This window comes from Panulirus ornatus, chromosome 21 (assembly GCF_036320965.1).
Source record: "Panulirus ornatus isolate Po-2019 chromosome 21, ASM3632096v1, whole genome shotgun sequence".
In the NCBI taxonomy this organism is placed as follows: Eukaryota; Metazoa; Arthropoda; class Malacostraca; order Decapoda; family Palinuridae; genus Panulirus; species Panulirus ornatus.
This window is the reverse complement of record NC_092244.1, coordinates 28,181,900-28,251,837: the sequence shown is the minus strand read 5'-3', so window position 1 is coordinate 28,251,837 and position 69,938 is coordinate 28,181,900. Positions and strand designations below refer to the sequence as shown.

The following is a 69,938-nucleotide window of genomic DNA, read 5'->3' as shown; positions in this document are numbered from 1 at the left end:
AATGCCTAAAATCTGGCAATTTAATGTGCTCAGCTACTTCAATAACCATCATCTGACTGCTACTCTCCTCAAAGAGGAACAACCTGATGTTGTGAAACTTAACAGCACATGTATCACTAATGGTCATAAAATCAAACACTATGGAGTTGCCACCCTTATACACAACACAATTGAATATGAATGCCTCATTACTTCCTGGCAATTCTAACACTTTCTAGCAGTAAAGGTAAATGCACTACATGGCTCCATTATCTTCTGCACCACATACACAAAACCCAACACTACCAATTCCATTCAACGACCTTAACACAGTATTCAACCACACTCATATCCCTGTCTACCTTCTAGCTGACCTTAATGCTAAACAGAGAACATTCTACCACAACAGGAACAATACCTATGAAGATGACCTATCCACTTTATACTCTTTCAAACATCTCAACTTCCTAGGACCTGACTTTCACACCTTGTCTGACCTAGGAGGAAAAGGCAGACCAGACTTTGTCTTTTCCAACAGTGCCAGTAAATTAAGCAGATGAATCATTCTGGCTAATATTTAGGCATAATGTGATTGTACATCACTGCTCTGAATCAATCAAATCAAAGCACTGCTAGGTACACACAGCTAGCATTAACAAAAATAAAATGTGGAGGCATCAGCACTGCGCATCATGTGCTTGTAAATCACTGTTCTGAATCAATCACTGCAAAGCACTGCTAGGCCCATACAGCTAACATAAACAAAGATAAAACGTGGAGGCATCACTGTAACTGTGATTCACTTCTCTTAATCAATCAAAGCAGAGCACTTCTAGGCCCGTGTGGCAAACATAAACAAATAAAAAATGGAGTCTGAACAAACAGGAAAAATTTAGTTGATATCCCAATATCATCTGGTCATAAGAAGTTTGGATTAAATCTGGACTTTTGCAACTTCTTACTTCAAGTTTTAGAGATGGCTGGAAAGCATCAGGATATTCTCAATGCCAATCATATATCAGTGAATTCTAGTTCTTTTTAGCTTAGATGCATGCAACAAATCTATCTCTTTGCTGATGCCTATATCTGAATGTTGTCTGTTCATGGCCAAAAGTCTGAAATTGACCCAATTTTAAGATGCAATGTACCTGAAATAACCTTGATGCCAACCAGTTACTGGTGAATACCAGTTATCCTGATGTCTATATAAATGTTTTATATCTTTATAACTGGACAAGTGAGGAAAAGAATGCTGGCATTGTATGGTCCAAATGTAGGGGCATACAAATTCCTACTATCTTTGTTTTCATATTTGTCTAACGCAAAAAAAGTATGATTTCTTTATAAGAGTTTGCATGGAGTTACTAGTAAGATATACCAATTACTGAATCCTTAAAAAATTTATCAATCAGTTTGTAACAAACCTTTTGTATCTGTGAGTGAAAACAAATTCTTTTAACAGTAAGACATTCACAGGTGAATCTTTACATCAACTTCACAAAATTTTACAATAAATAGTACGTGCATCAAAGTAGAATAAATAATCACCATTAATAATAAAAGACACGAAAGTAAACACATATATTTTTCACGTTTCTCAATCAACTTTATCACGCAGCCCATTGAGCAGAGAAATCGATGATGCATAAATGGATTGCCTGAGTTGCATTAAATAACACAACACATTTCCTTTCATTGTCTTAAGACTTATTTCTTGTCATATAAGGTTTATCCAAGTACAGTCCAAAATATTATGCTTCCAGTAAAAATTTTTTGAGAAAGACTAAGTTATTCATAGATGTAAAACAGAGAACCTCCACACTTACAAGAAGTCTGACATGTAACTAATGTAGATATAACAGCTACAAGAGGCAACAACCCCAAAGGAAGAATATAGAAGGGTGGTTTGCAACTCAAACATTGCCTGTGTTCACCTTAGGTTGAAATAATTAGATACTGTAAACTCTTCATAATCATTAGTATCAGTGACAACTAAGTATCAAGCTGATCAAGACAACTATACTTACAAAAATACTCTTTACATATGCATATATTCATCATATTTGTTCCCAAATCCTGCTTGCAATTGGTAACATGATGAGCAAGTAATCACCTCTGACATGGATGTAGAGTATCATCAGCAAAGTAAAGAGTGTCATGTCATTGAGTACATTTTTACTTACATTGGATCCAAATGGAGTGCAGCCTCAAAGCTGCAGGGGCTACAATAAATGGATCTTAGGGATTAATAATAATAATGACGATATTCATAAAGAATACTGCCCATGTATTCTTGCATGTTGTAAAAGGCAACTAAGAGGGGTGGAAGCAAGTGGCTGAAAATCCTCCCTTCCTGTGTTATTTTCCAAAAGAAAGAACAAAGCAAGAAGCCAAGCAAAGATTTTTCCCTCTTAGACTTTGTCATCTGTTCCTGATGTTATCTCAATCTTATGGGAAAAGGCAAGCATGTATAAAAAACAAATTCTTTCTTTCTTTCTTTCAAACTATTCGCCATTTCCCGCATTAGCGAGGTAGCGTTAAGAACAGAGGACTGGGCCTTGAGGATAGGGGAGAAAGAATACTTCCCACGTATTCCCTGCGTGTCGTAGAAGGCGACTAAAAGGGGAGGGAGCAGGGGGCTGGAAATCCTCCCCTCTCGTTTTTTTTTTTTCCAAAAGAAAGAACAGAAAGAACAGAGAAAAAACAAATAATAATGATAATAATAATGATAATGTAACAACTTGCCTCCCACACCATATACTCTCAAGACCTTCCACAAAGCATCACTGTTATTAAACAGTGATGCTTTGTGGAAGGTCATAAGAGTATATGGTGTGGGAGGTAAGTTGTTAGAAGCGGTGAAAAGTTTTTACCAAGGACGTAAGGCATGTGTAAAAGTAGGAAGAATGTCGGTCTGCAGCAGGGATGAGTGATGTCCCCATGGTTATTTAATTTGTTTTTGGATGAGGTGGTTAAGGAGGCAAATGCAAGAGTTTTGGAGAGAGGGCCAAGTATGCAGTCTGTTGGGAGATGAGAGGGCCTGGGAAGTGTCAATTGTTATTCACTGACAATACGGCTCTAGTGGCTGATTCGAGTGAGAAACAGCAGATGTTGGTGATTGAGTTTGGAAAAGTGTATGAGAGGACAAAGTTGAGAGTAAATGTGAATAAGATCAAGGTTATTAGGCTCAGTAGGATTGAGGGACAAGCTAATTGGGACTTAAGTTTGAACAGAGAAAAATTTGTGAACATGAAGTGTTTTAGATACCTGGGAGTGGATTTAGCACCAAATGGAACCGTGGAGGCGGAAGCAAGTCACAGCGTGGGGGAGGTGGCGAGGTCCTGGGAGCAATGAAGAATGTGAGGAAGGAGAGAACGTTATCTTGGAGAGCAAAAATAGGTATGTTTGAAGGAACAGTAGTTCCAACAATGTTGTATGGTTGTGAGGCATGGGCTATAGATAGGGTTGTACGGAGTAGGGTGTATGTGATGGAAATGAAATATTTGAGACAACATGTGGAGTGAGGTGGTTTGATCTATTAAGCAATGAAAGAGAAAGAGATATGTGGAAATACAAACAGTGCAGTTGAGAGAGCAGAAGAGGGTGTTTTGAAATGGTTTGGAGATATGGAGAGAATGAATGAGGAAAGATTGACAAAGAGGATATATGTGTTAGAGGTGGAGGGTACACGGAGAAGAGGGAGACCAAATTGGAGGTGGAAGGATGGAGTGAAAAAGATTTTGAGTGATTGAGGGTGAAAGGCAAGCACAGAACAGAGTGAACTGGAACGAAGTGGTATATTGGAGTTGATGTGCTGTCAATGGACTGAACCAAAGCATGTGAAACATCTGGGGTAAACCATGGAAAGGAAGTGGATAGGGAGCTGTGGTTTCTGTGCATTACCCATCACATCTAGAGACTGAGTGTGAACAAACATGACCTTTTTTTGTCTGTTTCCTGGCAATACCTTGCTGAAGCAGGGGACAGCGATGATGTCTCCTGAGGGGTGGGGTGGCACCAGGAATGGATGAAGGCAAGCAAGTAAGAATATGTACATGTCTATATATGTATATATGTGTATATGTATGTATATGTATGTATATGTGCAAGTGTTTTGATAGCAGCTGAGTGAGTGTGTTAGCAGCTTTGAATCACGAGACGGGGTTATAGTGATGGGTGATTTGAATGCAAAGATGAGTAATGTGGCAGCTGAGGGTATAATTGGTGTACATGGGGTGTTCAGTGTTGAAAATGCAAATGGTGAAGAGCTTGTAGATTTGTATGTTGAAAAAGGACTGGTGATAGGGAATACCTGGTTCAAAAAGAGAGATATACATAAGTATACGTATGTGAGGAGGAGAAATGGCTAGAGAGTGTTATTGGATTATGTGTTAAGTGAAAGGCGCATGAAAGAGAGACTTTCGGATGTTAATGTCCTGAGAGGTGCAACTGGAGGGAAGTCTGCTCATTAGCTTGTGAAGGCAAAGGTGAAGATTTGTAGTGGTTTTCAGAAAAGAAGAAAGAATACTAGGGTGAGAAGAGTGGTGACAGTATGTGAGCTTGGAAAGGAGACTTATGTGAGGAAGTACCAGGAGAGATTGAGTGAAGAAGGAAAAAGGAGAGAGCAAATGACGTAAGGGGAGTGGGGGAGGAATTGGATGTATTTAGGGAAGCAGTGATGGCTTGCGCAAAAGATGCCTGTGGCATGAGAAAGGTGGGAGGTGGGTAGATTAGAAAGGGGAAGGATTGGTGGGATGAAGAACTAAGATTGTTAGTGAAAGAGAAGAGTGAGGCATTTGGACAATTTTTACAGGGAAATAGTGCAAATGACTGGGAGATATATAAAAGAAAGGTGCAAGAGGTGAAAAAGAGAGCAAATGAGAGTTGGGGTAAGAGAGTACTGTTACTCTCTTACCCCAACTCTCATTTATGTTAAATTTTAGGGGGAATAAAAAGATGTTTTGGAAGGAGGTAAATAAAGTGCGTAAGACAAGGGAGCAAATGGGAACATCAGTGAAGGGGTCTAATGGGGAGTTAATAACAATTAGTGTTGAAGTGAGAAGGGGATGGAGTGAGTATTTTGATGGTTTGTTGAATGTGTTTGATATAGTGGCAGATATAGAGTGTTTTGGTCGAAGTGGTGTGCAAAGTGAGAGGGTCAGGGAGAATGGTTTGGTAAACAGAGAAGAGGTAGTGAAAGCTTTGCAGAAGATGGAAGCCAGGAAGGCAGCAGGTTTGGATGGTATTACAGTGAAATTTATCAAAAAAGGGGGTGACTGTGTTGTTGACTGGTTGGTGAGAATATTCAGTGTATGTATGGTTCACGGTGAAGTGCCTGAGGATTGGCAGAATGCATGCATAGTGCCATAGGAAAAAGGCAAAGGGGATAAAGGTGAGTGTTCAAATTACAGAGGTATAAGCTTGTTGTGTATTCCTGGGAAAATATATGGGAGGGTATTGATTGGGATGGCTAAGGCATGTACAGAGCATCAGATTGGGGAAGAGCAGTGTGGTTTCAGAAGCGGTAGAGGATGTGTGGATCAGGTGTTTGCTTTGAAGAATGTATGAGAAATATTTAGAAAAACAAAGGGATTTGTATGTAGCATTTATGGATCTGGAGAAAGCATATGAAAAGTTGATAGATATGCTCTGTGGAAGGTATTCAGAGCATATGGTGTGGGAGGTAAGTTGCTAGAAGCAGTGAAAAGTTTTATCGAGGAAATAAGGCACGTGTACGAGTAGGAAGAGAGGAAAGTGATTGGTTCCCATTGAATGTTGGTTTGCGGCAGGGATGCATGATGTCTCCATGGTTGTTTAATTTCTTTATGGATGGGATTGTTAAGGAGGTGAATGCAAGAGTTTTAGAGAGAGGGGCAATTGTGCAGTCTGTTGGGGATGAGACGGCTTGGGAAGTGTGTCACTTGTTGTTCGCTGATGGCTGGCAGCTGATTCGGGTGAGAAACTGCAGAAGCTAGGGACTGAGTTTGGTAAGGTATGTGAAAGAAGAAAGCTGAGAGTAAATGTGAATAAGAGCAAGGTTATTAGATTCAGAAGGGTTGACGGTTAAGTCAATAGGGAGGTAAGTTTGAATGGAGAAGAACTGAAGGAAGTGAAGTGTTTTAGATATCTGGGAGTAAATCAAGCAGCGGATGGAACCATGGAAGCGGAAGTGAGTCACAGGGTGGGGGTGGGGGCGAAGGTTCTGAGAGCATTGAAGAATGTGTGGAAGGCGAGAACATTATCTTGAAGCAAAAATGGGTATGTTTGAAGGAGTAGTGATTTCAACAATGTTATATGGTTGCAAGGCATAGGCTATAGATAGGGTTGTGCGGAGGAGGGTGGATGTGTTGGAAATGAGATGTTTGAGGAAAGTATGTGGTGAGAGGTGGTTTGATTAAGTAAGTAATGAAAAGGGTAAGAGAGATGTGAGTTAATAAAAAGAGTGTGGATGAGAGAGCAGAAGAAGGTGTATTGAAATGGTTTGGTCACATGGAGAGAATGAGTGAGAAAAGATTGACAAAGAGGATATATGTGTCAGAGGTGGAGGGAACGAGAAAAGGGAGACCAAAGTGGGGGTGGAAGGATGGAGTGAAAAAGATTTTGAGCGATCAGGGCCTGAACATACAGGAGGGTGAAAGGCATGTAAGGAATAGGGTGAAATAGAACGATGTGGTATACTGGGGTCGATGTGCTATCAATGGATTGAACCAAGCGCATGTAAAGTGTCTGGGGTAAAACATGGAAAGTTTTGTGGGGCCTGGACGTGGAAAGGGAGCTGTGGTTTCGGTGAATTACACATGACAGCTAGAGACTGAGTGTCAACAATGTGGCCTTTGTTGTCTTTTCCTAGCACTACCCTGCACACTCGCAGGGGGAGGGGGGTGCCATTTCATGTGTGGTGGGATGGCGACGGGAATGGATGAAGACATTATGTATGAATATGTACATGTGTATATGTATATGTCTGTGTATGTATATGTATGGTTACTTTAAAATGTATAGGTTATGTATATGTGCATGTGTGGGCGTTTGTATATACATGTGTATGCGGGGGGGCTTATATCTTCACTTTTTAAAAGGGAAAACAGAAGAAGGAATCACGCGGGGAGTGCTCATCCTCCTCGAAGGCTCAGAGTGTCTAAATGCATGTGGACGTAACCAAAATGGGAAAAAAGGAGAGACAGGTAGTATGTTTTTTTTTTTTCCAAAAGAAGGAACAGAGAAGGGGGCCAGGTGAGGATATTCCCTCAAAGGCCCAGTCCTCTGTTCTTAACGCTACCTCGCTATCTCGGGAAATAGCGAATAGTATGAAAAAAAAAAAAATATATATATATAGGGGAGTAAGAATACTTCCCACGTATTCCCTGCGTGTCGTAGAAGGCGACTAAAAGGGAAGGGAGCGGGGGGCTGGAAATCCTCCCCTCTCGTTTTTTTTTGTTTTTTTTTTTTCCAAAAGAAGGAACAGAGAAGAGGGCCAGGTGAGGATATTCCCTCAAAGGCCCAGTCCTCTGTTCTTAACGCTACCTCGCTATCGCGGGAAATGGCGAATAGTATGAAAAAAGAAAAAAGGTAGTATGTTTGAGGAAAGGAACCTGGATGTTTTGGCTCTGAGTGAAACAAAGCTCAAGGGTAAAGGGAAGAGTGGTTTGGGAATGTCTTGGGAGTAAAGTCAGGGGTTAGTGAGAGGACAAGAGCAAGCGAAGGAGTAACACTACTCCTGCAACAGGAGTGATGGAAGTATGTGATAGAGTGTAAGAAAGTAAACTCTAGATTGATATGGGTAAAACTGAAAGTGGATGGACAGAGATGGCTGATTATTGGTGCATATGCACCTGGGCATGAGAACAAAGACCATGAGAGGCAAGTGTTTTGGGAGCAGCTGAGTGAGTCTGTTAGTAGTTTTGATGCACGACACTGGGTTATAGTGATGGGTGATTTGAATGCAAAGGTGAGTAATGTGGCAGTTGAGGGAATAATTGGTGTACGTGGGGTGTTCAGTGTTGTAAATGGAAATGGTGAAAAGCTTGTAGATTTATGTGCTGAAAAAGTACTGGTGATTGGGAATACCTGGTTTAAAAAGAGAGATATACATAGGTATACATATGTAAGTAGGAGAGATGGCCAGAGAGCATTATTGGATTACGTGTTAATTGATAGGCGCGCGAAAGAGAGACTTTTGGATGTTAATGCGCTGAGAGATGCAACTGGAGGGATGTCTGATCATTATCTTGTGGAGGCGAAGGTGAAGATTTGTAGAGGTTTTCAGAAAAGAGGAGAGAATGTTGGGGTGAAAAGAGTGGTGAGAGTAAGTGAGCTTGGGAAGGAGACTTATGTAAGGAAGTACCAGGAGAGACTGAGTGCAGAATGGAAAAAGGTGAGAACAAAGGACATAAGGGAAGTGGCGGAGAAATGGGATATATTTAGGGAAGCAGTGATGGCTTGCGCAAAAGATGCTTGTGGCATGAGAAGTGTGGGAGGTGGGCAGATTAGAAAAAGTTGTGAGTGGTGGGATGAAGAAGTAAGATCATTAGTGAAAGAGAAGAGAGAGGCATTTGGACGATTTTTCCAGGGAAATAATGCAAATGACTGGGAGATGTATAAAAGAAAGAGGCAGGAGGTCAAGAGAAAGGTGCAAGAGGTGAAAAGAGGGCAAATGAGAGTTGGGGTGAGAGGGTATCAAATTTTAGGGAGAATAAAAAGATGTTTTGGAAGGAGGTAAATAAAGTGCGTAAGACAAGGGAACAAATGGGAACTTCAGTGAAGGGGGCTAATGGGGAGGTGATAACAAGTAGTGGTGATGTGAGAAGGACATGGAGTGAGTATTTTGAAGGTTTGTTGAATGTGTTTGATGATAGAGTGGCAGATATAGGGTGTTTTGGTCGAGGTGGTGTGCAAAGTGAAAGGGTTAGGGAGAATGATTTGGTAAACAGAGAAGAGGTAGTAAAAGCTTTGCAGAAGATGAAAGCCGGCAAGGCGGCGGGTTTGGATGGTATTGCAGTGGAATTTATTAAAAAAGGGGGTGACTGTATTGTTGACTGGTTGGTAAGGTTTATTGTATGTATGACTCATGGTGAGGTGCCTGAGGATTGGCAGAATGCTTGCATAGTGCCATTGTACAAAAGCAAAGGGGATAAAAGTGAGTGCTCAAATTACAGAGGTATAAGTTTGTTGAGTATTCCTGGTAAATTATATGGGAGGGTATTGATTGAGAGGGTGAAGGCATGTACAGAGCATCACATTGGGGAAGAGCAGTGTGGTTTCAGAAGTGGTAGAGGATGTGTGGATCAGGTGTCTGCTTTGAAGAATGTATGTGAGAAATACTTAGAAAAGCAAATGGATTTGTATGTAGCATCTATGGATCTGGAGAAGGCATATGATAGAGTTGATAGAGATGCTCTGTGGAAGGTATCAAGAATATATGGTGTGGGAGGCAAGTTATTAGAAGCAGTGAAAAGTTTTTATCGAGGATGTAAGGCATGTGCACGTGTAGGAAGAGAGGAAAGTGATTGGTTCTCAGTAAATATAGGTTTGCAGCAGGTGTGTGTGATGTTTCAATGGTTGTTTAATTTGTTTATGGATGGGGTTGTTAGGGAGGGGAAAGAGGGGCAAGTATGCAGTCTGTTGTAGATGAGAGAGATTGGGAAGTGAGTCAATTGTTGTTCGCTGATGATACAGCGCTGGTGGCTGATTCGGGTGAGAAACTGCAGAAGCTGGCGACTGAGTTTGGTAAAGTGTGTGAAAGATGAAAGGTGAGAGTAAATGTGAATAAGAGCAAGATTATTAGGTACAGTAGGGTTGGGGGACAAGTCAATTGGGAGGTAAGTTTGAATGGAGAAAAACTGGAGGAAGTGAAGTGTTTTAGATATCTGGGAGTGGATTTGGCAGCGGATGGAACCATGGAAGCGAAAGTGAATCATAGGGTGGGGGAGGGGGCGAGAGTTCTGGGAGCGTTGAAGAATGTTTGGAAGTTGAGAACATCATCTCAGAAAGCAAACATGGGTATGTTTGAAGGGATAGCAGTTCCAACAATGTTATATGGTTGCAAGGTGTGGGATATAGACAGAGTTGTGCAGAGGTTGGTGAATGTGCTGGAAATGAGATGTTTGAGGACAATATGTGGTGTGAGGTGATTTGATCGAGTAAGTAATAATAGGGTAAAAGAGATGTGTGGTAATAAAAAGAGCGTGGTTGAGAGAGCAGAAGGTGTTTTGAAATGGTTTGGGCACATGGAGAGAATGAGTGAGGAAAGATTGACCAAGAGGATATATGTGTCGGAGGTGGAGGGAACGAGGAGAAGTGGGAGACCAAATTGGAGGTGGAAAGATGGAGTGAAAAAGATTTTGAGTGATCGGGGCCTGAACATGCAGGAGGGTGAAAGGCGGGCAAGGAATAGAGTGAATTGGATCGATGTGGTATACCGGGTTTGACGTGCTGTCAGTGGATTGAATGAGGGCATGTGAAGCGTCTGGGGTAAACCATGGAAAGCTGTGTGGGGCCTGGATGTGGAAAGGGAGCTGTGGTTTCGGGCATTATTGCATGACAGCTAGAGACTGAGTGTGAACGAATGAGGCCTTTGTTGTATTTTCCTAGCGCTACCCTGCACACATGAGGGGGGAGGGGGACGGTATTCCATGTGTGGCGAGGGGAATGAATAAAGACAGACAGTGTGAATTGTGTGCATGGGTATATATGTATGTGTCTGTGTGTGTATATATATGTGTACATTGAGATGTATAGGTATGTATATTTGCGTATGTGGATGTGTGTGTATATACATGTGTATGGGGGTGGGTTTGGCCATTTCTTTCGTCTGTTTCCTTGCGCTACCTCGCAAACGCGGGAGACAGCGACAAAGCAAAATAAAAAAATAATAATAAATAATAAATAATAATAATAATAATAATAATGGTGTGCAAATTGAGAGGGTTAGGGAAAATGATTTGGTAAACAGAGAAGAGGTAGTAAAAGCTTTGCGGAAGATGAAAGCCGGCAAGGCAGCAGGTTTGGATGGTATTGCAGTGGAATTTATTAAAAAAGGGGGTGACTGTATTGTTGACTGGTTGGTAAGGTTATTTAATGTATGTATGACTCATGGTGAGGTGCCTGAGGATTGGCGGAATGCGTGCATAGTGCCATTGTACAAAGGCAAAGGGGATAAGAGTGAGTGCTCAAATTACAGAGGTATAAGTTTGTTGAGTATTCCTGGTAAATTATATGGGAGGGTACTGATTGAGAGGGTGAAGGCATGTACAGAGCATCAGATTGGGGAAGAGCAGTGTGGTTTCAGAAGTGGTAGAGGATGCGTGGATCAGGTGTTTGCTTTGAAGAATGTATGTGAGAAATACTTAAAAAAGCAAATGGATTTGTATGTAGCATTTATGGATCTGGAGAAGGCATATGATAGAGTTGATAGAGATGCTCTGTGGAAGGTATTAAGAATATATGGTGTGGGAGGCAAGTTGTTAGAAGCAGTGAAAAGTTTTTATCGAGGATGTAAGGCATGTGTACGTGTAGGAAGAGAGGAAAGTGATTGGTTCTCAGTGAATGTAGGTTTGCGGCAGGGGTGTGTGATGTCTCCATGGTTGTTTAATTTGTTTATGGATGGGGTTGTTAGGGAGGTGAATGCAAGAGTTTTGGAAAGAGGGGCAAGTATGAAGTGTGTTGGGGATGAGAGAGCTTGGGAAGTGAGTCAGTTGTTGTTCGCTGATGATACAGCGCTGGTGGCTGATTCATGTGAGAAACTGCAGAAGCTGGTGACTGAGTTTGGTAAAGTGTGTGAAAGAAGAAAGTTAACAGTAAATGTGAATAAGAGCAAGGTTATTAGGTACAGTAGGGTTGAGGGTCAAGTCAATTGGGAGGTGAGTTTGAATGGAGAAAAACTGGAGGAAGTGAAGTGTTTTAGATATCTGGGAGTGGATCTGGCAGCGGATGGAACCATGGAAGCGGAAGTGGATCATAGGGTGGGGGAGGGGGCGAAAATTCTGGGAGCCTTGAAGAATGTGTGGAAGTCGAGAACATTATCTCGGAAAGCAAAATGGCTATGTTTGAAGGAATAGTGGTTCCAACAATGTTGTATGGTTGCAAGGCGTGGGCTATGGATAGAGTTGTGCGCAGGAGGATGGATGTGCTGGAAATGAGATGTTTGAGGACAATGTGTGGTGTGAGGTGGTTTGATCGAGTAAGTAACGTAAAGGTAAGAGAGATGTGTGGAAATAAAAAGAGCGTGGTTGAGAGAGCAGAAGAGGGTGTTTTGAAATGGTTTGGGCACATGGAGAGAATGAGTGAGGAAAGATTGACCAAGAGGATATATGTGTCGGAGGTGGAGGGAATGAGGAGAAGAGGGAGACCAAATTGGAGGTGGAAAGATGGAGTGAAAAAGATTTTGTGTGATCGGGGCCTGAACATGCAGGAGGGTGAAAGGAGGGCAAGGAATAGAGTGAATTGGAGCGATGTGGTATACCGGGGTTGACGTGCTGTCAGTGGATTGAATCAAGGCATGTGAAGCGTCTGGGGTAAACCATGGAAAGCTGTGTAGGTATGTATATTTGCGTGTGTGGATGTATGTATATACATGTGTATGGGGGTGGGTTGGGCCATTTCTTTCGTCTGTTTCCTTGCGCTACCTCGCAAACGCGGGAGACAGCGACAAAGCAAAAAAAAAAAAAAAAAATAATAACAATAATGATAATAATAATAATACTTCTTTCTAAAAAGGGAGACAGGAGTCACACAAGGAGTGCTCATCCTCCTCGAAGGCTCAGATTGGGATGTCTAAATGTATGTGGATGTAACCAAGATGAGAAAAAAGGAGAGACAGGTAGTATGTTTGAGTAAAGGAACCTGGATGTTTTGGCTCTGAGTGAAACGAAGCTCAAGGGTAAAGAGGAAGAGGTAGTAAAAGCTTTGTGGAAGATGAAAGTTGGCAAGGCAGCCTGTTTGGATGGTATTGCGGTGGAATTTATTAAAAAACAGGGTGACTGTGTTGTTGAATGATTGGTAAGGGTATTTAATTTATGTATGACTTATGGTGAGGTCCCTGAGGATTGGCGGAATGCATGCATAGTGCTATTGTACAAAGGCAAAGGGGATAAAGGTGAATGCTCAAATTACAGAGGTATAAGTTTGTTGAGTATTCCTGGGAAACTATATGGGAGGGTATTGATGGAGAGGGTTACGTGATGTACAGAGCATCAGACTGGGGAAGAGCAGTGTGGTTTCGGAAGTTGTAGAGGATGTGCGGATCAGGTGTTTGCTTTGAAGAATGTATGTGAGAAATACTTAGAAAAGCAAATGGATTTGTATGTAGCATTTATGGATCTGGAGAAGGCATATGACAGAGTTGATAGACATGCTCTGTGGAAGGTATTAAGAATATATGGTGTGAGAGGCAAGTTGTTAGAAGCAGTGAAAAGTTTTTATCGAGAATGTAAGGCATGTGTACAAGTAGGAAGAAAGTGATTGGTTCTCTGTGAATGTCTGTTTGTGGCAGGGGTGTGTGATGTCTCCAAGGCTGTTTAATTTATTTATGGATGGGGTTGTTAGGGACGTGAATGCAGGAGTTTTGGAGAGAGGGGCAAGTATGCAGTCTGTTGTGGATGAGAGAGCTTGGGAAAGAAGTCAGTTGTTCGCTGATGATACAGTGCTGGTGGTTGATTTGGGTTGAGAAACTGCAGAAGCTGGTGACTGAGTTTGGTAAAGTGTGTGAAAGAAGAAAGCTGAGAATAAATGTGTATAAGAGCAAGGGATAGGTCAATTGAGAGGTAAGTTTGAATGGAGAAAAACTGGAGGAAGTGAAGTGTTTTAGATATCTGGGAGTGGATTTGGCAGCGGATGGAACCATGGAAGCGGAAGTGAGTCACACGGTGGGGGAAGGGGAGAAAGTTCTGAGAGCATTGAAAAATGTGTGGAAGGCGAGAACATTATCTCAGAAAGCAAAAATGGTTATGTTTGGAGGAATAGTGGTTCCAACAACGTTATATGGTTGCAAGGCGTGGGCTATAGATAGAGTTGTGTGGAGGAGGGTGGATGTGTTGGAAATGAGATGTTTGAGGACAATATGTGGTGTGAGGTGGTTTCATCAAGTAAGTAATGAAAGGGTAAGAGAGATGTGTGGTAATAAAAAGTGTGTGCTTGAGAGAGCAGAAGAGGGTGTTTTGAAATGGTTTGGTCACATGGAGAGAATGAGTGAGGAAAAATTGACAAAGAGTATATATGTGTCAGAGGTGGAGGGAATGAGGAGAAGTGGGAGACCAAATTGGAGTTGGAAAGATGGAATGAAAAAGATTTTGAGCGATCAGGGCCTGAACATGCAGGAGGGTGAAAGGCATGCAAGGAATAGAGTTAATTGGAATGATGTGGTATACTGGGGTCGACATGCTGTCAATGGATTGAACCAGGGCATGTGAAGCGTCTGGGGTAAACCATGGAAAGTTTTGTGGGTCCTGGATGTGGAAAGGTAGCTGTGGTTTCAGGGCATTATACATGACAGCTAGAGACTGATTGTGAACGAATGTGGCCTTTGTTGTCTTTTCCTAGCACTACCTCGCACGAATGTAGGGGGAGGGGGTTGTCATTTCATGTGAAGGAATGGCGATGGGAATGAATAAAGGCAGCAAGTATGAATTATGTGCATGTGTATATTTGTATGTCTGTGTATGTATATATATGTATATGTTGAAATGTATAGGTATGTATATGTGCGTGTGTGGACGTGTATGTATATACATGTGTATGTGAGTGGGTTGTGCCATTCTCTCATCTGTTTCCTTGCGCTATCTCGCTAACGCGGGGGACAGCGACAGAGTATAATAAATGAATAAATAAATAATAAATAAATAGACTTAATCACTGTCTCCTGCATTTGTGAGGTAGCGCAGGGAAAGAGATGAGGAATGGCCCAACCCACCCACATACACACGTACAAAAATAAACGCCCACACACACACACATATACATTTCAACGTATACGTACATATACATACATATGCACATGCACTTACTGCCCTCATCCATTCCCGTTGCCACCCCGCCACACATGAAATAGCATTCCTCCCCCCCTCCAGTGAGGCACTGCCAGGAACAGACAAAAAAGACCACATTCGTTCAAACTCAGTCTCTAGCTGTTGTGCAATGCACTGAAACTACAGCTCCCTTCCCACATCTAAGCCCCACAGACCTTTCCATGGTTTACCCCAGGCATTTCACATGCCCTGGTTCAATGTCAGTCCCACTTTGCAAGGTAATATCAGGAACAGAAATCTAGGCTCATTCCCTACTCCTCTGAAAAAGTAATAATACAAGAAGGGAGGATTTCCAAGCCACCTGCTCCTGCCCCTTTTTGCCAATTTCTACTCCCACCAATAAATAATAACATTAGGAATAATAATATGAAAAAAAATAATTGTATCAATAAGTGAGTATGCAATCAGTAGGGGGTGGGGGGCCTGGGGAAATGAGTCAGTTGTTGTTTGTTGATGACACAGCTCTGTTGGCACTTTTGAGTGAGAAACTGTAGAAGCTGATGTCTGATCTTGGAAGAATTTGTGAAAGGAGAAAGTTGAGGGTTAATATGAATAAAGGTGATGATATGAGGCTTATCAGTACAGAGGGACAGGTTAGGTTCGGTGCAAGTTTGAATGGAAAATTTTGAAGGAACTGGAACATTGTAGATATCTAGGAACTGACTTATCAGTGGATATAACAATGAAAGTGGAAGTGTCATAGGGTTGGTGAGAGGGCAGATATTCTGGGAACACTGATGTATGCCTGGAAAGAGGTAATTATCTGGGAAGGCAAAATTGGGTGTGTTTGAAGGTATAGTAGTCCTGGCAATGGTGTATGGATGCAAAGCATGGGCTACAGTTGAATTGTGCATTGGAAGGTAAAATATGTGAGGACAGTACATGGTGTGTGTAGTGGTTTGGTCGAGTAAGTAATAAATGGGTGTGGTATTAAGATGAGTGTGGTTGAGAAGGCTGAAAAGAGTGTGCTGAAATGGTATGGACATGTGGAGTAAATGAGTGAGAAGAGGTTGACAAAGAGATATATATATATATATATACTTCCCACTATTCCCTGCGTGTCGGAGAAGGCGACTAAAAGGGGAGGGAGCGGGTGGCTGGAAATCCTCCCCTCTCGTTTTTTTTTTTTTTATTTTCCAAAAGAAGGAACAGAGAAAGGGGCCAGGTGAAGATATTCCTTCAAAGGCCCAGTCCTCTGTTCTTAACGCTACCTCACTAGCGCGGGAAATGGCAAATAATATGAAAGAAAAGAATATGTCAGAAGAGAGGTGTCAAGTCAAATGGGGGACCAAATTGGAGATGAAAGGATGAAGTGAAAAATATTTTGAGCACCTGGGGCCTGATAATAGATGAGGGTGAAGGACAAATATGGGAGATAATGAATTAAGAGTGGTGTAGTATACAGGGGAAGACATGCTGTCAATGAACTTAACCAGGGTATATGAATATGACAGCTAGAGAAAGGATGTGAGCAAATGAGGCCTTTCTTTGTTTCTTACTAGCATTACCTTGCCAACACAGGGAATGGCAAACGTGTTAAAAACAAAATAATAATGCTAGGAGCATTGAAGAATGTGTGGAATGAAAGATTATTTGGGAGGGCAAAAATGGATATGTCTGACGGTAAGTAGTTCCAACAGTGCTGTATGAATGCAAGGCCCAGGCAAAGAATGAGGATGTACAGAGGAAGGTGGATGTATTGGATGTGAAATGTTTAAAGACAATATGTGGTGTGAGGTGGTTTGATGAAGTAGGTAATAAAAGGGTAAGAGAGAGATGCGATAATAAAGAGTGAGTTTGCAGGAAATAGCAATCAAGTATAATAATAATATAACACTTATTATCCCTGGGGATTGGGGAGAAAGAATACTTCCCACATATTCCCTATGTGTCATAAAAGGCGACAAAAAGGGAGGGAGGAGGGGGCAGGAAATCCTTCCCTCCAGTTTTTACTTTTCCAAAAGAAGGAGCAGAGAAGGGGGCAAAGTGAGGATTTTCCCTCTAAGGCTCAGTCCTCTGTTCTTAACGCTACCTTGCAAACACGGGAAATTGCAAATATGTATGAAAAAAATAACAATTATACATGAAACATAACAATTATATGTGAAAAGTGATAATGAAACAGCATATCAACATTCTGAATTGTTTACATTCATAACTCCAACCACTAATATCAACTAACTGCTCACAAAAAGACAATGGTAGTCTAGGTCACATTAAACTGGAAGTGCAACATATCCAAATCTTTATAGTACATGATACATTACAAGGCATATAAATTAAATAAGAAAGAAATTTCATTCTTCCATAGTCATATATATTATGTAACAGAATTAATTCTATGATTCACTTTGCAAATAGTGAACACTGCACGCGAATGCACTGTACAATACATATATATTACAAATGTTACTATCTTTATCCCAATCTGGGCATAGATGAAAACATGCAAAACCTCAAGCACAACAATCTTGTTCATCGTCCACCCTCTTGTCCACCTCCAAACAACACCATGATCAGTACCACTGGGACAATGTACATCCACTGCAGAAAGAAAACAACTATTAGTAACTGCATTCTAAGAAACAAGTGATAGCTTACTCCAAGAAAACAGCTGCAAAAATGAAAAATATTCTCAATTAACCTACATTTGTATATCATCATGAATTACTTTTCAGCCTCACGTGATGGTAATGTAACACATCCAAGCATATGAATTTATTTGAACATTACTGATTTTAATGACAGAAGTATCAAAATTTGTGAGAAATATTTCAAAATCTAGACAGTAAACTTAAGTACAATTCTTGTGGTCCATGTGGCATTCCACAAATAATACACAAAAATACTAAACATTCAAATCACATAAAACATCTAAACATTTTCTAATAGGATGGTACAGATATCCTTTTCATCTGCATACACATTTCTAAACATCAACTTGCTGTAATTCCAAAAGAAGGCTTATTATAATTTTGGAAAACAAAGATATAGTTTGTACCTCTTTAATCTGGCAACCTTGGGATCTGGCTACTGCACCACAAAAAATGCCGGAAAACAGAAAACTGACCCCTCTAAAGGTTCTCGGGTGAAAACTCTTACCAATTACCATCAGCTTGGTTTTATATGTTCCTGCAGCAAAGAACTTTTAACCCATCTTTGGAATCCTTAACCCCCCCAGATGGAGACTCCTCAGTATCTTGGGCAAGGGTTTTTCATGGCATACGATGCCAATACAGAGCAGATTCATCTGCACTATAAACTTGTTTTGGAGCTATAAGAAATTATTAGGACTGACAATTAGCTGAGCTGCAGTGTAATCAGATTTTGGTGCCTTAGCATTGCTAATATCACCCTGGTGGCAGATCCACAAACTAATGGTGGCAGATTCAAAATGAGGCAGACCAAGGGATTTGCCATACTACATAGTGCTGGATTAGAGAGGTACAATCTGTTCCACAAAGAACTGCCTTTTGGAATGAGTACCAAAACTTGAGACATTTCTTGGAAAGGAATTCAAAACCACCCTTGGGACTAAGTTTGAACTAATATCCTTACATACAAAATATATCTTGTAATATACTGGCAAGAGTCTCTGCACCAATGACAAAGTACCTACCGTCTAGGTCAACTCATGGTGAACTTTACCCAATTAGAATTTACATTAACTACCTTACATTCAAATGAAAGGTGAAGGTTCAAAAAAAGGGGATATAAAAAAAATGCAGAGCATGTCCCTGGGATAGGGCAGAAAGAATTCTACCTCCATATTCCCTGCATGTCATAGAAGGCAACTAAAGGGGGGCAGTAGTTGGGGGTCTAGACCCCCTTCTTGTATTTAAGTTTCTAAAAGATGGAACAAAAGAAAGTGCCAAGTAGGGAGTGCTCATTCTCCTTAAAGGCTCAAGCTGGGGTATTTAAAAATGCATGGATGTAACCAAGATGAAAAGAGAGGAGAGATAAGTAGCATGTTTGAGGAAAGAAAACTAGTTGTTATGGCTCTGAAAGACACAAAGCTCATGGGTAAAGGGGAAGAATGGTTCATAATGTCTTAGGAGCAAAGTGGTCTGAGATAGGATGAGAGATAAGGAAAGAGAAGCAGGAGTTGTGGGTGTGAAAGAAAGAGTGTAAAGAAGTGAATTCTAGATTGATTCGAGTAAAAATGAAAGTGGATGGCGAGAAACAGGTCATTATCAGTGCTTATACACCTGGCCATGGGACAAAGAAATGTGTCTCAGCAGTTTTGATGTAAGAGAATGGGTATTTGTAATGGGTGAATTAAATATGATGGTAAGTGGTGTGGCAGTTGAGACGATAACTGGGAGGCATGGAGTATTCAGTAATATGAGTGGAATTGGTGAACACCTTGTGGAGTTGTGTGCAGAAAAAGGATTGGTAACTGGGAATAGCCAGTTTAAAAAGAGGGACATACACAAGTATATGTATGTGAGTAGGAGAGATGGTCAGTCAGCATTATTAGATTACACATTAATTGACAGATGTGTAAAAGAGAGACTGTTGGACGTAAATGGCTAAGAGGGGCAGCTGGGGGATGTCAAATCACCATCTTGTGAAGGCAAATGTGAAGATCTGATAAGGTGTTTAGAAAAGAGAGAACAATATCAATAAGAGAATAATGAGAATAATTGAGCTGAGAAAGAGAACTGTGTTAAGAAATATCAAGACAGAAGAGTGTAGAATGGCAAAAAGTGAGATGAAATAAAGCAAGGGGAGTGGGTGAAGAATGGGAGGTGTTTAGGAAAGCAGGGTTGGCATGTGTGTGAGATGCATGTGACATGCAAAAGGTGGATGATGAGATGATTGGAAAGGGAAAAAAGAAAATAATGATGCTGTGAAGAGAGTAATGAGAGTGAGCTTGGAAATGAGACTTGTGGACCTCTGTGGTGTAGCAGGTCCTGACCATGATGAATTCACAGGCTGCCCAGGATGGAGCGCATGGTTCAAATTTTAGTTGTGGCAGTTGGTTTGCAGTCAACTCATATTCATCCACCTTTAGGAGTTGGTGAATAAAATGGGTACATGGCTCAGGTTAGGGTATATCTATTTTTTTTTTTTCATTTTGCTTTGTCGATCTCTCCCACATTAGCGAGGTAGCGCAAGGAAACAGACAAAAGAATGGCCCAACCCACCCACATACACATGTATATACATACATGTCCACACACACAAATATACATACCTATGCATCTCAATATATACATATATATACACACACAGACATATATGTTGGAAAGGATCACAATTTTGCACGTGATCAAGATATTCCTATGAGTCCACGGGGAAAATGAAACACGAAAAGTTCCCAAGGGCACTTTCGGGTAATAATCACATCATCAGGAGAGACATAAGAGAGAAATATAACAGTCAGTTGATATACATCGAAGAGACGAAGCTAGGACACCATTTGGTAAACATGTGATTGTCCAAAACATGTTTTGGACAATCACATGCGCTGATGATACAGCACTGGTGGCTGATTCATGTGAGAAACTGCAGAAGCTGGTGACTGAGTTTGGTAAAGTGTGTGAAAGAAGAAAGTTAAGAGTAAATGTGAATAAGAGCAAGGTAATTAGGTACAGTAGGGTTGAGGGTCAAGTCAATTGGGAGGTAAGTTTGAATGGAGAAAAACTGGAGGAAGTAAAGTGTTTTAGATATCCGGGAGTGGATCTGGCAGCGGATGGAACCATGGAAGCGGAAGTGAATCATAGGGTGGGGGAGGGGGCGAAAATTCTGGGAGCCTTGAAGAATGTTTGGAAGTCGAGAACATTATCTCGGAAAGCAAAAATGGGTATGTTTGAAGGAATAGTGGTTCCAACAATGTTGTATGGTTGCGAGGCGTGGGCTATGGATAGAGTTGTGCGCAGGAGGGTGGATGTGCTGGAAATGAGATGTTTGAGGACAATATGTGGTGTGAGGTGGTTTGATCGAGTAAGTAATGTAAGGGTGAGAGAGATGTGTGGAAATAAAAAGAGTATGGTTGAGAGAGCAGAAGAGGGTGTTTTGAAATGGTTTGGTCACATGGAGAGAATGAGTGAGGAAAGATTGACCAAGAGGATGTATGTGTCAGAGGTGGAGGGAATGAGGAGAAGTGGGAGACCAAATTTTAGGTGGAAAGATGGAGTGAAAATGATTTTGAGTGATCGGGGCCTGAACATGCAGGAGGGTGAAAGGCGTGCAAGGAATAGAGTGAATTGGAACGATGTCAACGTGCTGTCAATGGATTGAACCAGGGCATGTGAAGTGTCTGGGGTAAACCATGGAAAGTCCTGTGGGGCCTCGATGTGGAAAGGGAGCTGTGGTTTCAGTGCATTATTACATGACAGCTAGAGACTGAGTGTACACACATATATACACACACAGACACACACATATACACATATGCACACAATTCACACTGTCTGCCCCTACTCACCCCCATAGCCACCCCGCCACACATGGAATGACATCCCCCTCCCCACTCATGTGCGCGAGGCAGCGCCAGGAAAGGACAACACAGGCCCCATTCGTTCACACTCAGTCTCTAGCTGTCATGTAATAATGCACCAAAACCACAGCTCCCTTTCCACATCCAGGCCCTACACACTTTCCATGGTTTACCCCAGACGCTTCACATGCCCTGCTTCAATCCATTGACAGCACGTCGACCCCGGTATACCACATCATTCCAATTCACTCTATTCCTTGCACGCCTTTCACCCTCCTGCATGTTCAGGCCCCGATCACTCAAAATCATTTTCACTCCATCTTTCCACCTAAAATTTGGTCTCCCACTTCTCCTCATTCCCTCCACCTCTGACACATACATCCTCTTGGTCAATCTTTCCTCACTCATTCTCTCCATGTGACCAAACCATTTCAAAACACCCTCTTCTGCTCTCTCAACCATACTCTTTTTATTTCCACACATCTCTCTCACCCTTACATTACTTACTCGATCAAACCACCTCACACCACATATTGTCCTCAAACATCTCATTTCCAGCACATCCACCCTCCTGCGCACAACTCTATCTATAGCCCACGCCTCGCAACCATACAACATTGTTGGAACCACTATTCCTTCAAACATACCCATTTTTGCTTTCCGAGATAATGTTCTCGACTTCCAAACATTCTTCAAGGCTCCCAAAATTTTCGCCCCCTCCCCCACCCTATGATTCACTTCCGCTTCCATGGTTCCATACGCTGCCAGATCCACTCCCAGATATCTAAAACACTTCACTTCCTCCAGTTTTTCTCCATTCAAACTTACCTCCCAATTGACTTGACCCTCAACCCTACTGTACCTAATAACCTTGCTCTTATTCACATTTACTCTTAACTTTCTTCTTTCACACACTTTACCTAACTCAGTCACCAGCGTCTGCAGTTTCTTACATGAATCAGCCACCAGCGCTGTATCATCAGCGAACAACAACTGACTCACTTCCCAAGCTCTCTCATCCCCAACAGACTGCATACTTGCCCCTCTTTCCAAAACTCTTGCATTCACCTCCCTAACAACCCCATCCATAAACAAATTAAACAACCATGGAGACATCACACACCCCTGCCGCAAACCTACATTCACTGAGAACCAATCACTTTCCTCTCTTCCTACTCGTACACATGCCTTACATCCTCGATAAAAACTTTTCACTGCTTCTAACAACTTGCCTCCCACACCATATATTCTTAAAACCTTCCACAGAGCCTCTCTATCAACTCTGTCATATGCCTTCTCCAGATCCATAAATGCTACATACAAATCCATTTGTTTTTCTAAGTATTTCTCACATACATTCTTCAAAGCAAACACCTGATCCACACATCCTCTACCACTTTTGAAACCACATTGCTCTTCCCCAATCTGATGCTCTGTACACGCCTTCACCCTCTCAATCAATACCCTCCCATATAATTTACCAGGCATACTCAACAAACTTATACCTCTGTAATTTGAGCACTCACTCTTATCCCCTTTGCCTTTGTACAATGGCACTATGCAAGCATTCCACCAATCCTCAGACACCTCACCATGAATCATACATACATTAAATAACCTTACCAACCAGTCAACAATACAGTCACCCCCTTTTTTAATAAATTCCACTGCAATACCATCCAAACCTGCTGCTTTGCCGGCTTTCATCTTCTGTAAAGCTTCTGTAAAGCTTTCTCCCCTATCCCTGGGGATAGGGGAGAAAGATTACTTCCCACATATTCCCTGTGTGTCGTACAAGGCGACTTAAAGGGAGGGAGCAGGGGGCTGGAAATCCTCCCCTCTCGTTTTTTTTTTTTCTTTTTTTTAATTTTCCAAAAGAAGGAACAGAGAAGGGGGCCAGGTGAGGATATTCCCTCAAAAGGCCCAGTCCTCTGTTCTTAACGCTACCTCGCTAACACGGGAAATGGCGAATAGTTTGAAAGAAAGAAAGAAATATATATATATCATCCCTGGGGATAGGGGAGACAGAATACTTCCACCATGTATTCCCTGCATGTCGTAGAAGGCAATTAAAAAGGAAGGGAGCGGGGGGGGCTGGAAATCCTCCCCTCTCAATTCTAGTTTTCCTAAAGAAGGAACGGAGGAGGGGGCCAAGTGAAGATATTCCCTTAAGGGCTCAGTCCCCTACTCTTAACTCTACCTTGCTAATGCAAGGTAGAGTGGAGTAAATAAGGAGTTCCTATACAGAGAGGTTAGTTAGTTAAGCCTTGAGGGGCCAAACCCATACTTGTAAAATTTTTCCTAAGGAGTCTATCCATAATTGTATGGGTTGCCTCTTCCCACACTCATTTAAATAGGAGAGCATGTTTTATCAGTAACCAGAGGTACATTACATCACAAGTTACTACAATCAGCAACAGCAAAAAATCATAGTGTCAGTTACCCATATCACACAATGGAGGAATATGTCTGACCCCATACTTATGGTCATTTAAACTAGAAAGTGCTTTCTATTAGTATTTAGAGATGTCTTATATCATAAGCAACTAATATTAACACCCAAAAAGAATCCTAGCATCAAGTACCCACATATCATGATGGGGAAAGGTATGACTTTGACACCCACACCAAATTTAATCCTCTGTACGCAAATAGGGTTAATTTACCAATACTATGTTTTTCTTTAATTTTTCCTGATATTTCCTATTAAATGATCACTTAAATATCATGCTTAATTTTTGATAAACCTCAGTCAAGGGATCTCCTTATATTTTCTGTGCTTAGTCCTTTAAAGGTTACAAGTCCCTCGCAAATGATTAAATATTAGTCTGTCCCCATCCTCTCCAACCTTGCAAAAATTCCTGAGAGAATAACACTAACAACTTATCTATTATCATAAAAGCCAATCACCTCCTAACCATTAGCTAATGTGGGAGAAAAAGCACCATACTTCACTGACTATATCCATGACATTCCTAGCTCTATAATTCCACTACTGAACAAAAGAAATATACCTGGCGTTTCTCTACTGTCTAATAAATCTTGGAAACCCCACACTATACAAATAGCAGTATGACTGAAAAAATGGAATTCTTAGTCAAATGCTTTAGACGAGCAATTACTCCATTTATACATAGGAATGATTCATCCTTGCATATAGTAATGCTCTCTCTGGATGCTATGACCCTAAGTACATTACATAAATCAATTTAAAGTAATCCAACCTACCAAATCTCCATGTGTCCTTAAAACAGGACACACTTTCAATGTGCTCCATTTCTGATTTTCTGAGCCTCTTCAATAAATATTACTCTGGCTCTTGCTCCCAAGACCAGGCTGCTTGTGTGCTTCCAGCATTAGCTGGATCATATCATATCAAGCAGGCCATTACATCACATAATTAAGAAGTGGTCATTAACAACTATTGGGTGGGTTGCTGTGATGCTGAACCTGTTTCTTTCTCTACAACTATAAGCTTTAAAACTTTTTAACTTTTCATTCTTTTTACGTAGAAGCCTCCAGTCAGAAACAAAAGTTCACATCAAAGCTTGGCCTTAAATGAAAACTGAAAAGAGTTAAGGACAGGAAGAAACAAAGAAAGAAGAGGAAAAATATCTATGAGAATTTGGGAGGAATTGTAGTTGTCTAAAAAGACATGAGTGGGTATGGAAAGAAAGAGATATCATGGCTCACCCTTGAGTTTGAAACAGCCACACAATGACCATGAAATACAATAGTCTACCAAGCACTGGTGTGTAGTCCAACTAATGGCAGTGGCATACAAGGAACCAGCTGTCAGGAACTGATTCCAAAGCAATACAGTATGACCTCTGAAATTACAATTTCTGAAGTTACAAAACCTCTAAAATTCAGATTATTTCTGGCCCTAAGATCTGATTCATAACTCACAAAATTCTCTGAAATTCTGAGATTTGGATCAACAGCAAAAGTCTAACAAGCATACTGTATTCTAATTTCTTCATTCAGATGCAGTTTCTAGACTTTTGTTAACTATATTGTACTTGTATACCCTGTACACATCATCTCTGTTGAGTCATTCCACAATTTGGAAAATTCCAAAATTGAGAAAGGCATAGGTCTCAAGCAAAAAGAATTTTAGTGGTTATTCGATATCTACAAAAAAAAACAATAACCGCCTACAGCCCCTACATTGCACTGTGTCCTTTACTTAACTCCCCTAAGTCCCTCCAAAACCCCCAAGTGTAACTGCTCAGAAGAGAATTTACAGCATCTTAACAGGACTCCCAGTTTCCTAGAAAAGATTAAACTATTTGTGTAGCATGAGTTTTCCAAAATACATCAGATGTCACAGTAATACCAAATACATTAGCTGTATTGAGAGGTGGAATTACAGATCCTTGAAGGTGGTGGAAAGTTGTAAGGGGTTTTAAAAATGTTAAGAGGCATTAAACTTAACAAGGTTGTGTCCGGCCCATTAGGAAAATCCTTTGCAGGTCTGAGTTTTGAAAAAAGTTGTGATAAAATGAAATGGAGACTGAGCAAGAGTGGGTGGAGCACATTTGAAAGAAATGGAGGAATGCAAGAAGTGTTAAACAGTCAGCATTTGAATGCATCCAGTTATTTGCTGAAGGAACAAAGCTATTGATAAAAAGGGGAGAAGATTGTAGGAGACAGGACAAAACCCTAATGGGCACTGTTATTCGTACAGAAAAATGAAAAGTTGATCCATCAATAATTACAGAGAAAGATCAGCCAGAGAGGAAGCTGCAAGTGAGGGAAAACTGTGAGGGAGGAAAACCAAAAGAAGGGAACTTGAACATGAGGCCCCACTGCCATACCCTGTTAAAGCTTTTGTTGTATCAAGAGCTACAACACAGGATTTTCCAGTTTCTCTGAGATGATGACCAGGCATTAGTAGCATGGGAAAGGATATCACTGGTGAATCTCACCTTTTGAAAGCTATACTACTGACCAAAAAGAGGACTGTGAGATTCAAAACTTTTAGGAAATGGTAGTCAAGGAGAGATCCACCAACAATGGTATTACTGTGCAAGTATAACATCTGGGCAATAGTCAGAAGGGTTAGTTAGAATGGTAACCTTTAGAAAAAGCCATGCCAATGTACTGTATGTTTCTAAGAAGAAAGAAACGTAAAAGAATGTGGTACAGATGAGCACGTACAAGTGCACTCTTTCAAAACACATCCATGGATGCAACAAAAGAGATCATAAGATAAGAATCAGGGAGTGAGGGAATTTCAACGTCCTCTAAGATGGAGTTGTTTTGATGAAGGTGGGATGAATGAATCTGTTAAGAGTTGCTTCTTGCCTGAGAAGCCCTTTCCTATCTTCTTTGTCCTATCTCTGTATCTCTGGAGCTTTATATACATTTCATTCAAGGTCTACCCTCCCTCCAAGAGCATTTCTGTCTGAGTCTGGAGCCTGCAGAAAGGGAAGGGCAGAGCCCTGACATGACTGTAACTACCCCGGACCAAAAAAAAGTTGGTTGGTTCAGTCTCTTGACATGCTCGTGATGAGTCTGATGAAGAATTTACAGGCTAATCCAGAATTGATATCTTTTGAAACTGCCTCTGATCATAAAGGTAATACCTATTCCAATCAATCATGAGTTAAAAGGTATTAACTAGCCTAGAAGCATGTTAGGCTTTCAGCTAATCAGTTGAAAATGCTTGGATCACAATTATTTTCATTATTCCCTTTGCTCATTCTACACTTTCAATATGCTCCTCAACACCTTCATAACATTTTGCAAAGCTGTTTTCTGTTCTCTGCTTTTGCAAGGTAGTACTAGGAACAGACGAAAAAATAGCCTTTATTACTTACATGCACTCTCTAGCTGTCATACAGAAAAGACACCTTGTATGATTTTCATTCTTCTGACATCTGTGCCTTTATAAACAATGCTAGGTATAAGTTTCAACTCAACTTACGTATTTAGCCAGGAATGATCTATTGTCCTTCCCCTCTGCTTTTTCATTCTTCATAGCTTCCATCTTCTCAATATACGTGGCAGTGTCAGGTCTGTAATACAGTAATACAAAATGAAGTAACATCATAAATAAAAAATTAACTCAGTAGGAAGCAGCTTATTATATAAGGTACAGTTAATGAAGATAAGAGTACTGAGGCATAATGTGAATGTGAAGAAAATGAAAGCTGAATACATGAAGAAAGGAGTAAAGCATGTGGAAAAATAACAAAATATGAAAGGCATGGTTGTAACATGTAACAGAATTAGCAACAATTTACAAATACAGTCACACAAAACAGCTAAAAAGTGATGTTTACTTTGTGGCAAGCGTAAATCTTGTGATGTCGCACATGGATGTATAGCAAAATGTGCTAAATGATTTCATAGTATGTATTCTTGTAATTACACAGTTCAAGCAAGAGCAATTCTTACCCCTATATCTGTTTTCTGAACATAATCTTCTACATTTTGAAAAGAAAAAATTTTCCATTAAGCTCAAAATTCCCAAATTTTTAGAGAAACGAGAACATCATTCTTGTGGATGTTAATGGATTACATGGAAGATCATCCTGCATCTTCACATATGTCTGCATCCAAAGATGCATTGCCATATTTGAAATAGATGACTGAAAAAAGGCTTTCCTAATAGACTTGCTTTTCTTCTTTATGGTGCAGATGCTACTCTCATTTATGCCATAATGGCAAGCAACTACTGAAGTGCTAAACCCATGCTCAAGTTTTTTCAATATCTTGAACGAGCTCACTTGTAGTGGGAGTACTTGCTGGCTACTTAGGCATTGCAGTGACTGGTTCAAGTGAGCAGCAGAGAAATATATGAGTGGCAAATAATGCATCCTTACTCTTTGAAGGCTAGCAGAAAACTGACGAAGAGGGCAGAATGGCATATGCAGCATCAGCATCCTGCAGTGTTTGCCTCCTGGGCTTACATTATACTTCACAATAGTTTACATCATAATGAAAAAATGGGAGTAATTTAAGTGCCTGTGCTACACTGAAAACCAAGGAATCTGTAAATATGTTAAAGATTGAGATATTCTGAAGTTTTCTACAGGCCATCTTATTGCAAGGAAAGCAAAGGCACATAGATTATAACAGAAACAGGTACTGCAGGACTGGTATTAGTCTGGAATGAACAAAAATGCATTCAAAATTTGAGATTTCATTATCTCTTGCAATAAACTAATCAAACTATCATGTCAAGGAAAGTGATGAATACAGATACCACAGATATGTTACTTTGAGAATATAAACATTTAAACTCTATGAACTTTATTTTCTCTTGAACTCCCCTTGCTCAAGATTACACTGAGTGAAAAGTATTCAACTTTAATTAGGCTCCATCACTAAGAGTACAGTCTTGTCTGAGAACTCATGGCAAAGGAGTCTAAATGTCTCCGCTACTGGGAATAGCACAGCCTTAGGCTGCAGAAGCCTTTTGAAAGGTCTAGGGTAACACCAGGACTCTTCTTAAAAAATAGTTCTGGGGTCAATTATAAATAATCAGTAAATATGTATGCTGGTGGATCAGGATACAGCATGAGATAGGTACTAAGTCCATTCTGTATCAATCAATACACACTATATCAAGATATCAATTTCCACTTAAATACAAGGTTATGGACTGCAGCTCAAGAAAAACATAAGATAATACTCTAAATGTAGCGCACAAAATGGAAATAATGTAGCTACCAGTAAGCAAAACATTATTTAAACAATGAAGATAACATGCAATAGACATAGAAAACAATAGACTTTTCTGAGTGTCTATACAGCTATTTGTTCTTGCATTAGGTGAGAACCAACTTATGAGAACTTAATAGAAAAAATAAACATAAACTAAAATCTAGCCATTCATTCACAGACTGAAAGGCAAAAGCTTTGAACACATGTGACTATGACTCCAGGTGCTAGGGAAAATTTCTTCTTACAGGTTTTCTATCTATCTATCTGTATCTCTGATGTCTGTTCCCACTGGGAACTCCCTCAAGGGGGTGGCCATGACAATAGATCTCCATATCTAGTGAACTCCACCACTGCTCTTGGCCTTTAGCACCCCACCCTTGATAGGCCACTAACAGAGTGTAACTCCATCACAGTGTTGGCAGAGGCTACCGAATGTTCCCACTGACTACGTCTACTTAATGCACCTGCCTAATACTCTTAACCTAATGCTCCTACTTAAATGTTCCTAACTACTACTCCTATCTATTTCTCTAATCATTTTGCCAAAAGGCAGGGCTATCATATTGCTCATGCAGGAAAATCTAAGGTTATGAAGAATGAGCTGTGTGAACTACACGATGTCAAGTGTTTTGTAAGACAAGGAATTGTATAACTGTGGATGGAATGCTAATAGTCCATGTGTGGATGAGGCATAAAAAGACTGCTACCTGAGTCAGAAGAGTGTAACATGACAAACACAGAAATGTTGATTCACTAAGCAGCCATCACTAACCCTTCCGATACCCATGTACGGTTAGCTAAAGCATTAGGAAAGAACATACTGATGAGGACTGTGTAGAAAAAAATATATAGAAATACAACTTACTTTTCAATCACACAGCAAAAGATGTATATGTAAGACCACTCATTTCCCGAACTGGAAATATTCTAAAATGTGCAATGCTGTACTGCCTATAGTTCTTTTGCAACTTTTCCTCAATATTGTGCTCTGTGTAATTCAATTTTTGTGTATAATTAGTAAAAAACCTAGCCAAGAGCACTGTGTTGAAAACAATATACAATAAATACACTAATGTTTTATATGGGTTTGGGACCAGAGGCCAAAAATACACGAAATAATTCTAAAAGCTTTATGTAAACAGTGGAAATAATACACCGAATGTTACTTACACAATAAAAATAATCTGTGATAGAATATATACAGAAAATAAGAGACAGCTGATATAACTGCCCCCTTTTTATAAACTGACACATTACCTGTCCCAGACTCTGCAGTGTGACAAAACCCAGAAATATGCCAAAAATTTAACTATAAAGTACCAACCTACAGCGCATGCCCTTTAAACTGACTAACTTTTCTTAACTAATGAAAAATAATTTTGCCGTAGTGTTCTCACCAGATCGGTCATCCAGACATCAATACACATCTTAAGAAGCATAATATCAAAGTTACAAAAGCATTCTTCCCTCATACAGTGAGATAGGTTTTTAAAAAATAATGAAACAAAATGAACCTTACCTTAACCTGGAAGAAATAAAGCCCAGTCTTTATTGATGAACTGCTCTTATATCATTTTCGTACACAAATACAAAGAAATACAAAGGAATTCAAACATCAACTGATCATTGTGTCCTCTCAAGGTTTTTTGTGATAGTGAAAGATAACTGTTTCCATTAATGTTTCAGGAATATGCATGAGCATGTATTCATGACAGAATTAATAGGGGAGAAAGAATACTTCCTACGCATTCCTCACGTGCTGAAGAAGGCGATTAAAGGGGACAGGAGCAGGGGGCTGGAAACCCTCCCCTCCTTGTATCTTAACTTTCTAAAGGGGGAAACAGAAGAAGATGTCTCGCAGGGAGTGCTTACCCTCCTTCAAGGCTCAGATTGGGGTGTCTAAATGTGTAAGGATGTAACCAAGATGAGAAAAAAGGAGAGATCGGTAGTATGTTTGAGGAAAGGAACCTGGATGTTTTGGCTCTGAGTGAAACGAAGCGCAAGGGTAAAGGGGAAGAGTGGTTTGGGAATGTCTTGGGAGTAAAGTCAGGGGTTAGTGAGAGGACAAGAGCAAGGGAAGGAGTAGCACTACTCATGAAACAGGAGTGGTGGGAGTATGTGATAGAGTGTAAGAAAGTAAACTCTAGATTGATATGGGTAAAACTGAAAGTTGATGGAGAGAGATGGGTGATTATTGGTGCATATGCACCTGGACATGATAAGAAAGATCATGAGAGGCAAGTGTTTTGGGAGCAGCTAAGTGAGTATGTTAGTAGTTTTGATGAACGAGACCGGGTTATAGTTATGGATGATCTGAATGCAAAGGTGAGTAATGCGGCAGTTGAGGGAATAATTGGTGTACATGGGGTGTTCAGTGTTGTAAATGGAAATGGTGAAGAGCTTGTGGATTTATGTGCTGAAAAAGGACTGGTGATTGGGAATACCTGGTTTAAAAAGAGAGATATACATAAGTATACGTATGTAAGTAGGAGACATGGCCAGACAGCGTTATTGGATTACGTGTTAATTGATAGGTGCATGAAAGAGAGACTTTTGGATGTTAATGTGCTGAAACGTGCAACTGGAGGGATGTCGGATCATTATCTTGTTGAGGCGAAGGTGAAGATTTGTAGAGGTTTTCAAAGAAGAATGCTGGGGTGAAAAGAGTGGTGAGAGTAAGTGAGCTTGGGAAGGAGACTTGTGTGAGGAAGTACCAGGAGAGACTGAGTGCAGAATGGAAAAAGGTGGGAACAAAGGACGTAAGGGGAGTGGGGGAGGAAGCAGCGATGGCTTGCACAAAAAATGCTTGTGGCATGAGAAACGTGGGAGGTGGGCAGATTAGAAAGGGTAGCGAGTGGTGGGATGAAGAAGTAAGATTATCAGTGAAAGAAAAGAGAGAGGCATTTGGACAAGTTTTGCAGGGAAATAATGCAAATGACTGGGAGATGTATAAGAGAAAGAGGTAGGAGGTCAAGAGAAAGGTGCAAGAGGTGAAAAAGAAGGCAAATGAGAGTTGAGGTGAGAGTATTATTAAATTTTAGGGAGAATAAAAAGATATTTTGGAAGGAGGTAAATAAAGTGCGTAAGAAAACGGAACAAATGGGAACTTCAGTGAAGGGGGCTAATGGGGAGGTGATAACAAGTAGTGGTGATGTGAGAAGGAGATGGAGTGAGTATTTTGAAGGTTTGTTGAATGTGTTTGATGATAATAGTGGCAGAAATAGGGGGTTTTGGTCAAGGTGGTGTGCAAAGTGAGAGGGTTAGGGAAAATGATTTGGTGAACAGAGAAGAGGTAGCAAAAGCTTTGTGGAAGATGAAAGCCGGCAAGGCAGCAGGTTTGGATGGTATTGCACTGGAATTTATCAAAAAAGAGGGTGACTGTATTGTTGACTGGTTGGTAAGGTTATTCAATGTATATATGAATCATGGTGAGGTGCCTTAGGATTGGCGGATGCTTGCATAGTGCCATTGTACAAAGGCAAAGGGGATAAAAGTGAGTGCTCAAATTACAGAGGTATAAGTTTGTTGAGTATTCCTGGTAAATTATTATTATTTTTTTTTTTTTGCTTTGTCGCTGTCTCCCGCGTTTGCGAGGTAGCGCAAGGAAACAAACGAAAGAAATGGCCCAACCCACCCCCATACACATGTATATACATACGTCCACACACGCAAATATACATACCTACACAGTTTTCCATGGTTTACCCCAGATGCTTCACATGCCCTGATTCAATCCACTGACAGCACGTCAACCCCGGTATACCACATCGATCGAATTCACTCTATTTGTTGCCCTCCTTTCACCCTCCTGCATGTTCAGGCCCCGATCACTCAAAATCTTTTTCACTCCATCTTTCCACCTCCAATTTGGTCTCCCACTTCTCGTTCCCTCCACCTCCGACACATATATCCTCTTGATCAATCTTTCCTCACTCATTCTCTCCATGTGACCAAACCATTTCAAAACACCCTCTTCTGCTCTCTCAACCACGCTCTTTTTATTTCCACACATCTCTCTTACCCTTATGTTACTTACTCGATCAAACCACCTCACACCACACATTGTCCTCAAACATCTCATTTCCAGTACATCCATCCTCCTGCGCACAACTCTATCCATAGCCCACGCCTCGCAACCATACAACATTGTTGGAACCACTATTCCTTCAAACATACCCATTTTTGCTTTCAGAGATAATGTTCTCGACTTCCACACATTCTTCAAGGCTCCCAGGATTTTCGCCCCCTCCCACACACAATGATCCACTTCCGCTTCCATGGTTCCATCCGCTGCCAGATCCACTCCCAGATATCTAAAACACTTTACTTCCTCCAGTTTTTCTCCATTCAAACTTACCTCCCAATTGACTTGACCCTCAACCCTACTGTGCCTAATAACCTTGCTCTTATTCACATTTACTCTTAACTTTCTTCTTTCACACACTTTACCAAACTCAGTCACCAGCTTCTGCAGTTTCTCACATGAATCAGCCACCAGCGATGTATCATCAGCGTACAACAACTGACTCACTTCCCAAGCTCTCTCATCCCCAACAGACTTCATACTTGCCCCTCTTTCCAAAACTCTTGCATTTACCTCCCTAACAACCCCGTCCATAAACAAACAACCATGAGACATCACACACCCCTGCCGCAAACCTACATTCACTGAGAACCTACACGTACACATGCCTTATATCCTCGATAAAAACTTTTCACTGCTTCTAACAACTTGCCTCCCACAACATATATTCTTAATACCTTCCACAGAGCATCTCTATCAACTCTATCATATGCCTTCTCTAGATCCATAAATGCTACATACAAATCCATTTGCTTTTCTAAGTATTTCTCACATACATTCTTCAAAGCAAACACCTGATCCACACATCCTCTACCACTTCTGAAACCACACTGCTCTTCCCCAATCTGATGCTCTGTACATGCCTTCACCCTCTCAATTAATACCCTCCCATATAATTTACCAGGAATACTCAACAAACTTATACCTCTGTAATTTGAGCACTCACTCTTATCCTGGTAAATTATATGGGAGGGTATTGATTGAGAGGGTGAAGGCATGTACAGAGCATCAGATTGGGGAGGAGCAGTGTGGTTTTAGAAGTGGTAGAGGATGTGTGGATCACGTATTTACTTTGAAGAGAAATATCTATCAAAATAGATGGATTTGTATGCAGCATTTATGGTTCTGAAGAAGACATATGGTAGTTGACAGAAATGCTTAGTATCATGAATGCAATATGACAATAAAGGCATCTTATCTTATCTTAAGAATTCAAGGTGTAGGAAGTAAGCTGCTAGAACCTGTGAGAAGTTTTTATCAAGGGTGTAAGGCATGTGTATGAGTAGGAACAGAGGAGAGTGACTGGCTCCCAGTGAAGGTCGGTCTGTAGTAGGGGTGTGTGATGTCACCATGGTTGTTTAATTTGTTTTTGGATGGGGTGGTTACGGAAGTGAATGCAAAAGTTTTGTAGAGAGGGGCAAGTATACAGTCGGTTTGGTATGAGAGGGCCTAGGAAGTGAGTCAACTGTCATTCAACGATGATACAGCACTGGTGGCTGATTCAACTGAGAAACTGCAGAAGTTGGTGAGTAAGTATGAAAGAGTTTTTGAAAGGAGAAAGTTAAGAGTAAATATGAATACTTCCCACGCATTCCTCACGAGTCGTAGAAGGCGACTAAAGGGGACGGGAGCAAGGGGCCAGAAATCCTCCCCTCCTTGTATTCTAACTTTCTAAATGGGGAAACAGAAGGAGTCACGAGGGAAGTGCTCATCCTCCTCGAAGGCTCAGATTGGGGTGTCTAAATGTGTGTGGATGTAACCAAGATGAGAAAAAAGGAGAGATAGGTAGTATGTTTGAGGAAAAGGAACCTGGATGTTTTGGCTCTGAGTGAAACGAAGCTCAAGGGTAAAGGGGAAGAGTGGTTTGGGAATGTCTTGGGAGTAAAGTCAGGGGTTAGTGAGAGGACAAGAGCAAGGGAAGGAGTAGGACTACTCATGAAACAGGAGTTGTGGGAGTATGTGATACAGTGTAAGAAAGTAAATTCTAGATTGATATGGGTAAAACTGAAAGTTGATGGAGAGAGATGGGTGATTATTGGTGCATATGCACCTCGGCATGAGAAGAAAGATCATGAGAAGCAAGTGTTTTGGAAGCAGCTGAATGAGTGTGTTAGTGGTTTTGATGCACAAGACTGGGTTATGGTGATGGGTGATTTGAATGCAAAGGTGAGTAATGTGGCAGTTGAGGGAATAATTGGTATACATGGGGTGTTCAGTGTTGTAAATGGAAATGGTGAAGAGCTTGTAGATTTATGTACTGAAAAAGGACTGGTGATTGGGAATACCTGGTTTAAAAATAGAGATATACATAAGTATACGTATGTGAGTCGGAGAGATAGCCAGAGAGCATTATTGGATTACGTGTTAATTGATAGGCGTGCGAGAGACTTTTGGATGTTAATGTGCTGAGAGGTGCAACTGGAGGGATGTCTGATCATTATCTTGTGGAGGCAAAGGAGAAGATCTGTAGGGGTTTTCAGAAAAGAAGAGAGAATGTTGGGGTGAAGAGAGTGGTGAGAGTAAGTGAGCTTGGGAAGGAGACTTGTGTGAGGAAGTACCAGGAGAGACTGAGTACAGAATGGAAAAAGGTGAGAACAAACGAGGTAAGGGGAGTGGGGGAGGAATGGGATGTATTTAGGGAAGCAGTGATGGCTTGCGCAAAAGATGCTTGTGGCATGTGGCATGAGAAGCGTGGGAGGTGGGTTGATTAGAAAGGGTAGCAAGTGGTGGGATGAAGAAATAAGATTATTAGTGAAAGAGAAGAGAGGGGCATTTGGCCAATTTTTCCAGGGAAAAAATGCAAATGAGTGGGAGATGTATAAAAGAAAGAGGCAGGAGGTCAAGAGAAAGGTGCAAATCAAGAGGTGAAAAAGAGGGCAAATGAGAGTTGGGGTGAGATAGTATCATTAAATTTTAGGGAGGATAAAAAGATGTTTTGGAAGGAGGTAAATAAAGTGCGTAAGACAAGGGAGCAAATGGGAACTTCAGTGAAGGGGGCTAATGGGGAGGTGATAACAAGTAGTGGTGATGTGAGAAGGAGATGGAGTAAGTATTTTGAAGGTTTGTTGAATGTGTTTGATGACAGAGTGGCAGATATAGGGTGTTTTGGTTGAGGTGGTGTGCAAAGTGAGAGGGTTAGGGAAAATGATTTGGTAAACAGAGAAGAGGTAGTAAAAGCTTTGCGGAAGATGAAAGCCGGCAAGGCAGCAAGTTTGGATAGTATTGCAGTGGAATTTATTAAAAAAGGGGGTGACTGTATTGTTGACTGGTTGGTGAGGTTATCTAATGTATGTATGATTAATGGTGAGGTGCCTGAGGATTGGCGGAATGCTTACAAAGTGCCATTGTCCAAAGGCAATGGGGATAAGAGTGAGTGCTCAAATTACAAAGGTATAAATTTGTTGAGTATTCCTGGTAAATTAAGTGTGAGGGTATTGATTGAGAGGGTGAAGGCATGTACAGAGCATCAGATTGGGGAAGAGCAGTGTGGTTTCAGAAGTGGTAGAGGATGTGTGGATCAGGTGTTTGCTTTGAAGAATGTATGTGAGAAATACTTAGAAAAGCAAATGGATTTGTAGGTAGCATTTATGGATCTGGCGAAGGCATATGATAGAGTTGATAGAGATGCTCTGTGGAAGGTATTAAGAATATATGGTGTGAGAGGCAAGTTGTTAGAAGCAGTGAAAAGTTTTTATCGAGGATGTAAGGCATGTGTACGTGTAGGAAGAGAGGAAAGTGATTGGTTTTCAGTCAATGTAGGTTTGTGGCAGGGGTGTGTGATGTCTACATGGTTGTTTAATTTGTTTATGGATGGGGATGTTAGGGAGGTGAATGCAAGAGTTTTGGAAAGAGGGGCAACTATGCAGTCTGTTGTGGATGAGAGAGCTTGGGAAGTGAGTCAGTTGTTGTTCGCTGATGATACAGCACTGGTGGCTGATTCGTGTGAGAAACTGCAGAAGCTGGTAAAGTGTGTGAAAGAAGAAAGTTAAGAGTAAATGTGAATAAGAGCAAGGTTATTAGGTACAGTAGGGTTGAGGGTCAAGTCAATTGGGAAGTAAGTTTGAATGGAGAAAAACTGGAGGAAGTAAAGTGTTTTTGATATCTGGGAGTGGATTTGGCAGCGGATGGAACCATGGAAGCGGAAGTGAATCAGAGGGTGGGGGAGGGGGCAAAAATTCTGGGAGCCTTGAAGAATGTTTGGAAGTCGAGAACATTATCTCGGAAAGCAAAAATGGGTATGTTTGAAGGAATAGTGGTTCCATCAATTTTGTATGGTTGTGAGGCATGGGCTATGGATAGAGTTGTGCGCAGGAGGGTGGATGTGCTGGAAATGAGATGTTTGAGGACAATATGTGGTGTGAGGTGGTTTGATCGAGTAAGTAATGTAAGGGTAAGAGAGATGTGTGGAAATAAAAAGAGTGTGGTTGAGAGAGCAGAAGAGGGTGTTTTGAAATGGTTTGATATACATGGAGAGAATGAGTGAGGAAAGAATGATCAAGAGGTTATATGTGTCAGAGGTGGAGGGAACGAGGAGAAGTGGTAGACCAAATTGGAGGTGGAAAGATAGAGTGAAAAAGATTTTGAGTGATCGGGGCCTGAACAGGAAGGAGGGTGAAAGGCGTGCAAGGAAGAGGGAATTGGATCGATGTGGTATACCGGGGTCGACGTACTGTCAATGGATTGAACCAGGGTATGTGAAGCGTCTGGGGTAAACCATGGAAAGTTCTATGGGGCCTGGATGTGAAAAGGGAGCTGTGGTTTCGGTGTATTATTACATGACAGCTGGAGACTGAGTGTGAACGAATGGGGCCTTTGTTGTCTTTTCCTAGTGCTACCTCGCACACAAGAGGGAGGAGGGGGTTGTTATTCCATGTGTGGCTAGGTGGCGATGGGAATGAATAAAGGCAGAAAGTATGAATTATGTACATGTGTATATATGTATATGTCTGTGTGTGTATATATATATGTGTACATTGAGATGTATAGGTATGTATATTTGCATGTGTGGACATGTATGTATATACATGTGTATGTGGGTGGGTTGGGCCATTCTTTCGTCTGTTTCCTTGCGCTACCTCGCTAACGTGGGAGACAGCAACAAAGCAAAATAATAAAAAAATATGAATAAAAGCAAGGCTAATTACTAGGTTCAGCAGGGTTAAGGGACAAATTAGTTGTGATGTAAGTCTGAATGGAGAAAAATTGGAAGTGAAGTGTTTCAGACATCTTGGAGTGGATTTGGAAGCAAATGGAACCATGACAGCAGAAGTGAGTCAAAGGGTGGGGAGGGGAAGAAGGATCTGGGAGCGATGAAGAATGTTATCTCGGAGATCAAAAATGGGAATGTTTGAAGGAGTAGTAGTTCCAACAATATAATAATTGCAAAGCATTGGCAATAGATAGGGTTGTACAGAGGAGGGAGGATGTATTGAAAATAAAATGCTTGAGGAGAATATGCAGTATGAGATGATTTGATCGAGTAAGTAATGAAAGGATATGAGAGATGTGTGGTTATAAAAAGAGTGTGGTTGAGAAAGCAGAGGGTATGGAAATGGTTAGGACATACAGAGAGAATGAGTGAGGAAAGGTTGACAATGAGGATATATGTGTCAGAAGTGGAGGAAACAAGGAGAAGCAGGAGACCAAATTGGAGGTGGAAGGATAGTGATAAAGATTTTGAGTGATCTGGATGTGAACATGCAGGAGGGTGTCAGGGTGTGAGGCATGTATGGAATTGAGTGAATTGGGACGATGTGGTATACTGTGGGTTGATGTGCTCTCAATGAACTGAACCAGGGCATGTGAAACATCTAGAGTAAACCATGGAAAGGTCTGTAAGGCCTGGATATGGAGAGGTTGCTGTGACTTCGGTGCATTACACGACAGCTAAGGAATGAGTGTGAGCAGATGTGGCCTTATTCAGTCTGTTTCCTGGCGCTACCTCATTGATGCAGGGAGTGGTGCTGAAGGTGAGCAAGAATGAAGTGAGTCAGTTGTTGTTCGCTGACGATACAGCGCTGGAGGCTGATTCATGTGAGAAACTGCAGAAGCTGGTGACTGAGTATGGTAAAGTGTGTGAAAGAAGAAAGTTAAGAGTAAATGTGAATAAGAGCAAGGTTATTAGGTACAGTAGGGTTGAGGGTCATGTCAATTGGAAGGTAAGTTTGAATGGAGGAAAACTGGAGGAACTAAAGTGTTTTAGATATCTGGGAGTGGATCTGGCAGTGGATGGAACCATGGAAGCGGAAGTGGATCATAGGGTGGGGGAGGGGGCGAAAATTCTGGGAGCCTTGAAGAATGTGTGGAAGTCGAGAACATTATCTCGGAAAGCAAAAATGGGTATGTTTGAAGGAATAGTGGTTCCAACAATGTTGTATGGTTGTGAGGCGTGGGCTATGGATAGAGTTGTGCGCAGGAGGATGGATGTGCTGGAAATGAGATGTTTAAGGACAATGTGTGGTGTGAGGTGGTTTGATCGAGTAAGTAACGTAAGGGTAAGAGAGATGTATGGAAATAAAAAGAGCGTGGTTGAGAGAACAGAAGAGGGTGTTTTGAAATGGTTTGGGCACATGGAGAGAATGAGTGAGGAAAGATTGACCAAGAGGATATATGTGTTGGAGGTGGAGGGAACGAGGAGAAGTGGGAGACCAAATTGGAGGTGGAAAGATGGAGTGAAAAAGATTTTGTGTGATCGGGGCCTGAACATGCAGGAGGGTGAAAGGAGGGCAAGGAATAGAGTGAATTGGATCGATGTGGTATACCTGGGTTGATGTGCTGTCAGTGGATTGAATCAGGGCATGTGAAGCGTCTGGGGTAAATCATGGAAAGCTGTGTAGGTATGTATATACATGTGTATGGGGGTGGGTTGGGCCATTTCTTTTGTCTGTTTCCTTGCGCTACCTCGCAAACGTGGGAGACAGCGACAAAGCAAAAAAAAAAAAAAATGTATATATGTATATGTTGATATGTATATTCATATGTACATGTATGTACATATATGAGTGCATATGAGTGGATGGATCTTTCTTTGTCTGTTTCCTTGCACTATCTTGTTAGCACAGGAAATGTGATCGAGTATAACAGAAAAAATATAATCAATAATAACAATAATAACAGATTGGGGAAGAGCAGTGCGGTTTCAGAAGTGGTAGAGGATGTGTGGATCAGGTGTTTGCTTTGAAGAATGTATGTGAGAAATACTTAGAAAAGCAAATGGATTTGTATGTAGCATTTATGGATCTGGAGAAGGCATATGATAAGAGTTGATAGAGATGCTCTGTGGAAGGTATTAAGAATATATGGTGTGGGAGGCAAGTTGTTAGACGCAGTGAAAAGTTTTTATCGAGGATGTAAGGCATGTGTACGTGTAGGAAGAGAGGAAAGTGATTGGTTCTCAGTGAATGTAGGTTTGCGGCAGGGGTGTGTGATGTCTCCATGGTTGTTTAATTTGTTTATGGATGGGGTTGTTAGGGAGGTAAATGCAAGAGTCCTGGAAAGAGGGGCAAGTATGAAGTCTGTTGGGGATGAGAGAGCTTGGGAAGTGAGTCAGTTGTTGTTCGCTGATGATACAGCGCTGGTGGCTGATTCATGTGAGAAACTGCAGAAGCTGGTGACTGAGTTTGGTAAAGTGTGTGGAAGAAGAAAGTTAAGAGTAAATGTGAATAAGAGCAAGGTTATTAGGTACAGTAGGGTTGAGGGTCAAGTCAATTGGGAGGTGAGTTTGAATGGAGAAAAACTGGAGGAAGTGAAGTGTTTTAGATATCTGGGAGTGGATCTGTCAGCGGATGGAACCATGGAAGCGGAAGTGGATCATAGGGTGGGGGAGGGGGCGAAAATTTTGGGAGCCTTGAAAAATGTGTGGAAGTCGAGAACATTATCTCGGAAAGCAAAAATGGGTATGTTTGAAGGAATAGTGGTTCCAACAATGTTGTATGGTTGCGAGGCGTGGGCTATGGATAGAGTTGTGCGCAGGAGGATGGATGTGCTGGAAATGAGATGTTTGAGGACAATGTGTGGTGTGAGGTGGTTTGATCGAGTAAGTAACGTAAGGGTAAGAGAGATGTGTGGAAATAAAAAGAGCGTGGTTGAGAGAGCAGAAGAGGGTGTTTTGAAATGGTTTGGGCACATGGAGAGAATGAGTGAGGAAAGATTGACCAAGAGGATATATGTGTCGGAGGTGGAGGGAACGAGGAGAAGAGGGAGACCAAATTGGAGGTGGAAAGATGGAGTGAAAAAGATTTTGTGTGATCGGGGCCTGAACATGCAGGAGGGTGAAAGGAGGGCAAGGAATAGAGTGAATTGGAGCGATGTGGTATACAGGGGTTGACGTGCTGTCAGTGGAGTGAATCAAGGCATGTGAAGCGTCTGGGGTAAACCATGGAAAGCTGTGTAGGTATGTATTTTTGCGTGTGTGGACGTGTGTATGTACATGTGTATGGGGGGTGGGGGTTGGGCCATTTCTTTCGTCTGTTTCCTTGCGCTACCTCGCAAACGCGGGAGACAGCGACAAAGTATAAAAAAAAAAAAAAAAAAACAATAACAATAATAATAATAATAATAATAATATATTTTATTTACATTTATCTTTTTTTTTTTTTTTAAATTTTCCAAAAGAAGGAACAGAGAAGGGGGCCATATGAGGATATTCCCTCAAAGGCCCAGTCCTCTGTTCTTAACGCTACCTCGCTAATGCGGGAAATGGCGAATAGTATGAAAAAAAAAAAAAAAAAAAAAATTACATTTATAATAATAATAATAATAATAATAATAATAATAATATATTTTATTTATGTTTATAATAATAATAATAATAATAATAATAATAATAATAATAATAATATATTTTATTTATATCTATAATAATAATAATAATAATAATAATAATAATAATAATAATAATAATAATAATTATTATTATGATTATTATTATTATTATTATTACTATTATTATTATTATTATAATTAGTTATTTTTTTTTTTTTTTTTTTTTTTGCTTTGTCGCTGTCTCCCGCGTTTGCGAGGTAGCACAAGGAAACAGATGAAAGAAATGGCCCAACCCACCCCCATACACATGCCTTGATTCAATCCACTGACAGCACGTCAACCCCGGTATACCACATCGCTCCAATTCACTCTATTCTTTGCCCTCCTTTCATCCTCCTGCATGTTCAGGCCCCGATCACACAAAATCTTTTTCACTCCATCTTTCCACCTCCAATTTGGTCTCCCTCTTCTCCTCGTTCCCTCCACCTCCGACACATATATCTTCTTGGTCAATCTTTCCTCACTCATTCTCTCCATGTGACCAAACCATTTCAAAACACCCTCTTCTGCTCTCTCAACCACGCTCTTTTTATTTCCACACATCTCTCTTACCCTTACGTTACTTACTCGATCAAACCACCTCACACCACACATTGTCCTCAAACATCTCATTTCCAGCACATCCATCCTCCTGCGCACAACTCTATCCATAGTCCACGCCTCGCAACCATACAACATTGTTGGAACCACTATTCCTTCAAACATACCCATTTTTGCTTTCCGAGATAATGTTCTTGACTTCCACACATTCTTCAAGGCTCCCAGAATTTTCGCCCCCTCCCCCACCCTATGATCCACTTCCGCTTCCATGGTTCCATCCGCTGCCAGATCCACTCCCAGATATCTAAAACACTTCACTTCCTCCAGTTTTTCTCCATTCAAACTCACCTCCCAATTGAATTGACCCTCAACCCTACTGTACCTAATAACCTTGCTCTTATTCACATTTACTCTTAACTTTCTTCTTTCACACACTTTACCAAACTCAGTCACCAGCTTCTGCAGTTTCTCACATGAATCAGCCACCAGCGCTGTTATTGTTATTATTGATAATATTTTTTCTGTTATACTTGATCACATTTCCTGTGTTAACAAGGTAGTGCAAGGAAACAGACAGAGAAAGATCCATCCACTCATATACACTCATATATGTACATACATGTACATATGAATATACATATCAACATATACATATATACATATTTATTATTTATTTTGCTTTGTCGCTGTCTCCCGCGTTTGCGAGGTAGCGCAAGCAAACAGATGAAAGAAACGGCCCAACCCACCCCCATACACATGTATATAAATACACGTCCAAACACGCAAATATACATACCTATACATCTCAATGTACACATATATATACACACACAGACACATACATATATATACCCATGCACACAATTCACACTGTCTGCCTTTATTCATTTCCATCGCCACCTAGCCACACATGGAATACCATCCCCCTCCCCCCTCATGTGTGCAAGGTAGTGCTAGGAAAAGACAACAAAGGCCCCATTCATTCACACTCAGTCTCTAGCTGTCATGCAATAATGCCTGAAACCACAGCTCCCTTTCCACATCCAACTTTCCATGGTTTACCCCCAATGCTTCACATGCCCTGATTCAAGCCACTGACAGCACGTCGACCCCGGTATACCACATCGATCCAATTCACTCTATTCCTTGCCCACCTTTCACCCTCCTGCATGTTCAGCCCCCAATCACTCAAAATCATATACATATATATGTATTCATGTGTACGTGTAGGAAGAGGGGAAAGTGATTGGTTCTCAGTGAATGTAGGTTTGCGGCAAGGGTGTGTGATGTCTCCATGGTTAATTTGTTTATGGATGGGGTTGTTAGGGAGGTGAATGCAAGAGTTTATTTATTCCCATCGCCACCTCGCAACACATGGAATAACATCCCCCTCCCCCCTCATGTGTGCGAGGTAGTGCTAGGAAATGACAACAAAGGCCACATTCGTTCACACTCAGTCTCTAGCTGTCATATAATAATGCACCTAAGCCACAGCTCCCTTTCCACATCCAGGCCCCACATAACTTTCCATGGTTTACCCCAGACGCTTCATATGGCCTGATTATCCATTGACAGCACATCGACCCCGGTATACCACATCAATCCAATTCACTCTATTCCTTGCCTGCCTTTCACCCTCCTGCATGTTCAGGCCCCGATCACTCAAAATCTTTTTCACTCCATCTTTCCACCTCCAATTTGGTCTCCCACTTCTCCTCGTTCCCTCCACCTCCGATAAATATATCCTCTTAGTCAATCTTTCCTCACTCATTCTCTCCATGTGCCCAAACCATTTTAAAACACCCTCTTCTGCTCTCTCAACCACGCTCTTTTTATTTCCACACATCTCTCTTACCCTTACATAACTTACTCGATCAAACCACCTCACACCACATATTGTCCTCAAATATCTCATTTCCAACACATCCACCCTCCTCCGCACAACTCTATCCATAGCCCACGTCTTGCAACCATATAACATTGTTGGAACCACTATTCCTTCAAACATATCCATTTTTGCTTTCCGAGATAATGTTCTCGACTTCCACACATTCTTCAACGCTCCCAGAACTTTCGCCCCCTCCCCCACCCTGTGACTCACTTCCACTTCCATGGTTCCATCCACTGCCAAATCCACTCCTAGATATATAAAACACTTCACTTCCTCCAGTTTTTCTCCATTCAAACTTACCTCCCAATTGACTTGTCCCTCAACCCTACTGTACCTTATAACCTTGCTCTTCTTCACATTTATTCTCAGCTTTCTTCTTTCATACACTTTACCAAACTAAGTCAACAGTTTCAGCAGTTTCTCACACGAATCAGCCACCAGTTCTGTATCATCATTGAACAACAACTGACTCACTTCCCAAGCTCTCTCATCCACAACAGACTGCATACTTGCCCCTCTCTCCAAAACTCTTGCATTCACCTACCAAACAACCCCATCCATAAACAAATCAAACAACAATGGAGACATCACGCACCCCTGCTGCAAGCCGACATTCACTGAGAACCAATCACTTTCCACTCTTCACACTTGCACAAGTGCCTTATATCCTCGATAAAAACTTTTCACTGCTTCTAACAACTTTCCACCCACACCATGTATTCTTAATACCTTCCACAGAGCAACTCTATCAACTCTATTCATATGCCTTCTCCACATCCATAAATGCTTCATACAAATCCATTTGCTTTTCTAAATGTTTCTCACATACATTCTTCAAAGCAAACACCTGATCCACACATCCTCTACCACTTCTGAAACCACACTGCTCTTCCCCAATCTGATGCTCTGTACATGCCTTCACCCTCTCAATCAATGACCTCCCATATAATTTCCCAGGAATACTCAACTTTCTGTTTTTTTTTTTGCTTTGTCGCTGTCTCCCACGTTTGCGAGGTAGCGCAAGGAAACAGACGAAAGAAATGGCCCAACCGACCCCTATACACATGTATATACATACGTCCACACACGCAAATATACATACCTACACAGCTTTCCATGGTTTACCTCAGACGCTTCACGTGCCCTGATTCAATCCACTGACAGCACGTCAACCGTCAACCCCGGTATACCACATCGATGCAATTCACTCTATTCCTTGCCCTCCTTTCACCCTCCTGCATGTTCAGGCCCCGATCACTCAAAATCTTTTTCATTCCATCTTTTGAACCTCCAATTTGGTCTCCCACTTCTCCTCGTTCCCTCCACCTCCGACACATATATCCTCTTGGTCAATCTTTCCTCACTCATTCTCTCCATGTGCCCAAACCATTTCAAAACACCCTCTTCTGCTCTCTCAACCACGCTCTTTTTATTTCCACACATCTCTCTTACCCTTACGTTACTTACTCGATCAAACCACCTCACACCACACATTGTCCTCAAACATCTCATTTCCAGCACATCCATCCTCCTGCGCACAACTCTATCCATAGCCCACGCCTCGCAACCATACAACATTGTTGGAACCACCATTCCTTCAAACATACCCATTTTTGCTTTCCGAGATAATGTTCTCGACTTCCACACATTCTTCAAGGCTCCCAGAATTTTCACCCCCTCCCCCACCCTATGATCCACTTCCACTTCCATGGTTCCATCCGCTGCCAGATCCACTCCCAGATATCTAAAACACTTTACTTCCTCCAGTTTTTCTCCATTCAAACTTACCTCCCAATTGACTTGACCCTCAGCCCTACTGTACCTAATAACCTTGCTCTTATCCATATTTACTCTTAACTTTCTTCTTTCACACACTTTACTAAACACAGTCACCAGCTTCTGCAGTTTCTCACATGAATCAGCCACCAGCGCTGTATCATCAGCGAACAACAACTGACTCACTTCCCAAGCTCTCTCATCCCCAACAGACTTCATACTTGCCCCTCTTTCCAAAACTCTTGCATTCACCTCCCTACCAACCCCATCCATAAACAAATTAAACAACCATGGAGACATCACACACCCCTGCCGCAAACCTACATTCACTGAGAACCAATCACTTTCCTCTCTTCCTACACGTACACATGCCTTACATCCTCGATAAAAACTTTTCACTGCTTCTAACAACTTGCCTCCCACACCATATATTCTTAGTACCTTCCACAGAGCATCTCTATCAACTCTATCAACAAACTTATACCTCTGTAATTTGAGCACTCACCTTTATCCCCTTTGCCTTTGTTCAATGGCACTATGCATGCATTCCGCCAATCCTCAGGCACCTCACCATGAGTCGTACATACATTAAATATCCTTATCAACCAGTCAATAACACAGTCATCCCCTTTTTTATAAATTCCACTGAAGTACCATCCAAACCCACTGCCTTGCCGGATTTTATCTTCCGCAAAGTGTTTACTAACTCTTCTCTGTTTATCAAATCATTCTCCCTAACCCTCTCGCTTCGCATACCACCTCGTCCAAAACAACATATATCTGCCACTCCATCATCTAACGCATTCCACTAACCTTCAAAATATTCACTCCATCTCCTCAAATCACTGCTATTTGTTATCACCTCCCCATGAGCCCCCTTCAGCGATGTTCCCATTTGTTCTCTTGTCTTACGCACTTTATTTACCTCCTTCCAAAACATCTTTTTATTCTCCCTAAAACTTAATGATGCTCTCTCACCCCAACTCTCATTTGCCCTCTTTTTCACCTCTTGCACATTTCTCTTGACCTCCTGCTTCTTTCTTTTGTATATCTCCCAGTCATTTGCACTATTTCCCTGCGAAACTCGTCCAAATGCCTCCCTCTTATCTTTCACTAATAATCTTACTCCTTCATCCCATCACTCACTACCCTTTCTAATCTGCCCATCTCCCATGCCACAAGTATCTTTTGCACAAGCCATCACTGCTTCCCTAAATACATCTCATTCCTCCCCCACTCCCCTTACTTCCTTTGCTCTCATCTTTTTCCATTCTGCACTCAGTCTCTCCTGGTACTTCCTCACACAAGTCTCTTTCCCAAGTTCACTTACTCTCACCACTCTCTTCACCCCAACATTCTGTCTTCTTTTCTGAAAACCTCTACAAATCTTCACTTTCGCCTCCACAAGATAATGATCAGACATCCCTCCAGTTGCAACTTTCAGCATATCAACATCCAAAAGTCTCTCTTTTGTGCATCTATCCATTAACACATAATCCAATAATGCTCTCTCGCCATCTCTCCTACTTACATACGTATACTTATGTATATCTCTCTTTTTAAACCAGTTATTCCCAATTACCAGTCCTTTTTCAGCACACAAATCTACAAACTGTTCACCATTTCCATTTACACCAATTATTCCCTCAACTGCCACATTACTCACCTTTGCATTCAAATCACCTATTACTATAACCTGGTCTCGTGCATCAAAACTACTAACACACTCATTCAGCTGCTCCAAATACACTTGCCTCTCACGATCTTTCTTCACATCCCCAGGTGCATATGCACCAATAATCATCAATCTCTCGCCATCCGCTTTCAGATTTACCCATATCAATCTAGAGTTTACTTTCTTACACTCTATCACATACTACCACCGTTCCTGTTTCAGGAGTAGTGCTACCCCTCCCCTTGCTCTTGTCCTCCCACCAACCCCTGACTTTACTCCCAAAACATTCCCAAAACACTCTTCCCCTTTACCCTTGAGCTTCATTTCACTCAGAGCCAGAACATCCAGGTTCCTTTCCTCAAACATATTACCTATCTCTCCTTCTTCTCATCTTGGTGACATCCACACACATTTAGACTCCCTAATCTGAGACTTCGAGGAGGAAGAGCACTCCCGACATGACTCCTGTTTCCCCTTTTGGAAAGTTAAAATACATGGAGGGGAGGGTTTCTAGCACCCTGCTACTGTCCCCTTTAGTCGCCTTCTACGACACATGAGGAATGCGTGGGAAGTATCTTTTCTCCCCTATTATATATATATATATTCTTTATTTTCTATTTTCATTTTTATGTTTTGTCGTTGTCTTCCATGTTAGCGAAGTAGCGCAAGGAAACAAGACGAAAAAATGGCCCAACCCACCCACATACACATGTATATACATACACGTCCACACACGCACATATACATACCTATACATCTCAACATACACATATATATATACACACACACACAGACATATACAATATATACACATGTACATAATTCATACTGTCTACCTTTATTCATTCCCATCGCCACCCCGCCACACATGAAATAAAAAACCCCTACCCCCTCATGTGCACGAGGTAGCGCTAGGAAAAGACAACAAAGGCCACATTCATTCAAACTCAGACTCTAGCTGTCATGTAATAATGCATCGAAACCACAGCTCCCTTTCCACATCCAGGCCCCACAGAACTTTCGATGGTTTATCCTAGACGCTTCACATGCCCTGGTTCAATCCATTGACAGCACGTCGACCCCGGTAAACCACATTGTTCCAATTCACTATATTCCTTGCACGCGTTTCACCCTCCTGCATGTTCAGACCCTGATCACTCAAAATCTTTTTCACTCCATCTTTCCACCTCCAATTTGGTCTCCCACTTCTCCTCGTTCCCTCCACCTCTGACACATATATCCTCTTGGTCAATCTTTCCCCACTCATTCTCTCCATGTGACCAAACCATTTCAAAACACCCTCTTCTGCTCTCTCAACCACATTCTTTTTATTACCACACATCTCTCTTACCCTATTATTACTTACTCGATCAAACCACCTCACACCACATATTGTCCTCAAACATATCATTTCCAGCACATCCACCCTCCTGCACACAACTCTATCCATAGCCCACGCCTCGCAACCATACAACATTGTTGGAACCACTATTCCTTCAAACATACCCATTTTTGCTTTCCGAGATAATGTTCTCGACTTCCACACATTCTTCAACGCTCCCAGAATTTTCGCCCCCTCCCTCATCCTATGATTCACTTCCACTTCCATGGTTCCATCCACTGCCAAATCCACTCCCAGATATCTAAAACACTTCACTTCCTCCAGTTTTTCTCCATTCAAACTTACCTCCCAATTGACTTGACCCTCAACCCTACTGTACCTAATAACCTTGCTCTTATTCACATTTACTCTCACCTTTCATCTTTCACACACTTTACCGAACTCAGTCACCAGCTTCTGCAGTTTCTCACACGAATCAGCCACCAGCGCTGTATCATCAGCAAACAGTTACTGACTAACTTCCCAAGCTCTCTCATCCACAACAGACTGCATACTTGCCCCTCTTTCCAAAACTCTTCCATTCACCTCCCTAGCAACCACATCCATAAACAAATTAAACATCCACGGAGACATCACACACCCCTGCCGCAAATCTACATTCACTGAAAACCAATCACTTTCCTCTCTTCCTACATGTATACATGTCTTACATCCTAAATAAAAACTTTTCACTCCTTCTAACATCTTGCCTCCCACACCACATATTCTTAATACCTTACACAGAGCATCTTTATCAACTCTATCATATGCCTTCTCCAGATCTATAAATGCTACATACAAATCCATTTGCTTTTCTAAGTATTTCTCACATACATTCTTCAAAGCAAACATCTATCATACACACATCCTCTACCACTTCTAAAACCACACTGCTCTTCCCCAAGCTGATGCTCTGTACATCTCAATATAATTCATATAATATAATATAATATAATATGCCAGGAATACTCAACAAACTTATACCTCTGAAATTTGAGCACTCACTCTTATCCCCTTTGCCTTTGTACAATGGCACTATGCACGCATTCCACCAATCCTCAGGCACCTCACCATGAGACATACATACATTAAATAACCTTACCAACCAGTCAACAATACAGTCACCCCGTTTTAATAAATTCCACTGCAATTCCATCCAAAACCGCTGCCTTGCCGGCTTTCATCTTCCGCAAAGCTTTTACTACCTATTCTCTGTTTACCAAATAATTTTCCCTAACCCTCTCACTTTGCACACCACCTCAACCAAAACACCCTATATCTGCCACTCTATCATCAAACACATTCAACAAACCTTCAAAATACTCACTCCATCTCCTTCTCACATCACCACTACTTGTTATCACCTCCCCATTAGCCCCCTTCCCTCAAGTTCCCATTTGTTCCCTTGTCTTACATGCTTTATTTACCTCCTTCCAAAACATCTTTTTATTCTACCTAAAATTTAATGATACTCTCTCACCCCAACTCTCATTTGCCCTCTTTTTCACCTCTTGTACCTTTCTCTTGACCTCCTGACTCTTTCTTTTATACATCTCCTACTCATTTGCATCATTTCCCTGCAAAAATCGTCCAAATGCCTCTCTCTTCTCTTTCACTAATAATCTTACTTCTTCATCCCACCACCCACTACCATTTCTAATCTGCCCACCTCCCACGCTTCTCATGCCACAAGCATCTTTTGCGCAAGCCATCACTGCTTCCCTAAATACATCCCATTCCTCCCCACTCCCCTTACCTCTTTTGTTCTCATCTGCATCAAAACCTCTAACACACTCATTCAGCTGCTCCCAAAACACTTGCCTCTCTGGATCTTTCTTCTCATGCCCAGGTGCATATGCACCAATAATCACCCATCTCTCTCCATCAACTTTCAATTTTACTCATATCAATCTAGAGTTTACTTTCTTACACTCTATCACATACTCCCACACCTCCTGTTTCAGGAGTAGTACTACTCCTTCCCTTGCTCTTGTCCTCTCACTAACCCCTGACTTTACTCCCAAGACATTCCCAAACCACTCTTCCCCTTTACCCTTGAGCTTCGTTTCACTCAGAGCCAAAACATCCAGGTTCCTTTCCTCAAACATACTACTTATCTCTCCTTTTTTCTCATCTTGGTTACATCCACACACATTTAGACACCCCAATCTGAGCCTTAGAGGAGGATGAGCACTCCCCGCGTGACTCCTTCCTCTGTTTCCCCTTTTAGAAAGTTAAAATACAAGGAGGGGAGGGTTTCTGGCCCCCCGCTTCCGTCCCCTTTAGTTGCCTTCTACGACATGTGAGGAATGCATGGGAAGTACTCTTTCTCCCCTATCCCCAGGGATATCATTTTATTTATTTATTTATTTTGCTTTGTCGCTGTCTCCTGCGTTAGCCAGGTAGCAGGGATAATATACATATATATATATATATATATATATACACATATATATATGTTGAGTATTCCTGGTAAATCATATGGGAGGGTATTGATTGAGAGGGTGAAGGCATGTACAGAGCATCAGATTGGGGAAGAGCAGTGTGGTTTCAGAAGTGGTAGAGGATGTGTGGATCAGGTGTTTGCTTTGAAGAATGTATGTGAGAAATACTTAGAAAAGCAAATGGATTTGTATGTAGCATTTATGGATCTGGAGAAGGCATATGATAGAGTTGATAGAGATGCTCTGTGGAAGGTATTAAGAATATATGGTGTGGGAGGCAAGTTGTTAGAAGCAGTGAAAAGTTTTTATCGAGGATGTAAGGCACGTGTACGTGTAGGAAGAGAGGAAAGTGATTGGTTCTCAGTGAATGTAGGTTTGCAGCAGGGGTGAGTGATGTCTCCATGGTTGTTTAATTTGTTTATGTATGGGGTTGGTAGGGAGGTGAATGCAAGAGTTTTGGAAACAGGGGCAAGTATGAAGTCTGTTGGGGATGAGAGAGCTTGGGAAGTGAGTCAGTTGTTGTTCACTGATGATACAGCGCTGGTGGCTGATTCATGTGAGAAACTGCAGAAGCTGGTGACTGAGTTTGGTAAAGTGTGTGAAAGAAGAAAGTTAAGAGTAAATGTGAATAAGAGCAAGGTTATTAGGTACAGTAGGGTTGAGGGTCAAGTCAAGTGGGAGGTAAGTTTGAATGGAGAAAAACTGGAGGAAGTAAAGTGTATTAGATACCTGGGAGTGGATCTGGCAACGGATGGAACCATGGAAGCGGAAGTGAATTATAGGGTGTGGGAGAGGGCGAAAATCCTGGGAGCCTTGAAGAATGTGTGGAAGTCGAGAACATTATCTTCGAAAGCAAAAATGGGTATGTTTGAAGGAATAGTGGTTCCAACAATGTTGTATGGTTGCGAGGCGTGGGCTATGGATAGAGTTGTGCGCAGGAGGGTGGATGTGCTGGAAATGAGATGTTTGAGGACAATATGTGGTGTGAGGTGGTTTGATCGAGTAAGTAATGAAAGGGTAAGAGAGATGTGTGGAAACAAAAAGAGCGTGGTTGAGAGAGCAGAAGAGGGTGTTTTGAAATGGTTTGGGCACATGGAGAGAATGAGTAAGGAAACATTGACCAAGAGGATATATGTGTCGGAGGTGGAGGGAACGAGGAGAAGTGGGAGACCAAATTGGAGGTGGAAAGATGGAGTGAAAAAGATTTTGAGTGATCGGGGCCTGAACATGCAGGAGGGTGAAGGCGGGCAAGAAATAGAGTGAATTGGATCGATGTGGTATACCGGGGTCGACGAGCTGTCAATGGATTGAATCAGGGCATGTGAAGCGTCTGGGGTAAACCATGGAAAGTTCTGTGGGGCCTGGATGTGGAAAGGGAGCTGTGGTTTCGGGCATTATTGCATGACAGCTAGAGACTGTGTGTGAACGAATGGGGCCTTTGTTGTCTTCTCCTAGCGCTACCTCACACACATGAGGGGGGAGGAGGATGTTATTCCATGTGTGGCGAGGTGGCGATGGGAATGAATAAAGGCAGACAGTGTGAATTGTGTGCATGTGTGTGTATGTATGTGTTTGTGTGTGTATATACATGTGTACATTGAGATGTATGGGTATGTATAGTTGTGTGTGTGGACGTGTATGTATATACATGTGTATGGGGGTGGGTTGGGCCATTTCTTTCGTCTGTTTCCTTGCGCTACCTCGCAAACGCGGGAGACAGCAATAAAGCAAAAAAAAAAAAAATATATATATACCACATCGATCCAATTCACTCTATTCCTTGCCCTCCTTTCAACCTCCTGCATGTTCAGGCCCCGATCACACAAAATCTTTTTCACTCCATCTTTCCACCTCCAATTTGGTCTCCCACTTCTCCTCGTTCCCTCCACCTCCAACACATATATCCTCTTGGTCAATCTTTCCTCACTCATTCTCTCCAAGTGCCCAAACCATTTCAAAACACCCTCTTCTGCTCCCTCAACCACGCTCTTTTTATTTCCACACATCTCTCTTACCCTTACGTTACTTACTCGATCAAACCACCTCACACCACACATTGTCCCCAAACATCTCATTTCCAGCACATCCATCCTCCTGCGCACAACTCTATCCATAGCCCACGCCTCGCAACCATACAACATTGTTGACACCACTATTCCTTCAAACATACCCATTTTTGCTTTCCGAGATAATGTTCTTGACTTCCACACATTCTTCAAGGCTCCCAGGATTTTTGCCCCCTCCCCCATCCTATGATCCACTTCTGCTTGCATGGTTCCATCCACTGCCAGATCCACTCCTAGATATCTAAAACACTTTACTTCCTCTAGTTTTGCTCCATTTAAACTTACCTCCCAATTGACTTGACCCTCAACCCTACTGTACCTAATAACCTTGCTCATATTCACATTTACTCTTAACTTTCTTCTTTCACACACTTTACCAAACTCAGTCATCAGCTTCTGCAGTTTCTCACATGAATCAGCCACCAGCGCTGTATCATCAGTGAACAACAACTGACTCACTTCCCAAGCTCTCTCATCCCCAACAGACTTCATACTTGCCCCTCTTTCAAAAACTCTTGCATTTACCTCCCTAACAACCCCATCCATAAACAAATTAAACAACCAAGGAGACATCACACACCCCTGCGGCAAACCTACATTCACTGAGAACCAATCACTTTCCTCTCTTCCTACACGTACACATGCCTTACTTTCTTTCTTTCTTTCAAACTATTCGCCATTTCCCGCATTAGCGAGGTAGCGTTAAGAACAGAGGACTGGGCCTTTGAGGGAATACCCTCACCTGGCCGAATCCTCTGTTCCTTCTTTTAGAAAAAAAAAAAAAAAAAAAACGAGGGGAGGATTTCCAGCCCCCCGCTCCCTCCCCTTTTAGTCGCCTTCTACGACACGCAGGGAATACGTGGGAAGTATTCTTTCTCCCCTATCCCCAGGGATAACACATGCCTTACATCCTCGATAAAAACTTTTCACTGCTTCTAACAACTTGCCTCCCACACCATATATTCTTAATACCTTCCACAGAGCATCTCTATCAACTCTATCATATGCCTTCTCCAGATCCATAAATGCTACATACAAATCCATTTGCTTTTCTAAGTATTTCTCACATACATTCTTCAAAGCAAACACCTGATCCACACATCCTCTACCACTTCTGAAACCACACTGCTCTTCCCCAATCTGATGCTCTGTACATGCCTTCACCCTCTCAATCAATACCCTCCCATATAATTTACCAGGAATACTCAACAAACTTATACCTCTGTAATTTGAGCACTCACTCTTATCCCCTTTGCCTTTGTAAAATGGCACTATGCACACATTCCGCCAATCCTCAGGCAACTCACCATGAGTCATACATACATTAAATAACCTTACCAACCAGTCAATAATACAGTCACCCCCTTTTTTAATAAATTCCACTGCAATACCATGCAAACCTGCTGCCTTCCCGGCTTTCATCTTCCGCAAAGCTTTTACTACCTCTTCTCTGTTTACCAAATCATTTTCCCTAACCCTCTCACTTTGCACACCACCTCGACCAAAACACCCTATATCTGCCACTCTATCATCAAACACATTCAACAAACCTTCAAAATACTCACTCCATCCCCTTCTCACATCACCACTACTTGTTATCACCTCCCCATTTGTGCCCTTCACTGAAGTTCCCATTTGCTCCCTTGTCTTACGCACTTTATTTACCTCCTTCCAGAACATCTTTTTATTCTATATATATAGCGACAAAAAAAAAAAAAAAAAATATATATATATATATATATATATATATATATATATATATATATATATATATATTTTTTTTCTTTTTTTTTTATACTTTGTCGCTGTCTCCCGCGTTTGCGAGGTAGCGCAAGGAAACAGACGAAAGAAATGGCCCAACCCCCCCCCATACAAATGTATATACATACGTCCACACACGCAAATATACATACCTACACAGCTTTCCATGGTTTACCCCAGACGCTTCACATGCCCTGCTTCAATCCACTGACAGCACGTCAACCCCGGTATACCACATCGCTCCAATTCACTCTATTCCTTGCCCTCCTTTCACCCTCCTGCATGTTCAGGCCCCGATCACACAAAATCTTTTTCACTCCATCTTTCCACCTCCAATTTGGTCTCCCTCTTCTCCTTGTTCCTTCCACCTCCGACACATATATCCTCTTGGTCAATCTTTCCTCACTCATCCTCTCCATGTGCCCAAACCACTTCAAAACACCCTCTTCTGCTCTCTCAACCACGCTCTTTTTATTTCCACACATCTCTCTTAACCTTACGTTACTCACTCGATCAAACCACCTCACACCACACATTGTCCTCAAACATCCCATTTCCAGCACATCCATCCTCCTGCGCACCACTCTATCCATAGCCCACGCCTCGCAACCATACAACATTGTTGGAACCACTATTCCTTCAAACATACCCATTTTTGCTTTCCGAGATAATGTTCTCGACTTCCACACATTCGTCAAGGCTCCCAGGATTTTCGCCCCCTCCCCCACCCTATGATCCACTTCCGCTTCCATGGTTCCATCCGCTGCCAGATCCACTCCCAGATATCTAAAACACTTCACTTCCTCCATATATATATATATATATATTTTTTATATATTATACTTTGTCGCTGTCTCCCGCGTTTGCGAGGTACCGCAAGGAAACAGACGAAAGAAATGGCCCAACCCCCCCCCCATACACATGTATATACATACGTCCACACACGCAAATATACATACCTACACAGCTTTCCATGGTTTACCCCAGACGCTTCACATGCCTTGATTCAATCCACTGACAGCACGTCAACCCCGGTATACCACATCGCTCCAATTCACTCTATTCCTTGCCCTCCTTTCACCCTCCTGCATGTTCAGGCCCCGATCACACAAAATCTTTTTCACTCCATCTTTCCACCTCCAATTTGGTCTCCCTCTTCTCCTCGTTCCCTCCACCTCCGACACATATATCCTCTTGGTCAATCTTTCCTCACTCATTCTCTCCATGTGCCCAAACCACTTCAAAACACCCTCTTCTGCTCTCTCAACCACGCTCTTTTTATTTCCACACATCTCTCTTACCCTTACGTTACTCACTCGATCAAACCACCTCACACCACACATTGTCCTCAAACATCTCATTTCCAGCACATCCATCCTCCTGCGCACAACTCTATCCATAGCCCACGCCTCGCAACCATACAACATTGTTGGAACCACTATTCCTTCAAACATACCCATTTTTGCTTTCAGAGATAATGTTCTCGACTTCCACACATTCTTCAAGGCCCCCAGAATTTTCGCCCCCTCCCCCACCCTATGATCCACTTCCGCTTCCATGGTTCCATCCGCTGCCAGATCCACTCCCAGATATCTAAAACACTTCACTTCCTCCAGTTTTTCTCCATTCAAACTCACCTCCCAATTGACTTGACCCTCAACCCTACTGTACCTAATAACCTTGCTCTTATTCACATTTACTCTTAACTTTCTTCTTCCACACACTTTACCAAACTCAGTCACCAGCTTCTGCAGTTTCTCACATGAATCAGCCACCAGCGCTGTATCATCAGCGAACAACAACTGACTCACTTCCCAAGCTCTCTCATCCCCAACAGACTTCATACTTGCCCCTCTTTCCAAAACTCTTGCATTTACCTCCCTAACAACCCCATCCATAAACAAATTAAACAACCATGGAGACATCACACACCCCTGCCGCAAACCTACATTCACTGAGAACCAATCACTTTCCTCTCTTCCTACACGTACACATGCCTTACATCCTCGATAAAAACTTTTCACTGCTTCTAACAACTTTCCTCCTACACCATATATTCTTAATACCTTCCACAGAGCATCTCTATCAACTCTATCATATGCCTTCTCCAGATCCATAAATGCTACATACAAATCCATTTGCTTTTCTAAGTATTTCTCACATACATTCTTCAAAGCAAACACCTGATCCACACATCCTCTACCACTTCTGAAACCACACTGCTCTTCCCCAATCTGATGCTCTGTACATGCCTTCACCCTCTCAATCAATACCCTCCCATATAATTTACCAGGAATACTCAACAAACTTATACCTCTGTAATTTGAGCACTCACTCTTATCCCCTTTGCCTTTGTACAATGGCACTATGCACGCATTCCGCCAATCCTCAGGCACCTCACCATGAGTCATACATACATTAAATAACCTTACCAACCAGTCAACAATACAGTCACCCCCTTTTTTAATAAATTCCACTGCAATACCATCCAAACCTGCTGCCTTGCCGGCTTACATCTTCCGCAAAGCTTTCACTACCTCTTCTCTGTTTACCAAATCATTTTCCCTAACCCTCTCACTTTGCACACCACCTCGACCAAAACACCCTATATCTGCCACTCTATCATCAAACACATTCAACAAACCTTCAAAATACTCACTCCATCTCCTTCTCACATCACCACTACTTGTTATCACCTCCCCATTTGCACCCTTCACTGAATTCCCATTTGCTCCCTTGTCTTTTTTTTTTTTTTTTTTTTTTTTTTTTTTTTATACTTTGTCGCTGTCTACCGCGTTTGCGAGGTAGCGCAAGGAAACAGACGAAAGAAATGGCCCAACCCCCCCCCCCATACACATGTATATACATACGTCCACACACGCAAATATACATACCTACACAGCCTTCCATGGTTTTCCCCAGACGCTTCACATGCCCTGATTCAATCCACTGCCAGCACGTTAACCCCGGTATACCACATCGCTCCAATTCACTCTACTCCTTGCCCTCCTTTCACCCTCCTGCATGTTCAGGCCCCGATCACACAAAATCTTTTTCACTCCATCTTTCCACCTCCAATTTGGTCTCCCTCTTCTCCTCGTTCCCTCCACCTCCGACACATATATCCTCTTGGTCAATCTTTCCTCACTCATTCTCTCCATGTGCCCAAACCACTTCAAAACACCCTCCTCTGCTCTCTCAACCACGCTCTTTTTATTTCCACACATTTCTCTTACCCTTACGTTACTCACTCGATCAAACCACCTCACACCACACATTGTCCTCAAACATCTCATTTCCAGCACATCCATCCTCCTGCGCACAACTCTATCCATAGCCCACGCCTCGCAACCATACAACATTGTTGGAACCACTATTCCTTCAAACATACCCATTTTTGCTTTCCGAGATAATGTTCTCGACTTCCACACATTCTTCAAGGCCCCCAGAATTTTCGCCCCCTCCCCCACCCTATGATCCACTTCCGCTTCCATGGTTCCATCCGCTGCCAGATCCACTCCCAGATATCTAAAACACTTCACTTCCTCCAGTTTTACTCCATTCAAACTCACCTCCCAATTGACTTGACCCTCAACCCTACTGTACCTAATAACCTTGCTCTTATTCACATTTACTCTTAACTTTCTTCTTCCACACACTTTACCAAACTCAGTCACCAGCTTCTGCAGTTTCTCACATGAATCAGCCACCAGCGCTGTATCATCAGCGAACAACAACTGACTCACTTCCCAAGCTCTCTCATCCCCAACAGACTTCATACTTGCCCCTCTTTCCAAAACTCTTGCATTTACGTCCCTAACAGCCCCATCCATAAACAAATTAAACAACCATGGAGACATCACACACCCCTGCCGCAAACCTACATTCACTGAGAACCAATCACTTTCCTCTCTTCCTACACGTACACATGCCTTACATCCTCGATAAAAACTTTTCACTGCTTCTAACAACTTGCCTCCCACACCATATATTCTTAATACCTTCCACAGAGCATCTCTATCAACTCTATCATATGCCTTCTCCAGATCCATAAATGCTACATACAAATCCATTTGCTTTTCTAAGTATTTCTCACATACATTCTTCAAAGCAAACACCTGATCCACACATCCTCTACCACTTCTGAAACCACACTGCTCTTCCCCAATCTGATGCTCTGTACATGTCTTCACCCTCTCAATCAATACCCTCCCATATAATTTACCAGGAATACTCAACAAACTTATACCTCTGTAATTTGAGCACTCACTCTTATCCCCTTTGCCTTTGTACAATGGCACTATGCACGCATTCCGCCAATCCTCAGGCACCTCACCATGAGTCATACATACATTAAATAACCTCACCAACCAGTCAACAATACAGTCACCCCCTTTTTTAATAAATTCCACTGCAATACCATCCAAACCTGCTGCCTTGCCGGCTTTCATCTTCCGCAAAGCTTTCACTACCTCTTCTCTGTTTACCAAATCATTTTCCCTAACCCTCTCACTTTGCACACCACCTCGACCAAAACACCCTATATCTGCCACTCTATCATCAAACACATTCAACAAACCTTCAAAATACTCACTCCATCTCCTTCTCACATCACCACTACTTGTTATCACCTCCCCATTTGCGCCCTTCACTGAAGTTCCCATTTGCTCCCTTGTCTTACGCACTTTATTTACCTCCTTCCAGAACATCTTTTTATTCTCCCTAAAATTTAATGATACTCTCTCACCCCAACTCTCATTTGCCCTTTTTTTCACCTCTTGCACCTTTCTCTTGACCTCCTGTCTCTTTCTTTTATACATCTCCCACTCAATTGCATTTTTTCCCTGCAAAAATTGTCCAAATGCCTCTCTCTTCTCTTTCACTAATACTCTTACTTCTTCATCCCACCACTCACTACCCTTTCTAATCAACCCTTGTCTTATGCACTTTATTTACCTCCTTCCAGAACATCTTTTTATTCTCCCTAAAATTTAATGATACTCTCTCACCCCAACTCTCATTTGCCCTTTTTTTCACCTCTTGCACCTTTCTCTTGACCTCCTGTCTCTTTCTTTTATACATCTCCCACTCAATTGCATTTTTTCCCTGCAAAAATCGTCCAAATGCCTCTCTCTTCTCTTTCACTAATACTCTTACTTCTTCATCCCACCACTCACTACCCTTTCTAATCAACCCACCTCCCACTCTTCTCATGCCACAAGCATCTTTTGCGCAATCCATCACTGATTCCCTAAATACATCCCATTCCTCCCCCACTCCCCTTACTTCCATTGTTCTCACCTTTTTCCATTCTGTACTCAGTCTCTCCTGGTACTTCCTCACACAGGTCTCCTTCCCAAGCTCGCTTACTCTCACCACCCTCTTCACCCCAACATTCACTCTTCTTTTCTGAAAACCCATACAAATCTTCACCTTAGCCTCCACAAGATAATGATCAGACATCCCTCCAGTTGCACCTCTCAGCACATTAACATCCAAAAGTCTCTCTTTCGCACGCCTGTCAATTAACACGTAATCCAATAACGCTCTCTGGCCATCTCTCCTACTTACATAAGTATATATATATATATTTTTTTTTTTTTTTTTTTTTTATACTTTGTCGCTGTCTCCCGCGTTTGCGAGGTAGCGCAAGGAAACAGACGAAAGAAATGGCCCAACCCCCCCCCCCATACACATGTACATACACACGTCCAGACACGCAAATATACATACCTACACAGCTTTCCATGGTTTACCCCAGACGCTTCACATGCCTTGCTTCAATCCACTGACAGCACGTCAACCCCTGTATACCACATGACTCCAATTCACTCTATTTCTTGCCCTCCTTTCACCCTCCTGCATGTTCAGGCCCCGATCACACAAAATCTTTTTCACTCCATCTTTCCACCTCCAATTTGGTCTCCCTCTTCTCCTCGTTCCCTCCACCTCCGACACATATATCCTCTTGGTCAATCTCTCCTCACTCATTCTCTCCATGTGCCCAAACCATTTCAAAACACCCTCTTCTGCTCTCTCGACCACGCTCTTTTTATTTCCACACATCTCTCTTACCCTTACGTTACTTACTCGATCAAACCACCTCACACCACACATTGTCCTCAAACATCTCATTTCCAGCACATCCATCCTCCTGCGCACATCTCTATCCATAGCCCACGCCTCGCAACCATACAGCATTGTTGGAACCACTATTCCCTCAAACATACCCATTTTTGCTTTCCGAGATAATGTTCTCGACTTCCACACATTTTTCAAGGCTCCCAAAATTTTCGCCCCCTCCCCCACCCTATGATCCACTTCCGCTTCCATGGTTCCATCCGCTGACAGATCCACTCCCAGATATCTAAAACACTTCACTTCCTCCAGTTTTTCTCCATTCAAACTCACCTCCCAATTGACTTGACCCTCACCCCTACTGTACCTAATAACCTTGCTCTTATTCACATATATATATATATATATATATATATATATATATATATATATATATATATATATATATATATATATATATTTTGAATGGAGAAAAACTGGTGGAAGTGAAGTGTTTTAGATATCTGGGAGTGGATCTGTCAGCGGATGGAACCATGGAAGCGGAAGTGGATCATAGGGTGGGGGAGGGGGCGAAAATTTTGGGAGCCTTGAAAAATGTGTGGAAGTCGAGAACATTATCTCGGAAAGCAAAAATGGGTATGTTTGAAGGAATAGTGGTTCCAACAATGTTGTATGGTTGCGAGGCGTGGGCTATGGATAGAGTTGTGCGCAGGAGGATGGATGTGCTGGAAATGAGATGTTTGAGGACAATGTGTGGTGTGAGGTGGTTTGATCGAGTAAGTAACGTAAGGGTAAGAGAGATGTGTGGAAATAAAAAGAGCGTGGTTGAGAGAGCAGAAGAGGGTGTTTTGAAATGGTTTGGGCACATGGAGAGAATGAGTGAGGAAAGATTGACCAAGAGGATATATGTGTCGGAGGTGGAGGGAACGAGGAGAAGAGGGAGACCAAATTGGAGGTGGAAAGATGGAGTGAAAAGGATTTTGTGTGATCGGGGCCTGAACATGCAGGAGGGTGAAAGGAGGGCAAGGAATAGAGTGAATTGGAGCGATGTGGTATACAGGGGTTGACGTGCTGTCAGTGGATTGAATCAAGGCATGTGAAGCGTCCGGGGTAAACCATGGAAAGCTGTGTAGGTATGTATATTTGCGTGTGTGGACGTGTGTATGTACATGTGTATGGAGGGGGTTGGGCCATTTCTTTCGTCTGTTTCCTTGCGCTACCTCGCAAACGCGGGAGACAGCGACGAGGTATAAAAAAAAAAAAAAAAAATATATATATATATTTTTATTTTGCTTTGTCGCTGTCTCCTGCGTCTGCGAGGTATATATACATATATATATATATATATAAAATGTAGGTTTGCGGCAGGGGTGTGTGATGTCTCCATGGTTGTTTAATTTGTTTATGGATGGGGTTGTTAGGGAAGTAAATGCAAGAGTTTTGGAAAGAGGGGCAAGTATGAAGTCTGTTGGGGATGAGAGAGCTTGGGAAGTGAGTCAGTTGTTCGCTGATGATACAGCGCTGGTGGCTGATTCATGTGAGAAACTGCAGAAGCTGGTGACTGAGTTTGGTAAAGTGTGTGAAAGAAGAAAGTTAAGAGTAAATGTGAATAAGAGCAAGGTTATTAGGTACAGTAGGGTTGAGGGTCAAGTCAATTGGGAGGTAAGTTTGAATGGAGAAAAACTAGAGGAAGTAAAGTGTTTTAGATATCTGGGAGTGGATCTGGCAGCGGATGGAACCATGGAAGCGGAAGTGGATCATAGGGTGGGGGAGGGGGCGAAAATCCTTGGAGCCTTGAAGAATGTGTGGAAGTCGAGAACATTATCTCGGAAAGCAAAAATGGGTATGTTTGAAGGAATAGTGGTTCCAACAATGTTGTATGGTTGCGAGGCGTGGGCTATGGATAGAGTTGTGCGCAGGAGGATGGATGTGCTGGAAATGAGATGTTTGAGGACAATGTGTGGTGTGAGGTGGTTTGATCGAGTAAGTAACGTAAGGGTAAGAGAGATGTGTGGAAATAAAAAGAGCGTGGTTGAGAGAGCAGAAGAGGGTGTTTTGAAATGGTTTGGGCACATGGAGAGAATGAGTGAGGAAAGATTGACCAAGAGGATATATGTGTCGGAGGTGGAGGGAACGAGGAGAAGTGGGAGACCAAATTGGAGGTGGAAAGATGGAGTGAAAAAGATTTTGTGTGATCGGGGTCTGAACATGCAGGAGGGTGAAAGGAGGGCAAGGAATAGAGTGAATTGGATCGATGTGGTATACCGAGGTTGACGTGCTGTCAGTGGATTTAATCAGGGCATGAGAAGCATCTGGGGTAAACCATGGAAAGCTGTGTAGGTATGTATATTTGCGTGTGTGGACGTATGTATATACATGTGTATGGGGGTGGGTTGGGCCATTTCTTTCGTCTGTTTCCTTGCGCTACCTCGCAAACGCGAGAGACAGCGACAAAAAAAAAAAAAAAATAAATAAAACCTGGGGATAGGGGAGAAAGAATACTTCCCACGTATTCCCTGCGTGTCATAAAAGGCGACTAAAAGGAGGGAAGGGAGTGGGGGCTGGAAATCCTCCCCTCTCATTTTTTTTTTTAATTTTCCAAAAGAACGAAGAGAAGGGGTCCAGGTGAGGATATTCCCTCAAAGGCCCAGTCCTCTGTTTTAAACGCTACCTCGCTGATGCGGGAAAAGGCGAATAGTATGAAAAAAAAGAAAGAAAATATATAAAACCACCCACATATTGCAGTGTTTTACTATGTCATTGTATACTTAACAGTGTGTAATGTAAAAGTAATATACTACAGGCCCTGTGAAAACATTTCCCAATAGGTAGTGGCGTATTTACCAATTGTACAATAACCCCATCCAGTAATCAGCTATGAAAATTTCTGATACTATTGAATAAATACTGCCAAATAATCTATTCAACCTGGTTGTATGCAGGGGTGGTGCAGCATGGGCAGCTGCTCCGGGGCCTGTTGTCTGTAGCACCAGTTTCAAGGTGTAGCCTAATCCACCATGAAGCAGTATTCCAGTGGACATCAACGCACTGAGCAATATCAGAGACACTATACCCTTCATTATGAAGGGCAGTAATAGCTACTCATGTTCCTTGTGAGATTTCCATATCAAATGGCATGTGTAAGGCACTACTGCCACATACTGCCTCTGTTTTACACCCAGCATGCTCATGTGGTTCATAGTTCATGCAAGTTCATCATGATCAGACCCTCTCTCATTATTCAGCAAATCACAGCATCAAACTATAATGATGAAACAAACTCAGTGACTGTGAACCTCAGGTTTGCTATATTACTGCGTAGGTCATAATCATCAGCGGTACCACCTCACTCCTCATACTATGTAATGGTAGTCCACCTCACTCCTTATACTATGTAATGGTAGTCATTTACTTGTTAAACTCATTCCCATATGGCAACACTCACTGTACTGGATACCAGGTGGAAAGTTGTGAGGATACATGTATCAACTCTCCCAACATGTCACAAGTTAAATGTATGTTTTCAGTAGTCATTGATCACACCCTCCACCAATACTTTCTGGAGCTAGTGTATAAAAATCTGTCACATGTTTTCCTTGATGTCCAGTATCCCAGACCAAGAATAGAAACCAATGGACTATTCCATTACATCCTAAACTTAGTCAGCTGGGTCTTTAACATACCATACTAAGTTTGTGATCTAAAGGACTTTTACAGAAATTTCCATTACATCCCAAACTTAGTCCAGCTGGGCCTGAAGAATCGATTAGATGCCAAATTTCTGTACACTAAAGCCAGTTAGAATAAGGATTTGCATTACTCTAAGTTACAAATTTCCTTAATCCATGGGGAAAGGAAAGATAAAAACAAAACAACTATCCCCAAAAATGTCATAAAATGTGACTAATAAGGGTGGTAGTGGGGAGCCGGAAACCCTCCCAAAATATGGGACAACAGCCAGTAGTGTCTCAATGTGTGACTATTTAACTTGGACGAGGGACGAGCAGAAAGAAGGTTCATTCAAGATGACTATAGGTTATGAGAGGAGTGAAGTGAAGGAAGTGAATGAGTGCTTGAGCAATTATGATGCATGGGATCAAGTCCCAACAGTGGAGGATTTGAACACAAGAGTAGGTGATGTGGCAGCTGAAGGTATAATGGGGTAATTAGTTACCTAAGGTACCAATGATGCGGTGGATAGCTTTCCTGACCATGATGCATTCACAGGCTGCCCATGGTCAAGCACATAGGTTCAAATCCTGGTTACAGTAGTCGGTCCAGTCAACCCAACTATTCATCCACAACTAGGTGTTGGTTAATAAAATGGGTCCCTAGCTCATGCTGGTGAGATGTCTGGTCACTATCTTGTGGAGGCGAAGGTGAAGGCTTGTAGAGGTTTTCAAAAAGAAGAGAGAAAGTTGGGGAGAAGACAGTGGAGAGAGTAAACAAGCTTGGAAAGGAGACTTGTGAGAGGAATTACCAGAAGAGTTTGAGCACAGAATGGCAAAAGGTGAGAGCAAATGATGTGAGGGGAGTAGGTCAGGAATGAGATACATTTAGGGAAGCAGTGATGGCATGTGCAAGAAAGTGATGGCATGTGGCATGAGAAAGGTGGGGAGATTAGAAAGGGTAGTGAGTGGTGGGATGAAGAAGTAAAGTTGTCAGTGAAAGAGAAAAGAGGGGTGTTTGGATGATACTTGCAAGGACTGGGAGATGTAAAAGAGAAAGCAGCATGAGGTCAAGGGGAAGGTGCAAGGGTTGAAAAAGAGGGCAAATGAGAGGTGGGGGAAGTGATAACAGGAAGTGATAAAGCCAGAAGGAGATGAAGTGAGTATTTTGAGGGTTTGTCGAGTGTGTTTGATGATGGAGTGGCAGATGTAGGGTGTTTTGATCGAGGTGATGTGTGAAATGAGTCTGGGAGAATGGTTTGGTGAAGAAAGAAGTGGTGGCAAAAGCCTTGTGGAAGATGAAATCCAGCAAGGCAGCAGGTTTGGATGATATTGCAGGTGAATTTATTAAGAAATGGGTTGACTGTGTTGTTGACTAGTTTGTAAGGATATTGAATGTATGTAGGAATCATGGTGAAGTGCCTGAGGATTGGTGGAATGCATGTATAGTGCCATTATACAAAGAAAAGGGAATAAAGGTGAGTTTTCAAACTAAAGAGGGATAAGTTTGTTGAGTATTCCTGGAAAATTGTATGGATGGGGATTGACTGAGAAGGTAAAAGCATGTACAGAGCATCAGACTGGGGAAGAGCAAAGTGGTTTCAGAAGTGGTAGAGGATGAGTGGTTCAGGTGTTTGCTTTGAAGAAAGTGTGTGAGAAATACTTAGAAAAACGGATGGATTTGTATGTAGCATTATGGATGTGGAGAAGGTATATGACAGAGTTGATGCTTTGTGGAAGGTCACTAGAGTAGTTTTTATCTAGGGTGTAAGGCATGTGTACCAGTAGGAAGAGAGGAGAGTGACTGGTTCCCAATGAAGGTCGGTCTGTAGCAGGGGTGTGTGTGATGTCATCATGATTGTTTAATTTGTTTATGGATGGGGTGGTTAGGGAGGTAAATGCAAGGTAAATGCAAGAATTTTCAAGAAAGGGAGAGTATGCAGTCCTTTGTGGATGAAAGGGCGTGGGAAGTGAGTCAGTTGTTATTCGCTGATGATACAGTACTGGTGGCTCATTTGAGTGAGAACCTACAAAAGTTGGTGACTGAGTTTGGAAAAGTGTATGAAACGAGAAAGCTGAGAGTAAACATGAATAAGAGCAAGGTTATCAAGTTCAGCAGGGATGAAGGACAAGTTAGTTGAAATGTACGTTTGAATGGAGAAAAACTGAAGGAAGTGAAATGTTTCAGGTATCTGGGAGAGAACTTGGCAGTGAATGGTACCATGGATGTGAGTCATAGGGTGGGGGAGGGGCTGAAGGTTTTGGGAGTGATGAAGAATGTAAGGAAAGAGAGAACATTATCTGAGAGAGCAAAAATGGGTATGTTTGAAGAAATAGTAGTTCCAACAATATCATATAGTTGTGAGGCATGGGCTATAGATAGTGCTTGTATGGAGGAGGGTGGATGTGCTGGAAATGAAATGTTTGAGGACAACATGTGGTAAGAGGTTACATGTTTACATGAGAAAGACAGACAACAGGAGGCCTGATTGGCCCATGAATGAGTTGCCTGAAAAAAATTATTTAACTTAACAAAAAAATCCAATTCTGCTCAGTACTTTTTTAAGCCATCACTAACTCCCCACTGCTGCACATTAGCCTTCTAGTGTCCTTGTTACCACTGTCGTTCATATGTTTATATCTGGCGTTTTTCTCAAAGTATCCCACAATTTATAAAACATTTGTCTAAATGACTTTTGAAGGTATTTATAGTTTTAACAGTCACTATATCTGACAGTAACTTAATCCAGTGCTCAACATACCTATAGGAAAAGAAGCTTTTTTTCCACATCCATACAAGATATCTTTTAGCTTTGAGTTTTATTCCATTTGTCCTAGTAATCATATTTTCTTGTTTTTCAAAAAGATGCTCATGGTTTACTTTCAAATTTGTTCAAAATTTTGAACGCTTGGATTAAGGGAGAAGAGATCCAATTGTTTTCGCCTCTCCTTGTATGTCAGATTTCTAAAAGATGGGATCAATTTTGTCAAGTATCTTTATACTTGATCTAATTCTTCCTCATCTTTTCATAGTCTAGGGACCAAAATTGGACCACATATTCAAGGTATAGTCTTACCAGAGAATCATAAAGTGTGAATTGTTTCTGGTGTCTTATAATCTATGTACCTGGCTATGAAACCTAACATTTGGTTATCTTTTTTACTTGCTGCTTAACACTGTTTAGTATATTTCAAGTTGTTGCTAATGACATATACTTAAGTTACAGAGTTTCTGAGTAATTTGTAGTCGTAACATACATTCTTGTCTCCAAACTATATAACTTTACAGTTATCTACATTAAACTTCATTTGCCATCTGTCTGACCACTCTGCTAGTAAGTTAAGATCTCTTTGAATAATTCTGCAGTTCCACCTGTTTACAGCTCTAGCTCCTATTTTAATATCATTAGCAAATTTGGAGATCTTATATGAGACCGAGTTCTAGGTCATTAATGTTATTTATTTTATTTCTATTCATTTGCTTTGTCGCAGTCTCCCGCGTTAGCGAGGTAGCGCAAGGAAACAGACGAAAGAATGGCCCAACCCATCCACATACACATGTATATACATACACGTCCACACACGCAAATATACATACCTATACATCTCAACGTATACATATATATACACACACAGACATGTACATATATACACATGTACATAATTCATACTGTCTGCCTTTATTCATTCCCATCACCACCTCGCCACACATGAACTAACAACCCCCTCCCCCCTCATGCGTGCGAGGTAGTGCTAGGAAAAGACAACAAAGGCCACGTTCATTCACACTCAGTCTCTAGCTGTCATGTAATAATGCACCAAAACCACAGCTCCCTTTCCACATCCAGGCCCCACAGAACTTTCCATAGTTTACCCCAGACACTTCACATGCCCTGGTTTAATCCAATGACAGCACGTCGACCCCGATATACCACATTGCTCCAATTCACTCTATTCCTTGCACACCTTTCACCCTTCGGCATGTTCAGGCCCCGATCACTCAAAATCTTTTTCATTCCATCTTTCCACCTCCAATTTGGTCTCACCACTTCTGAAACCACACTGCTCTTCCCCAATCTGATGCTCTGTACATGCCTTCACCCTCTCAATCAATACCCTCCCATATAATTTACCAGGGATACTTAACAAGCTTATACCTCTGTAATTTGAGCACTCACCTTTGTCCCCTTTGCCTTTGTACAATGGCACCATGCAAGCATTCTGCCAATCCTCAGGCACCTCACCATGAATCATACATACATTAAATAACCTTACCAACCAGTCAACAATACAGTCACCCCCTTTTTCAATAAATTCCACTGCAATACCATCCAAACCTGCTGGCCTTGCCGGCTTTCATCTTCCGCAAAGCTTTTACTACCTCATCTCTGTTTACCAAATCATTTCCCCCAACCCTCTCACTTTGCACACCACCTCGACCAAAACACCCTATATCTGCCACTCTATCATCAAACACATTCAACAAACCTTCAAAATACTCACTCCATCTCCTTCTCACATCACCACTACTTGTTATCACCTCCCCATTAGCCCCCTTCACTCAAGTTCCCATTTGCTCCCTTGTCTTATGCACTTTATTTACCTCCTTCCAAAACATCTTTTTATTCTC

General features: G+C 41.8%; 1 long non-coding RNA gene across 1 annotated transcript; it reads right to left on the bottom strand.

The window, feature by feature from the left end:
- Positions 1-17,128: 17,128 nt before the first annotated feature.
- LOC139756432 (uncharacterized) lies at positions 17,129-34,081 on the bottom strand. Its single transcript, XR_011714338.1, has 2 exons — positions 27,377-34,081; positions 17,129-17,543 (listed from the first exon to the last, which is right to left on the bottom strand). It is a non-coding gene; the product is annotated as an uncharacterized lncRNA (long non-coding RNA).
- Between the last annotated feature and the right edge of the window lie 35,857 nt (positions 34,082-69,938).